Source organism: Mesoplodon mirus (genome assembly GCF_964341445.2).
Source record: "Mesoplodon mirus genome assembly, chromosome: 6".
Classification (NCBI taxonomy): Eukaryota; Metazoa; Chordata; class Mammalia; order Artiodactyla; family Ziphiidae; genus Mesoplodon; species Mesoplodon mirus.
The window spans coordinates 97,401,833-97,473,921 of record NC_138982.1 but is presented as its reverse complement, the minus strand read 5'-3'; the positions used below and the strand labels follow the sequence as shown (position 1 = coordinate 97,473,921).

Genomic DNA, 72,089 nt, shown 5'->3' with positions numbered 1-72,089 from the left:
TTAGCAAATAGCTGAGTTAGAGATATTAGAAATTATTACTTCAGAAGCTTCTTTTAGTTACCTCCTTTTATATTATCTATTAGAAGCATGCACTACCTAGGAAAAAACATTTAGACACTTGGTATCAATTCCCACATCTAAAAAACAAAGGCAGCTCTCTGTTCACTTCAATGTATTCCTCAGAGTGTTGTCATGAAGGTTAATATTACATCCCCCCAAATAGTTCAACATGACAAAAAAAATTATGAACAATAATGAGAACAGGGTTGAAAATGTATTTCAGGCAGAACAAAGTGCTGTTGTAAATTACCAGCAACCTATTTTATTTTGTGATTATTGCTTCCTAAAGGCTTTTGAAACCTTTGAGAAACAAACAAATATAGATGCAAGGAGAAATAAATAAAAGTATAAAACCAATAACAACTTATTTATATTTTTTCATGTAATTTTAATTTTACCATTTTTGTCTGTGGAAGGACAGAGCTGCTCAAAAAGTGAAAGGGCTATTGCCATTTTTTTTTTAACACTATTGAGATTAGGCTGTGAGACCTCTTACATGTTTTATTTCTTATAAAAGTGACAAGAGATAGATATGAGGGTGTTCTAGATGCAACATTTGCTACCTAATTGATTGTCATAGACAGAGTAAAAAAGCAGTAGAAGATCTCTAAATCTTCCTGATATAGTAAAACCTAAATTCTGATAAGGGAGGTGATTTTAGAAAGAACTCTCTGGGGAATTTATCACTATATTCTCCTACAGTTGTTAAAACATCATGCATTCATTGGCTCTTTATAACTGGAAGTCATCTCAGTCATTTCTAGCCAAACATTTCATTTCACACATGAGGTAACTGAGGGTAAGGCACATTATGTGACTTCCCCAAGACCACAGACAATTAGTGATGAAATGGGAACCAGAGCCCAAGCCTATGGTTATATTTATTCAAAGGTATGTTAGTGTGTGTTGCATAAATGTCACATTATATGAATTAATGGGCAACATGAAAACAAAAATATCTCAGTAAGCCTCTAGAAGGAAGTTGTTGGGAGGCCCAGCCTGTAATTTATGATGATACAAAAATGTTTTTTCCTAAGACATCTTTCATTATCCCAAGGTCATAAACATATTCTCTATAAATTAACCTCTAGAAGTTTTAATGTTGATAATGTAATTATGAAGCTGAAGTGCTTGCCTTTTGATTAAAAACTTTTGGAGGGCAGAAACATGTATTCAGAAATGCATATTCTGTGCATTTAGTGATGTTACATCAAACTGGCATTTATCATCAACAAATTCAACTATGTAATCTTGGAGAAAAAAGAGAAACAAAATTAATTTAAATAGCATGTTCAGTCTTCCTGTCATTCCAGTCAATGAATTTATTTATGACTTTATGTAAGCGTGAGATAGACAACATCAAACTGATATCCTACAGTTGATCTTAGTTCTCCTGTAACTCTGAGTGTAAGCATCTCAAAGTGTGGTATATGATTTTAGCATTTAAAGGTGTGATTCTATCTCAGCTTTTATTATGGCTTCTGAAGCAAAACAACCATTTACTCTGTGTTTAGTGTAAGGTTTTCCTGATGTTGTGTTTTGAGTAATTGAAAAATATCTTCTGAATTTTTTAAGGATCAACATTAAATTAAAACTGTAAATGACCAAACATAAGTATTCTTGAAGATTTGAAACTCAGATTCTGACTATTTATCTGTAAGTCTAAGCAGACTTTGATAGTCATTTTTTAACAGGTTTTTGAGAAATATTTGATTTTATATGCAAGTAGTTAACTGATGTACAGAATAGGAAATTGAATATAATAAATTTTTATAAAAGGCAATATAATACGTTTGAAGGAGTTTAATTATCTGCTATAATAATCCATCTATAAATTATTTAACTAGCCCTTAAAAATAGATTTTAAAATTTGTTCAATCTTACATTTTCTTACCTATCTCAATAATATATATAATCTTATATATAATTGTGTCAATTTTACCTTAAAAGTCTAAATTGTTTATTCAGTTACACATCTCAAATCAAACTAAAAGGAGAAAACTGTTAGTTAAGTAGGTCAAATTCTCTAACACATTTGAATTACTAAGAATACCAACATGCACAGATTCTGTAACATGAAAAATGATGCTCTAGTTTTTGATTATCTTTAACACTTCTATGCCTACATAATCCTGGGGTTAATAGATGCTGATAGATGGAAAGCACTTATCTTCTAAGCTAACTGCAATTGCTTATTAGCCAGAGGTTTTGACTGGGACAATGGGTAGATTCTTAGTAATCATCATGCAACATAACCTTATTTACAGCCTATACAAGGACTTGATAAATTAGAGAATTGTTATAACCCACATGACTTTTCCAGACCATATAATCCACATTTCTAATGTTCTTTAGATTCATGTTACATGTTAACTCAGCTTTTCTCTCTGCAATCTCAGTCATGCAGCTGTTAATATTTGATTAAATTTTGCATTTATGGACTGGAGATATTTGAATAAGTTTCATCTAGCTTTAAATATTTCTGATTTTGACAGAACCTTGCATTTTCTCACATTCTTTTGGTCTGGTGGGACCATAGAATTCTTACCAAAGTAAAGTGCTCAGATTTTCTGTATTACAAGAGACTAAAGGGCTATCACATCTTAAATGCAAAGCATAAACCTTTGCATTTAGTTGTATTAACTTTTTGGTTTCTTTTTTTGGATCCCAGATTAAGGAAAAAAAACAGGTATAAAATATACTTTTGGTGAATTTGGGAAAATTGAATATTGAATTGATATTAGATGCTATTATGAGTTAATTGTAATTTTCTTAAGTTTGGTAATGGTATTGTGGTTATGTAGAGATGGTCCATTTTTTCTTATGAGATGTGTGCTGAAATATTAAGGGCCAAAATGTCTGAAACTTAATACCAAATGATTCAACAATCACCATCACCACAACAACAGATAGATGGATGGGTGGAGAGAGAAAGTAAAACAAAACTATGAGAAAATAATATCTACATGGACCCTTCACATCTCAAGACTGTGTTTGAGTCCATGGTGGCCTCAGCCTCTGAGAATGTAACCTTGATAATATAGATCTCATCTCCAAAGACACTAATCTATTCAATTGTGAGAAGAAAACCTGGCTGTGAACAGCTCATGGATAATGTATATCTCTGTACAGGGTTTTGTATTTAAAATTAGTTTGCATCTTGGATACATTCAAATGAAGATTTGTTCTTTCTCTTTAAGTGAACTCAAATTATGCAAGAGACTGATTTTTGTCTATGGCAGGGAACACTTAATCTTGCCATTTCAAGATAACTCTGGTTTAAAATTTAGTTTCTTTGGTGTTAACTATTCAGTCATAGTCAATATCCTCTTCATCTCCCTTCTCCTAACTCCTCATGTTTCATCTATGGAAAAAGATGGTAGGGAGATAGTATAGTGCAGGTTTAAGAGCACAGATTCTGTAGCCAGATAACCTGGGTTCAGGTGCTGTCTCTACCACATCCTAGGTGAGTGGCCTAAAGTAAGCTATCTAACTATCCTGTGCTTCAATTTCTTCACCTGTAAAATAGGGACAATTATAATACTTATAAGTTTGCAGTGAGAATTTAAAGGTAATACTGGTAAATAATGTTTAATAACTATTAAATAATGGTTATCAATAGTAATTATATAAACAAATAAAAGATAAAAATTGATAAAGTACCTGATGAACAAATTCTTGCCTAGGTGGCTCCTTAGAGTTATGGGAGAAGCTACAGAGTGAAAAATCAGCAGGTGTAGGATCCAGTATTACTAATTACTCATAGGATTTTAGGCAATCTAAGATCTCTTTGGGTTTTAGTAAACGCAGATGTTGGTGAAAAGGAATTTTCCAGTTCTAATGCTTTATGACGTTACAGGAGAGATGTAAGTTCTAAATAAATGGATAAATATCAAAGTCCTTTGAATAGTATAAAATATTTGATAAATGAATGTTACAAAAATCATCCCATGAAGTACACTCACAATATGCTTTCAGGAACAGGATCCTGGGAGGAGAGTGACCAGAAGCATTGCTGCTTGCTGGCATCATTTACCCTTTGGCCTCTGGCATTCAACCTGCTCAGCCATGCACATTGATTATTTTACCCATTTCCACCTTCCACACATGGGGGATTAATCTCAATGCTAAGATCTCATGTGGCCTTAGAGCTCTATCTCCACAGAGATAGAAGAGGAGCTTTTTGACAAATCACCTGCAGCCATGGAGATTGTAGAGCCATGGTCAGATTGATTTGCTTTTTCAAGACAAAATTGGAAATTCAAATATTATGTTACAGGCACTGTGCCTCCATGCCACAGTACATCTCACCTCTTTCCTTGCTATCTGTCTCTGTCTTGCCGGTTATTTCCATCATAATGGAGCAAGGCTAACAATGTGGGCATGGTACCAGCTCCTATTGCTGTCCGATGCTCCAATGGGCTTTGGATATATGCGCATGTTGAGGGAACATTTAAATAATGTTTGTGTGCTGCACAGTCATAGAAACAACATTTCCACACCAGCTCCTTTGATCTCCTAAAAACCAGCTATCATAATACAAGCAGATGTTTGAATGGGTATAAATAAATCCAGGTGGCTCCAGCCTACCCCGTGGGGCCTCATACGACTCCATTGGCTCATTCAGATTTGCCATTCTCCTGATCTTAGTGGGCACAGTTATCACATTTCAAGTAGGCCTAAGTTCCAACCACAAAATTAAAACAAACAAACAAAAAAACCCTTTCTACTGGAATGGTAAGGGGTCAGTGTTAGAGTTGGGGGGAAAAAAAGCAAGGAGAATCAGTTTCTTCAACTGAAAAAATCAAGGAGAGCAGTCTATGTCATGGATTATTAGCAGCTCTGGAGCAAAAGTTGCGCTTGACTTTAGTTTAAACCTGGTGCCAGTGTCAAAATACAGATGGCAGCAAATTGTAAATACTTAACAGGTTGCCAAATTTGTTTGAAGCAACTTGGAAGTGGAAATAATTCAGGAGGGAGCCAGAATCAGAAAAGTCTCCACAAAGGAGATAAGAGCGTATGCTAGACCACATATTTTGTGAGGTGGGGGTGGATAAGGAAGAGGTAAGGTAAACTAATAGGGAATGTTTGGAGTCAGATTGAGGAATTGATGAGGAACTTAAATAAAGATGCCAGTAAAGTTGCAAATAACAGGAGTGAAGCCTTTGGTATCTGTGTGAGGGGTAGGATCAGTAGAGTTGCAAATAACTATTAAAACTCTAGTTCGAGTTACTAGTTGGAGTTATAGGACTAAAATTACAGGAGAAAAATGTGATTGGGTGAAAAGTTAAAGTTTGTGTGTACTGCATCAGATACACACATAGGACTTCTACATGGAATACTTAGGCTGGAAATACAGGTCTGGATGTGAGGAGAGAGAGAAGAGCTGAAAATCTGATGACAAGAGAAGTATAGGGAATGGAACGTTAAATTTGTATGAAGTTGGGAAGTTTCAAGGATAGGAAGATGAGCGTGATCAGTGTGGTAGGAAATGAGCCAGCATAAATGAAGGAGATTGGGTTGTTTGTTTTTTTGATTTTGAGCTGCATGAGCTGCCTGTATATTTTGGAGATTAATCCTTTGTCAGTTGCTTCATTTACAAATATTTTCTCCCATTCTGAGGGTTGTCTTTTCATCTTCAATACAAAAATGGGCAGAAGACCTAAATAGACATTTCCCCAAAGAAGATATACAGATTGCCAACAAACACATGACAGAATGCTCAGCATCACTAATCATTAGAGGAATGCAAATCAAAACTACAATGAGGTATCACCTCACACTGGTCAGAATGGCCATCATCAAAAAATCTACAAACAATAAATGCTGGAGAGGGTGTGGAGAAAAGGGAACCTTCTTGCACTGTTGGTGGGAATGTAAATTGATACAGCCACTATGGAGAACAGTAAGGAGGTTCCTTAAAAAACTAAAAATAGAACTACCATACGACCCAGCAATCCCACTACTGGGCATATACCCTGAGAAAACCATAATTCAAAAAGAGTCATGTACCACAATGTTCATTGCAGCTCTATTTACAGTAGCCAGGACACGGAAGCAACCTCAGTGTCCACTGACATATGAATGGATAAAGAAGATGTGGCACATATATACAATGGAATATTACTCAGACATAAAAAGAAACAAAATTGAGTTATTTGTAGTGAGGTGGATGGACCTAGAGTTTGTCATACAGAGTGAAGTAAGTCAGAAAGAGAAAAACAAATACCATATGCTAACACATATATAGAGAATCTAAAAAAAAAAAAAAGTTTCTGAAGAACCTAGGGTCAGGACAGGAATAAAGACACAGACATAGAGAATGGACTTGAGGACACGGGGAGGGGGAAGGGTAAGCTGGGATGAAGTGAGAGAGTGGCATGGACTTATATACACTACCTATATGCCTATAGGCCACATGGGTGAATCAGTCTATTAAGATGTTGGAGTAACTAAAGAAAAAAAAAAGGAAAAAATTATGTAAATAAAATAAAAAGTAGTAATTATTCTATACATTAGCTATTAAAAAAAATACTTATTGCCCTGGTATTGGTGAGGGTATTTTGTCCATTTATCATCATGTGGTCCTAATTGGCCTTAGTAGGGAATTCTCATCTGTTTGGTCTTTAGGTAGCATCACTGCCCTTGCTATGTCCACCATGGCTGTCATATCTCACACCTTCTCTGTGTACTTTAGTACAAACTCTAGGCTTCCAAACTCTTCAGTCTTCCAACTCTGACTCTTAAAGTCCAGATGTTTGAGAACCAAAATCTTCTTGGTCTCTAGTAGTCAAAAACCATGGATCTTTATGCAATTTTCTCTACTTTGAGTTAAAATAAGGCTGTTTGGAAGTCAGAATTAGGCAATATTTTTCTTTTAATATAGGTTCTATTCTCATCTTCCTAAAAGGATCAAGAGCTGTGGGACAACAGAAGTGATCAGGAGGAAACTCATTCAAAATATTGTTATATTACTCAGGAATCCCACATAAAGATGGGCAATTTTGGGAATTTCCAGGATAATTTTGACTATATGAGCTAGCTATAGATCCTAACTGCTCAGTAGAATGCTATCCCTCTGGATGTGTTAGAAACATCCTCCTGTCAATACGTATTATAGTTTCCTGAGGCACTCTTTATTTTCTTTCATAGCACTTACCAAATATATATTTAAGTATATTTTAATGTATGCCATTATTAATGACTTTTCCTCTCTCTAGTTTTTAAACTCCGTGAGGGTAAGGACCATGTTTGTTTTGCTCATCACTGGATTGATTCTTAGTGCCCTGAGTCTAATACTTAGAAATTGCTCATAAAAATTTGTGGAATGAATAAATAAATGAATGGATTAACCAAGGAATATCAAATAGTGGAATACTAATAGAAAGGGGCTCTTGTGTTCTTAGGTAAGAGTTGACCAAAGTATGAAGTTATCTTTATTGTTATTGGTACCCATGCAAAAACCTTTGATTTTTTTGGAGGTGGATTGATATCCAGCCAGAATATATCAGCATGGTGTCTCTTTTGATTGGCTGATTCCTGTGCTATGCCTGCTCATATGTATTTTGTACATCATCTCTATTGAGAAATATTTTCATTCTGAAATGATCACACTAATAGTCAATTATTTAATTAATTAGAGGGAAATGGGCACTTAAGATAAGTAAATTATCACTTTATTATTAATTTGTTATCACTGTACTTCATGAAAGGATGAAGGAAGTAAATATACTAATATATCTTCAAAGATACTTCAGAAGAATAAAATGTACACGTATCTTGAAAATGAATGTGGTAAATTATTTTAAAAAAAGCTTTTAGAGTGACTTAGTTCAATCTGTCAGTACCCCAAAAACTAAGGTGCTAGAATAAATGTTCTAAACTAAACACTGTAGATCATTTAAATGCTATAGATTACTTGAGAAAACCCTCAACAGAAAGACAGGTGAGAAATGTGGGGAAAGGGAAATAAATGAGCACTCACTTTGTGTCAGAGAAAATTGGAGTAGGTTTTACTCTTAGAAACAACCTTTAGCATTCATATTTCTTCATAGTATACATCAGTATCTTTAGAATCATAAAATTTCTGAATGTCTTCTTGATGACTAAACCTGTTTCCTTCTCTGTTTGAGGCATTATTCTGAAAGTACACGGTGTGTTTTATTCTTTGTTTAGCAAGACAAGGACATTCTATGTTAAAGAATGTGTATGTACATAATAATGGATATTTCTGATGAAATTTTTATATTTTCATTTTCCTTTTAATATATATTTGCCTCTAATGTCCCAGTGCAAACACAGAAATAAAGAACATAGAGCTTCAGTCTAGACACCCAATGAAAAAACAGATTTCTTCATTAAATAGTCATTGTCTCCAGCATGGTAAAACTGGTCATTTTGGAGGGTGAGCTAATACGTCCTTTTTCTAGAGGCAAGACCATGTAACACTGTGAGACTTGACTGAGCAAGACAGCTACCTACCTGTACGACTTCAGTGCCTTTTTGCCCCAGATCTTACCTGGGTCCTGTTGGTTCCTTTGAAGGCTGAAGTAGGGCTTTATTCTTTTAACTTAAATTTTGATCACTATTAAAATACGTGCATTTCTTCTCCTCCCCTTCCCTGGGAACTCTTCAAACTATTTGCAGTCATTTAAAGCTTAATGAACTGTTTCTGAACTCTTCTGAGAAGCAGGCTTGGGTGGGTCATACAGAAGCACCAGGAAAGAGGTTAAGCCTCCTGTAGGGGACAACAAGTCTGTGCAGAGTAGCAGGTCAGTAAATGTACAGGAGGGCTGAGAATGAGAGGATTAGGGTGATCACTGATGCTGAAGAGCCCATTCCATATTTTTGCGGATCTGTATGATTAAACAATTTGCTTCAGTTTACTAAAAAAAATGCATGTCTTAGATTGATGATTAAATATTTGAAGAAATGATTTTTGGTTTGAATTTTCTATTTTTCTTCCCAACTAGAAGAGTATCATACACAGTAGCCCATATGAAGGTAGTAAAATTAAAGAAATATGAAATTTTGATGAATTGTTTCTGCAAAAGTTTTTTCTCAAAAGTAGGTAAAAGCACTTTTGAACAGATTCACTTTTTCTCAGGTCACAGGGGTGCTGTTTAATAAATTACTTTTCTTGGGTACTAAGAGCCAACTTTATTCATCTGAAAAGGTTAATGCAGCTGTTCAAAGTGTCCAAGTTATTCCCAGAGAATAACTTATGCACTGAAAATCTGTTTTATTTGGGAAATGCCTAAAGAGAAAAAAAAAAAGTGAAGTACAAATTAAACACAGGTAGATGTGGTAGTTCATAAATGAAGTTGTTTTTTTTCCCCCCGAGCTTCATTTATATGGACTGATTTATATCCCTGACCATTTAAAAGTTCAAAACTCCCTCTCCTCCGCCCCAGAATTTCCTATCATTCCTTTTACTTTTTCTCCATAGCACTAATTGTAAATATACTCTGTACTCCACTTATAGATTTCATTTTCTTCTGACTTCCCTCACTAGAATGTAAGTTCTATGCAAATAATTCTTTCTGATTGCATTACCTCAGCTCCCCTGGACACTACCAGGCACGTGTAAGCATTCAATAATATTTGATAAATGAATGTAGGAATAAATCAATATTGATTAAATTTACCAAGTAATCGCCAAATTTCCATTTGAGGTACTGTTGTAAGGGTCATTTTCTGGAAGGCAGTGCCATGTAATAGTTGAGGGTGGTTTCTGGAGTCATTGTGCATTGAATCTTTTTTAAAAATTTTTATTGGAGTATAGTTGCTTTACAATGTTGTGTTAGTTTCCGCTGTACAGCAAAGTGAATCAGCTATATGTATACTTATATCCCCTCTTTTTTGGATTTCCTTCCTATTTAGGTCACCACAAAGCATTGAGTAGAGTTCCCTGTGCTATACAGTAGGCATTAGTTATTTATTTTATACATAGTAGTGTATATATGTCCATTCCAGTCTCCCAATTCACCCTCCTTTCCCCCCTTGGTGTCCATACATTTGTTCTCTATGGCTGTGTCTCTACTTCTGCTTTGCAAATAGGTTCATCTGTAGTATTTTTCTAGATTCCACATATATGTATTAATATGCAATATTTGTTTTTCTCTTTCTGACTTACTTCACACTGTATGACAGTCTCTAGGTCCATCCATGTCTCTGCAAATGGCACAATTTTGTTCCTTCTTATGGCTGAGGAATATTCCATTGTATATATGTACCACATCTTCTTTATCCATTCCTCTGTTGATGGACATTTAGGTTGCTTCCATGACCTGGCTATTGTACATGATGCTGCAATGAACACTGGGGTGCATGTGTCTCTTTGAATTGTGGTTTTCTCTGGGTATATGCCCAGGAGTGGGATTTCTAGATCATATGGTGTGTATATTGAATCTTGATTCTCATACTGGTCGTCTGTTTAACCTTGGGCAAATTCCCTAACATTTCTGTGCCTCATTTTCATCTCAAAATAAGGAGAATAATTTACCTGTATCATGGTTAGAAAATATACTTAGAAAATATGGTTAGAAAAGTGCTTAAAAAAACATTCTTGTGTATAATCAGCCCTTAACAGTCACTGGCAGTATCATTAAATCAATTTGTGAAAATAATAATATTTTTATGCACTCTGCCTAAGTGAAATAAAGTCATGACAATTATGTAGATATTAAAAATATTTTGCCTCAATCATCTGAAGCATCTAGCTCAAAGCATATTTTAAGAATTCATTATTAATATAATTTACTTTCTGAAAATTAACAAGACATGAATTTTATTTATTTGACAAACTCCAATTAAGTCGAACAGAGTATTACAATAATTCCAAAGATCAAGCTTAGTTTTGAATTCTTCTCTGTCATTTACTAGGTCTGTGACCCTGGGCAAGTCAATTAAAAACCTTGGCTTCAGTTTCCACATTAGTAACATGGGTGAAAATTAAATCTATGTTAGTAGTTGAATATTAAACGTAGCACAGAATCTGGCACTTAACAGATCTTAATAAAAGGAGGGTCAAAAAATGATTATTAAATGTATAAAATCTAGAGAACAGTGTGACAGAACTATCTCAATTTATATAAAACTGAGTGAGAATTAAAAGTGAAATTCTGTTTTTCTGACTCCAAGTTCAATCTTAAGCAAATAAATTAGAAATTCATATTTTAGAAGTTATTTTAAAATGAGAACTTAATATGAGAAATATTGACATTTGAGAGCAAGTCACTCAGCATATGACTTCCTTTGTATCACTAAGTATAAAACACAGAGCCTCAATACCAGTTTAAGAGACGCAAGTGTCTCTTTAAAATCAACACTTCTGAATTCCTTAAAATTCAGTGTTATACATACAATCCTCTCCCTCCCCTATCCCAATCAATTTAAATTTATGGAGGTACTGAGTTAAGAAAGATGTACAAAAACCTTGTGATACATGTCTTCAAGGTCAGTGTTATCTAAGAATGTGTTGCTAATGTTTTGTAATATTGACCATGTCAGACAGTCTTGTACAACATTGTTAAGCACCAAAGTAGGGTCACTGGATGCTGCACTTAGTGATGGTGGAGAAGATGGGAAATGCTTCTGCTCAGGTTCTCTAATCAGAGTTTGCTGGAGCCACAAGCATTTCAGGTCATCCCAGGGTAAACCACAGACACTGGGTTCTACCTTGTGACATGAAGCTCAACTAAGTTTTTTAAGCCAGATTGAGACTGGAGTACACATGTCTAGAATTGCACATGTCCAGGAGCTGGGGAGTCTGAGCAAACAAGACATTATGCTTTAATGAGTGTAAAGAATCTGAACACAGTCTTCAAACCCCAAGCACTCCCATTTCAGAAAAAAATTTTAGAAACTGTGGCAAGTAACGTCTCCAAGCTTGCTACTACTGTGAGTTAATACTCAAGTTTTCTATGTACAGAGCAAATGTTGGAGATGGATTGAGGATGGGGAGTGTACAAGAAAATAGTTCATTAACTCCCAAAGCCTTGAAAATGCCATGAGCACTGCCAATGTTATAGGGATCAGAATGTGGATACTGCCTATACAAAAGTTGTGGTGTCCTTCAAAATTCCCCTGCTTAATGTACCATAATATGAAAACACAGACCAATACAAATAACATTATAAATATAAGAATGTGATGCAACTAATCAGGGCTGTTACTAGCCCATGGGACCCCTTTGTATTATTCAGTCTAGCTCCAGAGCATGTGGCTTAGTCAAAGGAGCACAGACCCTGTCACCATCCCTCTCCACAGGATTGAGAGTGCCTTCTGTATGTCCAGATTGTGCTATGTCCTTTACATGTTTGTAGTTTATAAAGTCTTATGATCATCATCTTGGTTTTCAAATGCTAAATCTAGAAAATGCCTGAGGGGGAATTTGAATCTGTATCTGCTGATATCAAAATCAAAGGATTTTCTGTTAAAGCAAGCTGCCTTCTACCTCTACCTTCTTCTTGTCGAAAAAATATTTATTCAGAGTTTTAATCTCCATGACAGAGCTCTAAGTCTTATTCAAAGTGTAGAGATATGTCTTTTGGACAACCTCAGATCTGATCTAATGTTGTAAAGCAAAGACTTTACTACTGCTATTAGTGGTCCATTTCAAGTAGCACGTGTTTCTTAGCCATTTTTGCTAAATATAGATGTGTCCAGTTTAGTCTGTAATAATAATTCTCACTGTTTCCACAATCAGGACCTCCTCTCCCTTTTTAAAAAATAATTTTCTTCCTCACAATGCCCATATTATTGAATACATCTATTAAACAAATTGCATTCACTATGTAAGAATTTGTTTATTTTTATATGAAAAGATCTAATAAAGGGTACATGATTTTAAAAGCTAAAGAAAACTGATGATAAATGGCAACCAAAATAACACGAAATTTATTTAATAACAGATGATATTTAGGTAGCTTGTGCAGCAAGCTCTTATCAGAAAGATCTGGAGTTGAATTCTAGTCCCTCCACTTGTTTTCCATGTCACTTTAGCATCCTGAGACTTATTTTTCCTTTTCTATACATGGAGTGGTGATTCCAGTATCATCCAGTGTTTATAAGGATTTGAATGAGAGACTATAGGTAAATGATCTGGCAACACACTGCCTTCTTTGTATACAGCATCCACTCGATAAGCATTATTTTTCTCCTGTGAGACAATATAAAACTAGAAAGCCTGGGCTTCCCTGGTGGCGCAGTGGTTGGGGGTCCGCCTGCCGATGCAGGGGATGCGGGTTCGTGCCCCGGTCCGGGAGGATCCCACATGCCGCGGAGCGGCTGGGTCCGTGAGCCATGGCTGCTGGGCCTGCGCGTCCGGAGCCTGTGCTCTGCGTCGGGAGAGGCCACGGCGGTGAGAGGCCCGCGTACCGCAAAAAAAAAAAAAAGAAAAAAAAAGAAAACTAGAAAGCCTTTTGGCATAATAAAAATAACTCACTCTTGAAAATTCCTGACTCTGAATCCCTAGGGGTGGGAGACTTCTCTAGATTGAGAGACAACAGTGTGAGTCTAGAGTCTCCAGTGCCTTCTAGGAGTTAATGGGACCCATCATGAGAAGGAAGCGGCGGGGCATTGCATCGCTGTGTGTGTGATGAGATGTACCGTTCAGACACAAGCTGCTGTCTTTCCTAAAAGTCTTCCAAAGACTCCAAAAGAGCAAAGCTGTCTTCTCTATTTGGAGTGTCCTGAGGAGCTAGACATTGAAGGCATAGGCATGGCCAAGAGACCCCAGGGTCTGGGTCAGCCATTTGTGTGAATCTTCTGTTTCTGGAGTGTCCTAGAGGATCAGAACTAACCAGACATGTGGCTGTTCTTCCTAAAGTGACTAGGTTTGTGCCTGAGTGGTATGTTATAGTGCCTAAGGAAGGAAGCTCCTGTTTAATTAATAATTTTTGTGTCTATTTTGGGGAGTAAACTCATGCTTTCCTTTCCCACATCCTCACCAAAGTGACTTAGTTCACCATAAACATGTTGTATTAAAATGACGATTCAAAAGCAAGACGTATTTCCTTCCTTTTGCTAAAGACTTGATTGATCATCTAAGGGCAGATCTTTAAGGACAACATCATTTTTTTTTCCCCGAGCCCAAAGCTTTAAAAATGCAATAAATTATTTGAATAAGCCATTTGCAGTTTTCTTTTCTTTTTGTTTTTTATACATAGACCAAAACCACCAACCCAAAAGATTTTTTTCCACTGCACAAACTATGCTCTGAGAATAAGTTGGGCACTTCTGGAAGATATTTTAACTTTATCAGGACAATAAAAGGCCATATAGGAAAAGAAAATTAAATACCAGACTGACTGGAATTTAAGTATTAAAGTCAATTTGTATTTGTTCAACACACATTGACGATTTCCGTTACACTCTCCTAAGAATTCAAGGTTTTCATACTTCTGTATCAATTATCAACCACCAATGAGCAGCCATTGGAGAAACCAGGATGTCATTCTACACGTAGTATTTTTCTGTTCTCCCTTTTGCTTTATTCCTGTGTTTCCTAGGAAAATGATATACAAACCATTGATTTTGAGAAGTAGTAGTATCCTGGAATTCCTTTGTTGAGAGGAAATTTTTCTTGACATTATTTGGTCATTGAGAGTATTGAGAATTCTCTGAAAATCAACTATTGAATGTTAAATCCCTCTGACTATGGATATTGGTACTTTAAAGTGTAGCATTGCCTCCAAATCAGTCAGTCTGCCTAGCTATGCTGTTCTAATCTGCGAAATACTTGGTTTGAGTTCTTCCTATTTATAATAAAAATCTTTCTTTTGCAACTGTTATGATTTATATCTATCTTAGTTCTTCTACTACAAAAGCCTAGCTTTGTCACGCTTGCAAACTGGAGTCAAAGAATAAAAATAATTTTGAAATATTGTAGCCAAAATCTCTGCCTCATTGTTGATGATTATTTCTGATAATCCTTAGGTCTTTAATGAGCTTTGCCTGCATGGATGTAGACAGCCTGCCTATCCAACAGTGAGTTGAGATCAGCCTCAGTCTTCCCAGCAAGTGAGAGTGAAGGCTGGTGATGTCCACATGAAAAGTAACTCTTTTCTAGGTTTTGCAATGGAACGGATATGGTTGCTCTTGCTTCTAACAATTAGAGTGCTTCCAGGGTCTGCTCAGTTCAATGGCTACAATTGTGACACCAACCTCCACAGTAGATTTCCTGGTAAGTCTGAACCCAATCTTTTCTCTAATTGTATCTGGAAAGAGCGATTATGTTTGAATAGTAAATCCTTTAAATACATATGGAAAATGAGGGGGATATCTGTCTATATTAAGTGGATGTTAACAAATGGCAAATGACAAAAGACATTTTTCTGAAGTTGTAACTTATAACCACATTAACGTACAAAGTGTTCATTGTAGTTTATATTATTATAATGACTGCTCACAGATGTGAAAAATATTGGCTAATGGTTGATAAAATTGGGAGAGGCTAATGCCATTCAAAATTTGTCTAATTGAGGGCTTTTTTCTCATAAATTAATTCAGACTTTAAAAATTGCCCTTATATGCTGATAAATTTATTTAGGAAGAATACTCAGAAAATGACTGTGAAATATTATGCAATACTCAAAAAAATACTATTTCAATGAAATGTTGGTCACCACCAAAGTACACACACCAGCTTCAGAATGCATTTCATAGCAACCCATCAATATTATGACAGACATGAGATTTTGACCATATTGATGGACGTGTCCCACAGGTTCCTAAAATCTGCACTTTTTAGAGGTAATTTAAGGTTTCACTTAAGTAGTCATCTTTTTATATCAGCTAAAGTTATAGAACCACAGTTCAATAGTTATAAAATAAGAACTAGATGATCTGAAACTACTTTTCTACTTATGTATTGCAAACTGAAATACCTTCTGCAATGTTTTACATGCTCCTGTGTTTGGAGCATGCCAGAGTAACAACACACCTGCATAGAGCAATCAGTAGGTAGTTAGGTAGTTGATGTGAAGTTTCTAATTTATTTGAGGAGAAGTAATCTGGCTTGCTCCAGAATAAAGACAAGAGTATGTAGGAATGGCTTCATGGGCCCAGACCTAGTATGAAAGTACTTGACAGGTTAAGTAAAATAAGGAGGTCAGGATAGGGAATGTCCAAAGACAAGTTTACAAAGATAAGTTAAGGCAGGGTTCTTAATGATTTTGAATACCACAAATGATAAGATTTTTTTTTACTATGGAAGATTTCAAACATATGCAAAAGTAGAGATTAGTAAAAAAGCACTCATAGTAATCATACAGCTTCATCAGTTGTCAGCATTTATAAATTTTGTTTATCTCTCCTTCTTACTACCTCCATCTCTGAAATATTTTAAAATAAATTCATTATTCATGTTTCATTATATATATAAGTGAAAAGAACTTTAAAAAGTCATTACACTTGTATATCTAATAAACTTAACAATAATTACTCAATATCATCTTATACTCAGCCAATTTGCCTCTAAATCCACATGGTGCATTTGTTGACATGTTTAAGTCTGTCTTAATTTATAGAAGTCCCTTGCTTTTCTGAAATGCCATTTATCTCTTTAAATAACTTGGTAATTTGTTTCTTAGAATTCCAACACTCTGGATCTGGTTGACTGTAACTCTTATGTGTCATTTAACATGCTCCTCTTTTCCTGTATAACCTGTCAACTAATGAGAGCTAGAGGTTTGAATAAATTCAGGTTCAGTTGTTTTGGCAAGGATACTTTTTGTATTATTTGTGTAATAAAAGTGTTTTGTCTTCATTTTGTAAGCAATGAAGAGCCATTGCATCTTTTTAAACATACCTTTTTAAGGATTTGATGTGGTCACATTTTGTTTCAGAAAGCAGACGGGGAAAGTATGAAGGACAGAATCAAGTTAGAAGAGACTAAAGGCAGAGAGAAATGTCACGAAGGCAGTGGCAGTGGAAGCAGTAGAAGGAGACAGTTATTAAGAGATGCAGTATTTTGTGGTGGACTCTCCAGAACTTGAGAACTGATTTGACTTGGGAAGTGAGAGAAAGAGAAGGCTAGAGGTTGTTTTGAACTTAGATAACTGGATGTCGATACTGTTAACTGACGCCAAAAGTATAGGGCATTTGCATGTTTTAGAAAGGAAGTTTGGGTTCGAAAATAATGACTTTGACGTGCTCTTAGAGAGTAGAGTGGCAGCCTCTACTCAGAAGTAGGAAATATGGACCTGGGTCCGAGGAGAGAGGTTGAAACCGAAAATAGCTGTGTGAGAGTTGAATCCCTGTGCAGTGAGTGAGCAATGAATGAGGGGTAGGAAAAGGAAAGTTGTGGAAATAGACTACTATTTAAATAACCCTGGTGGTGAAAGAAAGGGAGGAGTATACTGAGCCAGCAATTTAAATGAGAAAGGAGATTTTTGGATTAGAGGACTAGAGACAACTGAGTCTACATGAGCAAAGGGTAAGTATTCAGAGACTAGGAATACTAACAAAGAAATAATTGCTGTAATGAGGAAAGAAAATATGGAAGAGATCAAAGGTACAGGTGGAGGAGTTAACCTTGGAAAAGTGGCAGCTGTTTGTTTGATTTAGGAGAGAAGAGAAATAAAAGACAGAGGCAGAGAAGTTGAGAGATGCTAATTGTGTTCATCTTCTTGGTTGAAGTGGAAGGCAGAGGCCCTCAGAGAGTGAGGGGCCAGAGGCCTGGCTGGGGCCTGGGAAGGGTAGTCAAGTCTTACCCTGTTATGGATAAAAGAGAAGGCCAGAATGTAAGAAGATTGCTCAGCAGAGAGGAACTAGCTGATGATGTATTATACTTGTAAAGGTAAATAAAACCTGTAAATAAGCCAAGGAGTGACTAGGACAGCAAAAGGCAGTATTTTTCATATGGTAACATTTAAAAATTATGTTAAAACTTCCATTTACAATGGTGCCCACTGACCATCAGCATCAAAATCACCTGAGATAGTCATTCAGTGTGGACTTCACTGCTTTCCCCCAGATATGTAGTGTCAGAATCTCTGAATATGGTGCTGGGAATTTGTATTTTAAACCCTGCTGATGAGTCTCATATGCATTATGATTGAGAACAGCTGACAGTATTCTATTATTTTCTTGAATCTATTATTCCAGTTAAAAGCACAGTCATGTTTGGGGAAATATAACTAAAAACAAAATCTCCCAACCCAAAAGTTCCTTCCACAAGGATAGTAGAGATGAGAACACATTTATCATTGAATAAGCATTAAACCAGAATGTGATGCTCAACACAGGCAATTCATTAAAAGTTTGCAAAGACAGAAAGGAATCTCACTCTTTTGCATAGTCAAGCAGAGGCAACTCATTGCATACATGTTTTCAAAATAAATAATAATCAGTCCTCAAGTAAGAGGACTCGACAGCACCATTTGTCACGTATAGTTCATCCTGAATTTATCTGGTAATTGAGGTGACCATCTGTGTTAGTGTATTAGATTTCTCCAGACGGAAGATAAAATTCTCATATCTTTATGAAAGGAGGTACTTTTGTGATTTGGAGCAAGGCTCCCACCGAAGTGAGGCTCCCACCCTCCCCAGACTGTGAGATAAGGATACTATTTTCCTTGATGTTTACATTTCTAAGAGATGGTTCCCAAGTCCTTGAGAAAGCTGTCCCTGCATCGTAAAGCTGACAAAAGTCCTATCTAGTTTTCAAAAGGATTTATATACATTTCAAGGAGAAGAGAAAGTACTTACAAGTTTTCTGATATAAATGGTCTCTTCCTTTATTTTCAACAGGGAGAATTAAACCTCTTTTTTAAATTTGTATTTGTCCTTACACATGTTAGCACTTTTAGTACTTTTGGGCTTAGACGACAAATATCCAAACTTTCCAAATTTATACACACACAGACACATTGTTGCAATTTAAAATTTATATTTTAAAAAATCTAGAATTTAGATAAATCAAAAGTTCCATGAGAGGCTTTAAGTTTATATGGGTAGTCTTTTCAAGTAAGCCCATTTTTGCAGGTTGTTTGCAAAAGACCAGAGTGAGCAAATTAAGCCTGAAGGTTAATTGCTCACTCCCCTCTTGACCTGTGGCTTCTCTTCCACATCAGGATCACCCTTGATGTCATTAGGAGCTCCACAAGCTGCTCAGATACTAAGCAATGGGCTAGAATGAGAATGAGTCTGGCAAAGGAGAGGAGCTATCTAAATGCAAAGTAATGTTAATAATGATGAGAGTAATCATCTCACCCTATCTGACCTTTGCTGTTTCATGACATTAGAACTATTTTCTTTAATTTCCATGCCATTTATCCTTAAGCCAAGAGAACCACCATGGCCTAATTCATTTTAAATTTAAAGGGATACCATTTAATTTTAAAGGTAGTTAACTCTTTCCTATCTAAGCTAGTAGCAGGGAATAGACTCATGCCCAACTGACATTATAATTATGCTCTTCCAAGAATAAAATGCAATCTATAGTTGACTTTTAGAGTACCAAAGAATTATTTGGCCGAAGTGAAACATACGGATAAATGCATTTGGCCTCTGCAACTAATGGATACCTTCTGGAACTAGCCCCTCTTTTAGAAGATGGTATATGTAAGGGTCAGCCTAAACTTTCAAGCCTCTAAAGAAGTCTTTAATGATAAAGGCACAATCAAGGAGAGATTAGGTTAATGACACCAGAAACTTTGTGGCCTGACATTGTTTTATGGTGCACTAACCAGTCATGGGAAACTGAACATAAGTCAATGTTTTATGACTTGTCATTTTGTATTCTATTTGAAATAGTGCTAAGAAGGAATAAATTCCATGTATAGAATGCTAAGCACATTATGTAATTCTCTCTTTTATTTCTTACAATAAACCTACAAAACTTTTTAATTTTTACTTTATGATATGGAGATTGAGGATTAGAATTTTTCTAATACTGCAAAGCTAGCAATTGTCAGAGATATAACACTAGAGCTCTTTCCATCAAACCATGATGCCTTAAAGTGAATCTTGAATACTAAGTTTAAAAAATGAGGGCTTCCCTGGTGGCGCAGTGGTTGAGAGTCTGCCTGCCGATGCAGGGGACACGGGTTCGTGCCCCGATCCAGGAACGGAGCGGCTAGGCCCGTGAGCCATGGCCACTGAGCCTGTGCATCCGGAGCCTGTGCTCTGCAACGGGAGAGGCCACAACAGTGAGAGGCCCGCGTACCGCAAAAAGAAAAAAAAAAAAAAAGATTTATACCAAAAACCAAATAATCCAATTACAAATGGGCAAACAAATGAATAGACATTTTTCCAAAGAAGAAATACAGATGGACAGTAGGCACAGGAAAAGGTGCTCACTAATCCTCAAGGAAATGCAAATTAAAACCACAATGAGATGTCACCTTACACCTGTCAGAATAGCTGTCATCAAAAAGACAACAGAAAAATGCTGGTGAGAATGTGGGAAAAAGGAACCCTTGTGCACTGCTGGTAGAAATGTAAATTGGTGCAGCAATTATGGAAAACAGTTTAAAGATTTCTCAAAAAATAAAAATGAACTACCATATGATCCAGCAATTCCATTTCTGGGTATATATCTGAAGGAAGCAAAATCATTATGTCAAAGAGACATCTGTACCCTATGTTCATTGCAACATTATTTACAATAGCTGAGACATGGAAACAACCAAAGTGTTTATCAACAGATGAATGGGTTGTGAGATACACACACACACACAAACACACACACACAATGGAATACTATTCAACTATAAAAAAGAAGGAAATCCTGCCATTTGTGACAACATGGATGGACTGCAAATGTTATTATGCTAAGTGAAATGTCATACAGAGAAAGACAAATACTATATGATCTCATTTATATGTGGAATCTAAGAAATAAAAACAAAACTCATAGAAAATGGGAAGAGATTTGTGCTTACCAGATGCAGGGGTGGGGGCACGGGAGAATGGATCAAAGTGGTCAGAAGGTACAAACTTAACACTATAAGATAAATAAATACTGGGGATGTAATGTACAACATGATGATTATAGTTAACACTGATGTATGCTATATTTAAAATATATTAAAAGTGGCTAAGAGAGTAAATCCTCAAAGTTCTCATGACAAGGAAAAAAGCATTTTTTTCCTTTTTTTGTGTCTATATGAATGATGGATATTAATTAAGCTTATTGTGGTAATCATTTCACAATAAGTGTAAGTCAGGTCATTATGCTGTCACCTTAAACTTATATAATGTCGTATGTCAATTGTATCTCAATAAAACTGAAATTTAAAAATTATGTGTAAATGGAGAAGCACGATGGAAACTGCTACATTAAAGAATTTGAAAAATCATATGGTAGGAAAATGTGTTTAGCTTTTTCAGGACCAGCTTGACTAAGGGAATTTTTTTCTTTGATAATATTTATTAATATTTCAATGAGTACCAGTGTTCCCCAGGAAATAAAATAGAGAATCACCTAGTTCAGTGATAGACTTCATGGGCAGGTCAAGTAAAATGAGCTGCCTGATTTTGTGTTAGGCTTTGCTTAACCATTTCACTTTTCTGTGCCCAAAGACAAAGTAAGAGTGGATTATGGAATAATTATCCCAGGGAATACGTTCTGTCTCTCTGTGTAGGTAAGAAAGGCCAATTCTGCTGCCTTCCTACATAGTAGTAGTGTTTTGGTCTCCAAGCTGTGAAGAGGATGCCTACTTTCGCTTTGCAGCTGTGGCTGCAATTACTACACCACATGAGGCAGAAGAACTGATCGAGACAGCGATTGCAGATCACATCCTGATTAACCTTCAGTGATAAAGTGCAGTGGAGAGAAGAGGAATTAGTCAGCAATTTCAGTGACTGAACAATTCAGAGTTCTGAATTGTTCTTCTTTATTTTAATAACAAAAGACTTTTATTCATGGATTTTTCATTTCCTCTACTTGTATAAGTAAAACCTATATGCTCTTTTCTGCTTGAAAAAGATGACCAAACTCTTCTAGTTCTAGCAAGTGTGAATAGAAGCCTGCAAAGTTTATCGAGGACTGCGTATGTATTTCTTTCAGCCCTGCAGACAACAGCTTGCATTTGCTAATGAGAAACTGAAGGGGAAAACTGAGGTGGTGAAGAACCTGTTCAATACAGAGGGGAAACCTGAATTCCTAATCCACTTTAAATTCTTCATCAGCTGCTGGTATTTTGGGTAGATGAAATATCAATATCACTTTTAAACTTCTTGCTCAATATTGTATAAAAACTTGAGGAGAATTAACTTTAAAAATTGTGTTAAAACAACAAATATAACATTTGTTTTCTAAGCAATTTTAAGTTTATGTAGTGCCAAATATTGCTACTCTCATTTTATAGAGATAGAAGTAGAAATAATATATAAATTACTTTTATAATCTGCTAAGATTATATAGTCTTGGAATATCTCTTGGAGTCCAGGAAATAAATGAGAGTTGACCTTCCATATCCATGGTTCCACATCTGTGAATTCAACCAACCTCAATGAAAATATTCAGAAAAAAAATTCCAGAAAGTTCCAAAAAGCACAACTTGAATTTGCTGCATGCCAGCAAACATTTATATAGCATTTACATTGTATTTACAGCTATTTACATAACATTTACATCATATTAGGTATTATAAATAATCTAAATATGATTTAAAATATATAGGAAGATGTGCATAGGTTATATGCAAATACTGCATATGCCATTTTATGTAAGGGATTTGAGCATCCATGGATTTCTTTTAAATTTTGGTATCCAAGGGTGGTCCTGGAATCAATCCACCATGGATACTGAGGGATGAGTGTCCTGTATTTCCAGGTGAGATTTCTGTGGTACTACAAAGCAGCACAGTCTTCAGCATACAGAAAAGACTCCTCCTATTATAATGAATAGGTTTTGGTTCATACAATTAGTTTTAAACCAATGCTACCTTTAAGTGTGTATAAACCAGCCCATGGATCCAGGTGCAATCATATTCATGGGAATACCCGCGTCTGAACTGCACAGAGCCGTCAGTTGCTCACAACAGACTCACGCAGCCTCACACGTCTCCTTCAACTGTTTCGAGGAGTGCCCAGGGCCTGGTTGCCATTTGAGATAACTGTCCCGCTCCTCTGGTTATTAAACTGCTATGGTTTGTAGCACGGGGTAGAGGTGGGGAAGGAGAAGACTGACCCTCTTCCCAATTTTATTTCACACATTGCCACCTGAGCACTAAAGTAGACTCATTTGGGTTCAGTCTCACAAAGTCTTTCACAACCCTCTTTCATTGTAATTCAAACCAGTTAGTTCCTCAAAAAGGAAGGGACTCAGACACACACCCATGCCCTTTACAATTTGTTTCTCTCTCTTTCCTGTCCCTTTTTCATCCAAACCTCTCCCTCTTGTAAGCCTATTATAAATCATAGTTTGGTGGGAGTGCTTAATCCCACCTGATAGAACCCACCTAAGGATTAATTCCTGCCCAATCAAAATGTATAGTTATGACTAAGTAACTCAGTTGGTTAAGAGACTTGTGTAGGGGAGGAAAGATAATTTTCCCTCTACCCTTCTAGGTTCTTAGCTGAAGCCCCCTATAATAAAAGACAGATTAATAGGAAAAAAAATAGAAGTTTAATAACATGTTAACCTGCTATATTCATGGGTGATACCCAGGAAAACTGAGTAACTCCCTGAAATGACCCAAGCCACTACCTTAAGTACCATCTCAAGCTAAAGACAAAAGCGATGGTGGTGGTGGGGAAGCCAGTTATGGGAGGTCATCAGGTAAATCACAGTAAACAGGAGTACAGTTGTTATGCAGATTTAGGTCTATAGCCTCCGTTTGTAAGAGTTTCTGGAGGTTTAGTTCCCCTCTTCCTTCCTGGTAGAGAGAAGGAGATGCACTTACAAATGGAGATTTCCCTTATAAATGTAAATGTCTCTTTCAGAAGAGTAACTTCCATTTGTTTTCAGGGATTCTCCTATGTCTGCCATTTCTTTTTTCTTTTTTTAAAAAAAATATTTATTTATTTATTTTGTTGCACTGGGTCTTAGTTGTGGCATGTGGGCTGCTTAGTTGTGACATGCAAACTCTTGGTTGCAGAATGCATGTGGGATCTATTTTCCTGACTAGGGATTGAACCTGGCCCCCCTGCATTGGGAGTGCAGAGTCTTAACCTCTGCGCCACCAGAGAAATCCCTGCTGTTTCTTAACAATAATCAATTTAAGGTAATCCTTATGCCAAAGAGGCATATTTTGGGGTGGCATATTCTGCTCCCCTTCACTTGCAACATTGGCATCACCTGAGAGCTTGTGAGAAATGTAAAGATCAGGCCCCATCCCAGATCTACTGAATCAGAATCTGCATTCTAATAAGATTCTCTGTAATGCATATTCATAAGAAGTGCTGATTGGAGCCTGGTACTCATGATGTCTTGCCAGCTTTATGTTGTTACATACCACAGTATTTATGCCAACCCCAACTGGCTGTCACGCACTTGCTTGCTATTAATGACAGTAAGGATTAGCAAATCCCTTGCTGTTAAGAGGAAATGATTTTAAGAATTTATTATTAATAATAAAGCAAGATAATTAATTGCCAGACTAATGCACTTAAAAAAGCTAAATACCTATGGGGCTTCCCTGGTGGCGCAGTGGTTGAGAGTCTGCCTGCTGATGCAGGGGACACGGGTTCGTGCCCCGGTCTGGGAGGATCCTACATGCCACGGAGCGGCTGGGCCCGTGAGCCATGGCCACTGAGCCTGCGTGTGCGGAGCCTGTGCTCCGCAACGGGAGAGAGGCCAAAACAGTGAGAGGCCCACGTACCAAAAAAAAAAAAAAAGCTAAATACCTAAACAAATAGCAAAAATCCATTAATTTCATATTATTTAGTGTGTTGAATTAGAAAATATCTGACATAGAGAATTTTGATGTTCCTCTGAACGTCTGAAAACAGGAATCATCTCAGGTAGTTGGCAGAGTACAGATAGGAAATATGAGTTCTGGATGAACAGTCAAGATGAACCTATATCATTGAGCACATATTTTCTTTGTGAATCTTGAAAGTTGATATTAAAAACTTAGAAATCATGCATGCTGTTTGTGAAAGAGTTTAATTAAACATATTTTAATAAACACTTGCTGAGTGTTTGTTAGGCATGCTGGGAAAACCCAGAGCTTTCAATGAGTTCATAATGTAGTGGGAAAGCAAATATCCACTCCCAGGTATAATGTAGGTGTTATTGTAGACTCATAGTTAGCGTGATGTGGGATAGAGCAGAAGAGAATGACTATATATCATTGGAAAAATTAAGTCTTATAAAAGGAAGGCTTAGAAATTGTTTTTCTTTTCTCAGCCCATTTCTATTACCTGAGTGCTCTCAATGGGTATTTCATCTATTCTTATTGTTTATAATTGATGTACTGAGTATTGTTGATTATCAAATTTATAATTCTTACTCTTTTTTATCCTTTAAATATTAGACTCTTATTTCCAACTACCTGCTGTATATTTCTGCTTGAATGTCCCATATGTACCTCAGCCTCTCAAAAACTCAGCTCATCATCTTTTTCCTTCCTGTATTCCTTATCTCAGGGAATAATCCACCCAGTCACTAATGCTAAAAACTTGACCATAAGTTTGACATCCCCTTCTTTTCATGCCATCATCTAATCAATTTCTTATAAAATTTAGCCACTTGGAACTGTTTCATTTCTTCCCAACAATCCCTTCCAAACAGCTGTGCCCTACCAAGACATGTCTGTATATAACGTGGTATTCAAACCTCTGTCATATCATTATCAACTGCATTGCAATTGTCTGTTTTTTTCTCTGTGTCCTTTACCCAACCATGAGTCCTTGAAGTGAAGGAGTCCTGCTAATGTCTTTATCCTCAGAGTTTAGCACAGAGAGTAACATACTGTATATAAACAAATGCTTTTTTGGGATACTTTGTTAACATGAAGTGACATGTAGTTTAGATCTTGAAAATAAATAGGACCAAATTGCCTCTAGCTTGTGTAAAACTGATGGCACTGATTTTGTGTGTTCAACTCCTGTGCACCCCACCCTTTTTATACAATCTACAATGACACCCAGAACTGCTTTTCATACAGATTTTTACATTTTCAGGTCAATAGTGAAGGAACATTTTTGAGCCACTGCACTGCAGTGCTAAGTTCAGTTCAATTCTGGGGTGTTTGTGTTGCAGAATATATGTGTGCAAATTATTTGAATACTTGCATTGATCTGTGCCCTTATTAATCCAGGTAATAATTAGAACATGTTAAATATTCTGACACTACTGAAAGGAAATGTAGGTCTCAAACTTAATAGCACTGAGATGAGATAAAAATCATTCCATGTATCAAAAACTAGGAATCATTAGTCTCATCTGGATGCCATTGGATGTAAGCCAGTTGAGTATGGAATTGTTGAGAAAAAGAAAATAGATATGTTTGTTAAATATGTGAATCATATGCTGAGAATATATTGTCATTAATTATGTCTAAAGGGAAAAGTATATTAGGTGTTCTAGGAATGGAACTTTCTTGGAGATAAATAGGTAGAGTGATGTTTTTATTCACATATACAGAATTGGATCCATTCCCTTTTTACTCCATTTATAAGGTAACCATATTCTATGAACCCCATATCAGGCTATGTTTTTGTACATGGTGAGATAGATGGTGACAGGATATTTAGTGTGACAGGATATTTAAACTTGCATAATTTTAGAAAATCTGAGACGAACTCATTGCCTGATTGGTAGGTAAGAGGAGTGCAGAACATCTCTTTATTTTTATCTGAATTCAGTTGAATACTGCATTTTAAAATTTCCTATGAATAACTTAGCTTGGTTAAATATCAGGGGAAAAATCACCCTTTTGGCACCATAACTGCACATAAACTCTGTATGCAGGCCTACCATTTTAGACATACTTAGTATCTTTAGACAGAAAACACTAGAAACCAAACATCTAAAGATGTTTATTCCTTGCTTATTTTTTTGTCATTAGCTTGTATTCATTGGATTGTTTAATACTGCAGTGTTGTTCAAAGGGATATTACAGTTCAGGCCAGGGATTAGACAATAAAAAGGCTAAAAAAATTCAGTTGTTGAGAGCAACTGTTATTCAGTAACTGAAAAAAATTTCTCTACTTTTGGCAGAAATTGCTCTTTGGCAACTTGAAGTAGCATTTTTGTTTCCCTCAAAGCCTCACAAATGGAAAAGTTGTGCTGAATAGATGTCTTTAGTATCTACAACCAGGGAAAAATGTGTTCCTTGGAAGGGACAGTGAAAAGTCTTTAGAAAGCTAGGTTAGGATGGATTTGAACAAATCCTTTCTTACACTGTAAAGTCTTTAGTTTGTTATCATTTCTCCAAGTGGGATCAGCTTGTAGCAAATTCAGTTCCACTACAGGGGTTACAAGTCTCGAGTCATAAAGCAGAAAACGGAAGAGAGCACTATGTCTGGACAAAGCAATCACTGCCATTGTTAAGCTAGCATAGGCATCAATTAATTCTCGAACAAAGGTGAGGAAGCTAAAATCTTTAGTTGGTTTAAGTTAAGGGAGTGATACCTCTTTTGTAACATATTTAATGATATGTATTAACTTCCATACATTTATGGTATGCCAAGTAACGCAATGATACTCATTCTCTGTTTCCCCAGGCATAAAGAGTTCTTAGTGCACGCTCTAGTAGTTGAGAATTTGATTTCACATTTAAGTAGACATTTTGCTACCTTACAGAGACCATTTTGTATGTGAAGGTTTCCTGTGATCTTGCCTATGTGCTTGCTACTTGGCCTCATTGCCTACCATTTCCTCCTTGCTTTTTAAATTCAAATGAAAATGGAACTGTCCAGATCCTAACCAGCCTGAGCATATTTATTTCACACTTCTGTCATCATTCATGCTGTCCTCTTTGTGCTGTAAGTTTCCCACTCTTTTTTGTAGCTAACTCCTACCGATACTTCAAAACTCAGTTCAATGCCATCTTCTCCAGGAAGCTGTTCCTAATCAACTGGTCTGGGTAAGGTTCTCTTTCTATGCCACCCCATGGTTCTCTGTCCAATCTTTCTGTAAATGTGGGTCACATCTATCTCCTCTTATGGACTGTGATCTCCCTAAGAAAAAGGACCACTACTTTGTACATCCTTAGAGCAGTCTATTGCCCCATACTTTATGTGAGTAATTAATTAATTACTCACTGGAGTACAGCAATGAATATCATAGCTTCCTGCTTTCTGGGACTTTCAATTTATTGAGAAGACAATTATACAAATACATATAAGATTCCAAGTCAATTCGACAACATAAGACAGCGTAGCATAATTTAGATTTGGGATCAGGAAAGTCTTTGGGAAAAAGACAATGAAATTCGAGACCTGAGGGATGAGTAGGAGTTCCTCAGACAAAGATTGGGAATAGGAGAAGCATCCTACGGAGGGGAAAAAATAGTTATTGAAGGGGGCTTCCCTGGCTTCCCTGGTGGCGCAGTGGTTGAGAGTCCGTCCTGCCGATGCAGGGGACACGGGTTCATGCCCCGGTCCGGGAAGATCCCACATGCCGCGGCAGCGGCTGGACCCGTGAGCCATGGCCGCTGAGCCTACATGTCCGGAGCCTGTGCTCCGCAACGGGAGAGGCCACAACAGTGAGAGGCCCACGTACCGCAAAAAAAAAAAAAAAAAAAAATCTCTCCTGAAATAACTAAATCAAAGACTTAAACATCCCAAGGGGATGAAAATACCTCAGGGGTTTTTAAAGTTATTCTTGGACCCCATGCTGTGCTTTTGTGATTTGTTTGTTTTTTTATATTTTTTATTTCAGCTGAAAGAGACATCAATGTCTACTGTGGGGTCCAGACCATTACAATGAAGATTAATTTTTGCACAGTACTTTTCTCCGGTTATTCTGAAACAGACCTGGCACTGAACGGAAGGCATGGGGATTCCCACTGCAGAGGGTTCATCAATAACAACACCTTTCCTGCGGTGGTCATTTTCATCATCAATCTCAGCACCTTGGAGGGCTGTGGAAACAATTTAGTGGTAAGATTAGTGTGAAATTGTGTGCTAGGTTTGGGGCTCATAACTAAAAAAACCCTCCCAATTTCATGAAATAATCAGAAGCCCAATCTATCTTTTGGGAAAAAATTCCAATAAAACTGAACAAATAGCTTTCCTTTGCCTGTTTGAGGCTTCTGCTCCCAATCATACAATTTTATTTTCCAATAGTGGTTCTGTTTATTGTAGCTGGTGGTTGAGGGACCTGAGATTAACTGTGCTACTCTAACCAACATTATTTTGTGTGAGTGACGCTGAGGAATATGTGTCTACAGTTTATCATTAGCTATGTTCCTCATGCTTTTTATGGCAGTATCTTTTATATTCCAGTGAGTTTGGCAATGGATCACTTGGCCTATTGCTTCTTAGTGACCTCATACAGGAAGAAAGATGAAATATAGAATGAGAAACTTAGAATCTTCTAGGTATCATGTTTACCACTGAATGATCCACACCAGTGTCTTGTAAAAGAGGGCTGTTAGCATTTCCAGTGTGAAATTCTTCATCCTGTGGGACTGTCCTTTGAATTTCAAAATGTTATTATACACAATCTTACCCATGAAATCCCAGTAGCACGCTCTCTCCAGTCATTGTGAAAATCAAAACACCACTTCAAATATTTCCACCTTGAATGAGAACCACTAGTCTACACTATTCATTTATTTATGCGTGCATTGAACACCAAAAATAGAATTGAAAGAGGCATTCACTCTCCTGGGAATTAAAATTAATTGAAGTAAAAATATTGTGATTTGGAGGGGGTTATACTAAAATTCATTTAGCGCAATTTTTTTCTTTTGCTTGTTTAAATATAGTCTCATTCGTTAATCCTAGCAAAGACAAAAAGAAGATTCAATGAGCATGACCACTTAGCCCAGTGAAGAAGGAGAGATCACTTTTTCCTCTTGATAAATTATTGTTTGGGATTAAGGGGGAAAGCTTGATTATTCTAAGGGCAGGGCTTTTAAAACGTGGTGGGAGATAGGAGACAGGAAAAAGAGATTTCTTTGAATCTCCTTTATCTTTTCCCAGAGGGCAGTTAGAATATTGTGCCCATGACCATTTCCAAGTCTACAGCTTGAGTATTGTTGACTCTTTTTATTGAAAACGTTTATTCATCTCTCTGTGTTGTGTGCAGAGAGGTTATGAAGTGGGCCTAAGGGAGAGTGAGGGAGAGTGATGCAGGTTGATTATTACACATCCAATTCCGTGTGGAGGGAGGGAGCCCATGTGGAGAGCAGCACCACTGCCCCTCCTCCCACGGTAGCCCAAGGCTTCTCCTTCAAGGAGCTTTCTACTCTTGACTTCAGTCTTACCCTGCTGCTGGAAAAACAATTTGGGAGAAATGCCAGACAAAGCCTGTGTGTGTGTGTGTGTGTGTATGTGTACGTGTTCATGTGTGTACCTTCATTTTTTTTTAGAGTTGAATTACTGTGGTATAAAAATGGAGATATATATTATGTGTATATATATAAATATATGTATATACATTTTTTTTTGCAGACGGAATTTGCATGTTTAGCTAGCCAGTCAGGTAAACGATGTGTAGAGAGGAAGAATCGCTTCGTTTTTTATTTTTGTCTTAGATGTCACCACCTTTGGAGTTTGCTCCAAGGATAGTCCTGTATGGGAAAAATTAAGTAGACTACTAAATCATCTGGATTAGAATCAAAATGTTTTCATTCATAATGATTTTGGTTCTCTTCATGAGTCAGCTAGATAATTGCTTCAGCTTTGCCCATGTGCTCCTAGGTTCATGTATAAAGTGTATTCTATTGTTGAAAATTAAATGTTACAGGTCTCCATAATATCTGCTAAAAATATTAATTGAGCATCATATTGTATTTGACATGGTGGGAGAAGCTCAATTGTATTATGAAGGTCAAGAACATTATTGATTATTCCTGAAATGCTGGTTCTTAAATTTTAGTGGGATTGGAGAAATGAAAGCTAATCAGTCCCAGGAAAATATACACATGGACAATATTTTTATATAAATTCTAGGAGTTCATGATCCCTCTGCAACCCACCTATGAACTATTGTCCTGGAAGGGGATGAGAATCTCCATGTACCACAGAGGAAGACCCTGAGAAGATCGACCCTAAGAAAATTTGTGACCTTAATTCATTTGTTCAGAATTTATCTCGAGGACCCCAAGATGCTGATGTCACTGAGCTATGCTGAAGGGACAAAGGCAAACAAGACCAGGAGGGTCCCCTGCCCACAAAGAGCTCTGATTATGGATGGGGGTGTGCTGAGTCAGACTGCTCATTCACTGTGACTGCATGAATAGAAACTGTGGGGTGCATCAGGAGAAGTTTCCAGGGAAGATGAGATCCAGGGGAGGAGTGGGATATGTCATGGGGAGGAGGGGAGAGTGGAGGCAGGAGGCGTATGCACAAAGGCCAGAGCAACAAGGGCCTTGGGGCTGGGACATTATTAACCAAGAGTGGGAGCCTGGAGATGTGAAGCTAACATGGAAAACAAGATCAGATTAACAGGGGTCTTCTAGGCCATGCCACGGAATTTGGACTTTACCCATGAGCGTTTTCAAATTACTTGCTGTAGCACAACGAGTGACATATAGTCTCTCTACTTTCTTATTTATGAAATATGAGTATAGTGTCTTTGGTTATATGAAGTTTTATTTAGTTAAAAGACACATATGAGTCAGACAGAGAAAGACAAATATCATATGATATCGCTTATATGTGGAATCTTAAAAAATGCTACAAATGAGCTTATTTACAAAATAGAGTCACAGATGTAGAAAACAAACTTATGGTTACCAGGGGAGAACAGGGGGGATAAATTGGGAGATTGGGGTTGACATATACACACACACTATATATATATATATATATAAAATAGATAACTAATAAGAACCTACTGTATAGCACAGGGGACTCTACTCAATACTCTGTAATGACCTACATGGGAATAGAATCTAAAAATGTGTGGATATATGTATATGTATAACTGATTCACTTTGCTGTACACCTGAAACTAACACAACATTGTAAATCAACTCTACTCCAATAAAAACTAATTAAAAAAGAATAAAATCACCCTCTTTATGAGAGGAAGAAAAAAAAGACGTATGATCACTTATAAGTAGCATTATATGTGTATAATTTCAAAACCATGCCATGTTATAGTTGCAACAGACCCTAGAAATGATCTGTCTAATGTTTTATTTTGCATATGAAATGCCTAGATTTACATGTAACTATTTAATAACTGAGCTTGGTCTACCATTCTAACAGGTATCCACAATTCCTGGAGTCAGTGCTTATGGAAATGCAACTTCAGTACAAATAGGAAATATTTCAGGATATATTGATACTCCAGACCCACCAACAATCATCAGCTATCTACCTGGACTTCTTTACAAATTTAGTTGTAGTTATCCATTGGAATACCTGGTTAATAATACCCAGCTTGCTTCGTAAGTCGCATTTTATTCTTGCTTTCTCATATTGTCTTTTGGTTTGAGTCATTTTTTACCCTTGAGGGACTTATAAAGATAGTAGGATTTGTTGAGAATAGCTAAACTCAATCTAATGGAAACCATATAAGGTCTTATCTATCTATCTACTTACCTACCTATCTACCTCTCTATCCATCTGTAAGTGTTATTGTTATGATGCATATCAACAGCTCAGTTTTAATCCCCACCCCCCAATTAAAATTGGCTTAAACTAATCAGGTGTCTGCCTTGGGTTCTCCTAGCTCCCTTCAAAACTGCCCAAGAACCCAAGAACCCTGGGTGCTTATGCAGTCCAGAAGGGCCTGTCCTGTTTCCAGTGTGTAGAGCATTCGGTCACTGCATTTTTGGGTCTTGTTTGGCTTCATTCTCTGCCGTATCTCTCACTGGTGGACTCTGCTGCCCAGAATCTGAGGTCTCCATGCCTCCTGCTGAGGTGTCACCTGCACAGTTGCTGATGCTTCCCAGGAAAGGTGGTATCACCCAGAACCAAAGAGCTTCAGACATGGACTGCGGTCATTGCCTTTTGTTTATAGTCATGTATTCATTCATTACTTCCAAAGCACATACTCCAAGACAGTTATACATCCACGTTACAATATAACCATATGGATTTGTGAAATATTTTTGACAAGATGAAGTGATTGAATAAGAACTTTCCCTCTCCAGTTCTAGGGTTTTCTATCACAAAAGTAAAGTTATTGTTTAATCTTAGTCACAGGGAACGTGGAGGACACATTTTGCTTCAGGTAAAAAATATTCATAGATGATTTAATGGCACAATGATGATAAACAACTTGGTCAAAAGCAAGATTTTGATGTGGAAAACAAGAAAAGAAAGGCCTTGAGTCAAAAGGATACAGGTGCAGAGGGAAGGAGGTCGTAGTCTTTCACTCTGCTCCCCTCAACTTTCCCACTAAATACATTCCTGAACTTCAATGCACTTGGAAATGTATTAATTTATTCAATAAATATTATACACCTACTACGTGCCATGCAATGTTCCAGCAGTGAACAAAGTAAAACAAAGTCCCTGATCTCACGAAACTTCTACTGAAGTGGAATTGATGAAAATATATATGCATCAGATTCAATTTTCTTTGGAATGAGGTTTTTCTGCAAAAGTTTCATGTAAGTAATAAAACATGTAAAAAAGTTTCCTTTATAAATAAAAAGATCATAAAGAACAGTTTGTCTTTACTTAGTCCCTCTTGCTTTTTGATTATTTATCTGTTCAGTAATTTAAACAGTATGCACACTACAGACCTAGTTAAAAGTATGTCAGGATTGCTCAAGAGTTGTTTGCATTAAATCTAACATTAAGGTATAACTGAAACTTTTAAAATCTCATCAATGCCTTCCTTTTCTTCAATCTGTTTTAGGTCCTCAGCTGCTATTTCTGTGAGGGAGAACAACGGTACATTTGTCAGCACCTTGAACCTGCTCCTTTATAACGTAAGTTGATGGGCGAAGGATGTTATCTTCTCTTTCACTGTTCTGAGGAGCCATTTATGAGAATGGCTTTTATATAAAAATCTACCAAAAGCCACATTAACCTTGTTATACTTTGGTAACATTTATTCATCTTTACCACCATTTTCATATATCTTAGTGATAAAAGTATACTAAAAAACTCCATTATTTTCTAGAAGTTGGTATATGATTTAAACTTTATTTTATAAATGTAATTCTGCATAGTTACTCCAAGTGTCTATCTACATTTATACATATATATTTATTTATGTGTGTATGTGTGTGTGTGTAGCCATAGTCAGGGTCAAGATTTTGGAAATAATATGTTTGTGATAAAAAGATAGGAAAAGTCCAAATGATACTTGACTTGAAGACACGATGCTTGGTGATGAATGTGTTAATATTTTCAATGTGTGTTTTGGCTGTTGTCAATTCTGTCACATCTGAAATAATTTGGGTTGACTGCACAGTATTGTATAAACTTTTGTCATTTAAATATCAACAGTGGCAGCAAAAACGTGAAAAATACATGAATTTCTATTTATAACTCTAACATTAATCTCACAATGATATTTTCATGTTGATTAAAAATTTTTATTCATACATGTTAACTGCCTGATTTAAATATCAGTTTTCAATCTATCAACCAACACTTTTGTAAATTATGAATCTGATTTTTACATTATTATTCATGTCATCATGGCACTGAGTTATAATTCATGCAACTGATTTAAAAGTCATTGCATTATACTTTGAATATAATGTGCTATAAATATTGTAGTAGGACATTTTCCAAAGGCATTAAAAAAAATCATGTTTATAAGTTTGTAGTCTGATACCGCAGAGCTCTAAACAACAAATTAAAATGTGTTGTAATGGAGATTGCCTTTCTGTCATTTCTAAACTTTCTTCTGCGAGGAGAAGCTGCCAAGATACTTGGTTTTACAATACTCAGCAAGTATGGGCCAGTATTCATTCCCAGTATGGCCAGATATTTATTATTGTTGTGAGCAATATTTTAAAATTGGAACCTTTCTGTTAATTTATACGTGTAAGGTCCCTCAGGTAGAATTGTGATGAATGGTTTGGATTCAATCTTATTTGTTATAATTGAGTGAAACAAAGATGAGAATTCCTGATCCTAAAAAAGTGAAAAACATACTCACATGACATTTAAGGATACCACTGTTTTCTGTGAAATTAAACTATTCTTTCAGCAGAAAAGCAGAAAATCAAAATTTAGAAGTGTGGATTTGAGGAGAGCTTTGCTATTAAGCTCTTTCCTTTATCATTAGAGATAGTATCATAGTCCTGTTGCTAACTAGACCTAATCCTTCAAAGAGTTTCTAGAATCTTAACGCCAAATAAAACTCTGTAATTTGATGATAACCTTAAGATTTTAATTCTATGGTAAAAAGGTAATTGATATCAGAATATAAATGAAATACATAGTGCCAAAATCCTTCTCATTTTTAACCAATTTTCAATGAAAGTATTACTAATGGTTGAATACATTAAAATTTAAAAGTTATTTACTAACCAGTTATTTAATAAAATTCAACCACTTCCCTACAAACTAGTGTTTTAAAAATTAACACACAATTTTTTTAGAGCAGTTTTAGATTTACAGAAAATTTGACCTAAAATGTACAGAGAGGGCTTCCCTGGTGGCGCAGTGGTTGAGAGTCTGCCTGACAATGCAGGGAACACGGGTTCGGGCCCTGGTCTGGGAGGATCCCACGTGCCGCGGAGCAACTGGGCCCGTGAGCCACAACTACTGAGCCTGCGCGTCTGGAGCTTGTGCTCCGCAACAAGAGAGGCCGCGACAGTGAGAGACCCGCGCACAGTGATGAAGAGTGGCCCCCGCTTGCCACAACTAGAGAAAGCCCTCGCACAGAAACGAAGACCCAACGCAGCCAAAAATAAATAAATAATTGAATAATTTAAAAAAAAATGTACAGAGAGTTCCTATAGACCTCCAGTGCCTGCATACAACTTTCTCTATTATCTGCACCTTGTATTATGGGTCATAGGGCATATTTGTTACAATTGATGAACCAATACTGACATATTATTAAGTAAGGTCCATAGTTTACATTTAGGTTAATACTTCACATTATATATTCTATGGCTTTTGACAAATGTATATGACATGCGTCCATTATTACTGTATCATACAGGAGAGCTTCACTGCCCTACACTAGTTTCTTAACATGGCACCATTGTAGTATTTTGCCATCTTACAGGACATTAAAAAACTAGTAATTTATACTGAAAAAAATTTTGTATACTTTGACGAATTGATCCCAAACCATATTTATTATGTGTTTGGAACACTAACATTTAGCTACCCAAATGTAATTTTTTTGCAGGATTTCAAACTAAGTATTATTTTACAACCATTGGGGGCCATATTTTCCTATTTTACCTGCAAAGTTTGTGATTTCTAACCCTTAGGAATGATGAAAATTCTATTACATACCTACTCCTCTTATTCTATAGTTAGTTACTTGGGAAGGAAAAAGTGCAGTTGTTTATTTCTATGTTTTCAGGGATTCAGTGAATGTACTTAGGAAAATTTTACTTATAATAAATAATGACATTTATTGACTGTGTGATTTTAATATATGGAGTTTACTTCAAGTTGAACTATGACCTTATTTTTGCATGGTAAAAATAGATCAGTTTTCTCCTCTGTGGAAACTGAAAGTGAAGATGACCTTGTGAATTTGAATTGTACCTAAGTAACAATGTCTTCTGAGCAGATAAAGAAACAGAGTAAATCTAAAACTGGGTTATGGTAATTATGAATTATTTTTAAAGTTGAAGAAAAAATTTAAAATAAATATAATTGATTTTAGGGACAATATTGTACTAACAGGAGTAAAGGCAACTAAACAAAATAAGATCAAAAGATTACCTTTTAGAAGAATAAATTTGATGTCATGATTAAACCACAGCTGAGTCATATCACTTGCAAATGACTTTGTAGTATAATATTTGTAAAAAAAAAGTAAGCATTCTTCTGGACAATATTGATGCAAATACAAGATGAAAGAGCTGTATAGTTAATGAAATGTGGATAACTTGGAGAAGTTGGAAAAGGGAGCCAGAAAGATAATGAAATAAAAATACTACCTATCAGAAATGGTTAGAGGAGCTATTATCATTTATCACAGAAATATAGAAAATAAGTACAGCATATAATCCCTCATTTATCAGGCTCTATTTGAGAATGAAATATTCCACATGAATGCAACTTTTTCAAAAGTGAAGCATCCAAATTATTATTGTTTTAATTTTAAAAATTCAATATCTGTTGTTTTCTTCCCAACCTTCTTCAATAGAGTAGCTCTGTGTTTTGCCTTTGCTTGATGATGTTGAGATTTCATAATGAACATTAAAAATTCCCCTTTGCTGCAAAATAGCATTATCTTCAGAGTTACTGAATCTGGGGGAAACAATTTGCCTCCATGCTAAATGATTTGACAGCTTAGATTTTGAGAAGTTTCTTCTTTATTCTACATTTTTTTCTGTTTTTCTTTACTATCAAATTAAAGCTGTCACTTCTCAATTTCTAATTTGCTGCTTTCATCTACTGTAGATTGGGAAGTGATATAAATAAACTCTCCAGAATTGGTCTAAACTAAGGGTAAAAGGTAGAAATGAAGTCCTAAGACACCCTTCTGTAAGTCTTTACCATGTAATCTAGTACAGGAATTCCAGGCCATGCATTTTGGCAACTCAGAGACCATACTGGTCTCTTTTTAGGTTTTTAATTAAATTTTGCTAATTTCAAATTGCCAGATAAGTGACTTTGGGTAAATAAGACATTATTTAAAGTGTAAAGACTTACATCTCCAATGGCAAAGGGCTTAAACTGAAGCAGATATAATTTAAATAAACTGAATATTAACCACTAATATAATTTAAATAACGGAATATGAATTTAAGTAAACTGAATATTGATAGTTGAATATTAGACAAACTAAATACTAACCTCTGACTAGTAACCATTGCATATAATTTAAATACACTGAACATTAATCATCATAAATGGTAAACTATGGACACAAAAAGATTTATGCATGAATTTGTTACTTGGATATGATTTAAGAACAGTTCTGCCCAAAACTAGAGGATTAACTAGGTCCTTTTTGGAGTTGATTCTGTAAATTGATGTTTTCTTTTATAGGACATTATTGTCTTAAGTAAATGTGCTGTTAGGGTGGATTAATTGCTTATTTTTTTCATCATTAGGATTCAACCTACAGTCAGCAGTTAATTATCCCGAGTATAGGATTACTTTTGAAAACCAAAGTATTTGCAGCTGTACAAGCGACTAATCTGGACGGCAGGTATTTTCAAACCCTTATCTTTTGTTGGTTAAAACATTTTGACTGCCTAAAGCCTCTTGAATCATAAAGTTAGCTCATTCACTTAAAAAAAAATATTGCCATTGCCATTCCATTTAGAAATGCTAAACAATGGGTCTTAAAGAAGTAGTTAGGGGGGACTTCCCTGGTGGCGCAGTGGTTGGGCATCCGCCCGCCAGTGCAGGAGACACAGGTTCGAGCCCTAGTCTGGGAAGATCCCATGTGCCACGGAGCAACTAAGCCCGTGTGCCACAACTACAGAGCCTGTGCTCTAGAGCCCGTGAGCCACAACTACTGAAGCCCACATGCCTAAAGCCCGTGCTCTGCAACCAGAGAAGCCACCCAGTGAGAAGCCCACATACAGCAAGGAAGAGTAGCCCCCACTTGCCGCAACTAGAGAAAGCCCGTGCACAGCAATGAAGACCCAATGCAGCTAAAATAAATAAATTAATTAATTAAAAGAAAAGAAATGTAGTTAGGGGCATAGGCCTGAGGCCACTCCCCTAGGGATTTTAATGTCTCCTGCCCTAACCAGGTACAGATATTTCACTCTCACCATCCATGGCTACGCATTTTTGCCAAACATAGCAAGGCTTATGCCATTGCCTCTGACCAGACTCTCTCTCCACCACCACCCTCTTGCCTCACACACACCCTTCCATTTTATTTCTGCCAGCTCAAATCCTACCCAGTGTTCCTGGCCCTGATCTAGTGCCATCTCTGTCTGATACCTATCCTTATCACTCCAAACAAGAGAGCAGTCAGAATGGGGTGAGATTAGTCAAGGGAAAAGACACGTATTTAAAGGAAAAGAAGAATAACAGTGGAACCACTGTTCTCCCAGTTTCCAAAATGGGAAACTCGACCCTATATTAAGGTGACATAACCTCACCTTAAATGTCCAAAAAACTTCTCAGGAATTCACCCCATCTTATTCTTCAGTTTTCCTTCCCAAGTACCTCGCCTATTATGTCTATTATTCTTCCACCCATGCAGCCACCCTCTGGTCCAGCTGTCAGCACCTCAAACCACCTCCTGCACTCTCTAGCACATTCACCCCAAAACATCCCTGCCAGACTGGGGATTGTGACCTTCCTTCATCCTGCTGCTCCTCCCTCAAAAATGTCAGTGCCTAAGACTCCTGTCCAGATTCTCCAGTGTCTCCATGCTGCTTGCATCTCAGCCCTCCCACCTGACGCTCCGCCTGAACCCCAGGACCTTCCTAGTCCCTTCTGGTCTTTCACACCTTTGTTCACATTACTCTTCCCACCTGAATGCCCGCCCACCCACAATCGCCACACCTTCTGAAGCCATAGACCTCAGATTCTCCAAGAGAGGGATGATTTCAAATATTCTGCCTCCTGTCAAACTGTATATCAAATCATGTACTCCAATTTTTGGTTTAGAAGTTAGTGCCTGTATTTTTTGGTTTGCCTATATGTAAAAATACATATATTTTCCATATTTGCCTAAATTAAAAAAAAAAAAAGAAACGCTAATAAGTAGAAATAACATATTACAAGGGTGCTTCCCTGGTGGAGCAGTGGTTAAGAATCTGCCTGCCGGGGCAGGGGTCGCGGGTTTGAGCCTTGGTCCAGGAAGATCCCACATACCGTGAAGCAAATGGGCCAGTGCTCCACAACTACTGATCCTGCACTGTGGAGCCCGCGTGCCACAACTACTGAAGCCCGTGTGCCACAACTACTGAAGCCCGTGCGCCTAGATCCGGTGCTCCTCAGCAAGAGAAGCCACCGCAATGAGAAGCCCGCACACCGCAACGAAGAGGAGCCCCTGATCCCCGGAACTAAAGAAAGCCCATGTGCAGCAACGAAGACCCAACACAGCCAAAAATAAATAAATAAATACATAAATTTATCTAAAAAAACCCAAATTACAAGGATTAAAGGGTGACACCCACTTTATATCATTAATTGGAAAATAGCAATTCTTCCCATAAAGAAGGAGGGGTAGTGACTGGAAGAGGGCATGGGGAGAGCTTTTGGGATACCAGAATGTTCTATGTTTTTCATCTGAAAGATGATTAATCAGATGCAGTCATTTTGTGAACACTTATGATTCATGTATTTTCTATGTGTGTTACTATTCAATAAAAGTTTATTAAAAAACAAAAGAACTCTCCCCATAAGAATCTGGGCCAAAATTATATAAAACGATCTCCAGAAACATCTCTGCAAAATAACAAAATCAATCAAGTTTCATTTGACACTTAGAAAACCCAGAATGATCAAAATTGAAAAGAAATTCAAAAGTAAAGATCCGTTTCTGCCCTAATAAAAAAATTGTAGCATGTAAATAGTTTATTTTGGGTTTCTCATATATTATTATTTAAACATTGCATCCTGAAGAGATTAGTACACTCTAGAAATCTGGTTCTACTTTAACTTCTCCCTTTTTGTTTTCTTGGCATTTTTATTCTTGGTTGTATGTGATTCTTGATGTGTGACAGCAATTTGTTGCAGACTTTTAAATACTTTGAGTTTAGGAGAAAATTTTAATAAACAAGAAGTCTCTGCAAATAATATAAAACTATGTTCCCTGGGATAAGATGTTTGTCAATATCTACTTCCCTTGGATTAGTAACTAATATCCAAAAGGAGATTCTGACTCTAGATTATTCGTACCTCTTCCTGCAGATGGAATGTCTTAATGGATTATTGCTACACGACCCCATCAGGGAACCCAAATGATGATATTCGATATGATCTCTTCCTTAGGTAAGTGTCTAAGTCTTGTATTGATAGCAATAACCCTACTATAGATAATTAAAATAGAAAAGCTAAGTCAGATAAACAAATTATAGGGTACTTTTATAGCTTTTAAATGTAAAGTTTTACATTTTGAACTTTTAGTCCTTATATAGTTGGAACTATAAAAGTGGAGAACAATTTTCAACATGAAATGCTGATAAGGCTGTTGTTGAATGACAGTTACAAGTAAGTTTGCCCCATCAAAGATGTTTTATTAATGTTTAGGTCATGTGGGAATATTTCACTGTCTTAGGAAAAGCATGGCTAGGGTACTATTGACAATATGAGAAAGGCAGTGAGAGGGTACTATTTTTCGAAAACTAGACTGTCTCATGGTATGTCAAAAGGAGAATAAAATTAAAGTAATGGGCTAGATAATTTAGACTCTAAAATGCTTTTCTTCATTTATCAGTATTTAATATGAAAGTGTAATACAGCCTACCACTCCTTTTTTATCAGAGCCAATAACTTCAACTTTATTCCCCAATAGACAGTGATAGAGTGAATGTAATCTACATTTGGGGAAAGGGGACATTGATCATAAAAACATTCAATCATCTCAGTTCCTTTTCAGCATTTTTATCTGACAGGAGAACAGACTTGAGAGTCAAGCAATGGCTTCTAATCATGCTTATAAAATGCAGTTGGCTCTGATCACTGCCACTTATTGACACAGGATGGGAGTAATATGATGGGAAACCAAAAAAATAAGTTTTACTGGCTAATCAATGTTAAGATGATACTCAGAGGGTATGATCAAACTGACACTCATATTCTATTGCTGGAAGTGTTAATTTGGTTAACATTTTTGGGAAAAAATATCAGTATGTATCAAAAAACCTTAAAAGATTTCATATCCTTTGATTCTACTTTTGTGAACTGGGAAGCATATTCTAAAATATTTATGACTTTCTTGTCTATCAGTGCTATTTAAAATAGTAAAACATGAGAATCGACTGCATGTTCAGCAGTAAGGAAATGGGTAGGTGAATTATGGAGAACCAGTAAGTTGAGAGCTCACACAGACATAATAATCATATAAAATTACTTATAAAATAGAAAAAAGTAGTTGGTTCTATTTTATCTCTTCCCCTTCTGTCTTCTTGATATTTCTATCTTTAGAAATATGTGGTTCTTTAAAATTTCAATGTATTACAATATGAAATGAAAGAATTAGCATACACGATTGCACAGGTGACCTCATTTATATAATACATGATAGAAAAGACTATAAGGAAATACATCAAAAGGTTCACCTTTGTTATTTATGCACAGTGAGATTGTGGATCATTTTATTTTGACATTTTTCTTATATTCCAAAATTTCTATAATGATTACGTATTGATAATCTAGAATAAGATCATCAGACTTTTGGTATGACTATGGCTTCAGCTTAATTCTTTCAGTTTTCTTCTTGGAAACTATAGAGACTGAAATGGATGACTAAAAAAAGTCCCCTAAGTGCCATTTTCAGTGAGATAAGGAGGAAAAGAAAACCTAGAAATTCCAAAATATGTGTTAGTCTTGATAAAAGCAGTTAAGATCAAGACAAAACAGAGCAGGAAAAGGCTGGCAGGAAGCAGAGTGGGAAGAAGTGGCAGGAGAAGCAGGGAAGAAAAGTGATTGCTGAGGGGTCCCAGTGCCATAGATCCCAGAAACAGTCAGGAGAAACGCATACCTACAAGAACAGAGAATCACAAGCTAACTGAATCGAGAAAAAAGGGATAAACAAAAAAATCCATAAAATGCCAAAGAAAGGGGGAAATCAACATCGAAAGGAGGAGGGTATGGCTCTACCAGATATTACAGTTAATAGAAGCTCTGAAGTTATTAAAGGGGTATGATATTATGTGAGGCTAGACACATAGACAAAAATTTAGAATAGTAAGTCGAAAAATAGATCCAAAACATGGGAATTTACTATATGACAGAGTTTGGTAACATGCAAATCAGTGGGATTGACAGAGATTTTTAAAAATAGTGCTGGATAGTAGATAATCTTAAGGAAAAAAATAGCATAGGATCTATACTTCACTCATTATACCATGATAAACTTTAAATAGATTAATTTAAATGTAAAAACTATGGCTTTAAAAGTGATGGAAGAAAGCATGCAAAATATCTTTAGAAATTTGGAGTAAGGAAAATCCTGTTTAGCCCACATACTAGAAGCTATAAAATAAAATATTTAAAATTAAATTATGTAAAAATAAAATTTCTGTGCACAAACACACACACATACAGACACCCATGCACACACACACACACACACACACACACACTGGGAGGAATGTCCAAAGCCAAACAACAAAGTTAAAACAACTTATGTAACAAACAAGGAACCACTCTTCCTAAAAACCAAGAATTTATAGGAATCTTAAGGAAAAGGTCAACAGTGCAATAAAAATTTGAGCAAAGAACATAAACAATTTTCAGATAAAGAAACACAAATGGCTCTAATATATATGAAAAATGCACACATCCATTCACACTAAGAAAAAGGTGAAATGATATTATATAGTGATAGTTTATTGTTCCTACCAAATAGGGAATAATCCAGAATTTCATACATATACTTTGTTGATGTAGCTCTGAGGGAAATAAGTATTTTTTATACATTACTGGGGCAGTACAAAATGCAACAATATTTATAGAGGGCGGTGTGGCAAAATCTGCTGAATGATCCTACAGATATATAGATAACCCAGCACATGTTCAAAATGATGTATTAAGACTATTCATTATTACTTTGTAAAAATGCAAAATCTTCAGATTAATGCAAGAGTACATAAATAGGACACAGGTTAAATAAACTCTGACGTGTGCATGATGAAATAGTGTACAACTGTGGAAAAAGATGAAGGAGGCTCTCTAAATATTGATATGAAAAGATCGCTAAGATACATTGTTAAGTTAAAAAAAAAGGCAAGGTACAAAATAATATAGAGAGTGTGCTATCATTTGTTTAAGAAGAGGGGAACATTGAGAATATATTGCTTCTGCTTCTATTTGCATATGCCCTGTGAGGCTGCAGTAACATGTGAGGTCACCACGGGCAGGTTTGTGTGTGGACACGGGAGAGCATGGACAAAGGCAGAGATGTGGGGAGAGACTTTTTACTATATATATTTTATACTGTTTGGATTTTTGAACCATATGAAAGTATAATTCCTCTAAAATTTGATAATAATACTATAATCAGAAACTGGTCTGCTTAAATATTGTGATCTAGGTCACATATCTGTTGAGTTAGTTTATTCTCCTATTAAGTATCGATAACATGGCATAATTTTGTTAGCTCTTAGTGTAATAGGGTACTCTTAATACTGCAGAAATTAATTTACAAGTCACGGTAGGTTGGTACTTTCCAATAATATCGTTTTCACATTCTCTAACGTGTAGCTGTGACAAAGATCCTCAAACCACCGTCATTGAAAACGGCAGGAGCCAGCAGGGCCGCTTTTCCTTTGAAGTGTTCCGATTTGTGAAACACAAGAATCAGAAAATGTCCACTGTCTTCCTGCACTGTGTTACCAAGCTCTGCAGAGCTGATGACTGCCCCTTCCTTATGCCAGTATGTTTTTAGCAACTTTATTCTGAACTGTTGAATTGATCTAAGCTGAAAGTTATCAAGTGTTAGGAACTAATTTCTACATAGAAAGTGGATATGCATCAGCTCAAATTGATTGAAGTACAATTTTTCCATTCATCCAGGAAAGATCTATTGAATGCTGCTTTGTGCCAAGCATTATGCTGGTAATACAGAGATGCACGAATGAGTTCTGAATTCAATTAGCTTATCCTTTAGGATCATGAGATAATCATGGAATAAAATATGACAAAATGTTATGGTGCAAAGGCAGACATATATATGGGCTGTAGTAAAAGGCATTATTCATCGTTGTGAGAGAGATGAAACAGGAGAGGCTGGGAGGCTCTGTGGAAGAGATATGACTTTGAAGACAGATGAACCCCAAAGAGGCAAAATCAAGAGTGTAAGAGACACTCCATGCCAAAGGATAGTCAAAGTCACAGACACATGAAACAGAGTAAACAGGGAACTTCCAGTCCTTCAGTAGGGCTATGGAGCAGAGTAGAATATCTAGACAGTAGGCCCCCTAGTGTTACAGCAATATTAACCTGAGAAAAATGCAGTCATGTTTTTTGATTTGAGATAGCTTTAATGTGTTTATATGTGTGCTCTAATTCATGCATTTCTTCACAATCATTAATTGCTTTAGTCCTAAGTAGCTATATCAGTTGGGGTTAAATGGAGATTCCACATTTCCTTGGCTCTGTGCTGACCAACATTTCAGGGAAAGATTTATTAAAGCCTTGAGAGAAATAAAAGTAGAAAAGTTTGATAAACACAGCTCTTTTTCAGGGGAGCCATTGAGCTATGTAAATTAATGAGGCAATGCACAATTACAACGGGAGGAAATAAGAAATGCGGCCCAAGCCAGGATAAGAAATACTGTAGCAGTTATATGCAAAGTAATTAAATAAATGCACAGAAGTAAATGAATAAAAGTAAACATGTGGTATCTCTTCTAAAAGAATCTGCTTTCCAAATGGCCATAAAGAAACAATTTTGTGCTGGTGTGGAATTTCATTTGTTTTCTTAACTCCTTAGATTTGCGACCACAGAGAAAGGCGAGATGCGGGGAGGAGGACCACCTGGAGCCCCCAGAGCACTTCTGGAAATGCTGTCCTTTCTGCAGGGCCCATCATTACTCGGAGTGGTAAGAGCGCTCCTCCTTTTGTGCGTAGTAATAGACGGTTCCAAAATGGCTTGTTCCTTGGCTTCTAAGGAGAACTCAAAGTGATTCTTAAAGAGCGCTAATTAACTGTGAGACAAGATAAACTGCTAGACAACTTTAATTTCATGGTAGTTTCCTGTTTATTCAACTTACTAAGGGAAATATTGTCTTTACCACATTTCCCTTCACACACACACACACACACACACACACACACACACAAGTATATGGTGCTGGACATGTTTCATTTGCCCATCCGGATCCACTCTGCCCTTCCCAGCCCCTCTCTGACCTTGAACACTGGTCTCTGTGAACTGCATCCCCTGGCTGCCTTGCCAAGTAGTTTCTGGTTGGACTTGGCCAATAGGTGGCGCCGTCAGAAGTTGGGTGTGAAGTCCACACAGCTCCCACCAGACAACTCTCTCCATTCAACTACTCTCAGAGTTCTGGAAACTCTTCCTTTAACCCATAGCCCAGGTAACTTGACTTTTTCTTGTGAATTCCCTCCATCTTTGTAAATAGTCCTATTAAATCTCCTTAAATTGCTAGTTTGAAAACCATTTGCTTCCTCCCAGGATCCTGAATTGTAGTAGTATGTAAATACACCCACCAGTGCACTCATTTGTGCTCATGACTCTAATGGACACAATTGCTTATACAATACATTTTCATGTATACAAATATTTGTACACGCATGTCCATACACATACATATACACATACACACACAGTCTCCAAAGGGATACTGCTTTACAAGCGTGAACCTGGAGATATCCAGAATCAGTTGGATAAAACAGACATGCATTGTAAACAACACACACTGAAGTCTGAAAAACTGGTTCTAGTTCCAGCTTTTGTCCTAATAAACTGTGGACCTTGGGATTTTCCTCCACTTCTCTGGGCAAACATTTCTTTCTTTATTTTTAAAATAAAGGGTTTGAAAAAGTAGCCTTTCAGATTCTCTCTAACTCTATGGTTCTAAATTTGTCTAAAAAGGGAAAGCAGAATTCTGATTTGGACTATATGCTAATAATTTTTCTCTATTTTATAACAGCCATAGGCTATTATTATGTTTCAATTAGATTATCTTTACCTTTTCTCCCACTCCTCCTGTCCCACAATGAAAAGAAAGTTTTGTCTGAAAGAGGTGATTAAGCAAAAGTCATTTGGGCCTGAAAAATCCAGACAATTGCTTTAATTATTCACTCCTTTGTGTTTGTGTACATGTATTAGTATTTTTTTTAAAAGCCTAAGAGGCCCTTTAAATAATACAGAAATTTATTAAATATAAAATTTCAAACTTAGTCTGTACTTCTTGAGGGTTTGGTATGTTTTGAATGATTTGAAAATGACTGGTTTGTGGTTTGTCAGAGGCCCAATCCTTATCTCTATCTAGCTGTCGGAAATAGCTCATAGAATTACACTGCATGGAAACTCAGCTCTTGCTGCCAATAATTAGGAATGCTTTCGGGTAGGCACAATAAAAAATATTCTTATTTCTATGGAGCATATCTGGAGTCAGTTTGCCATAAGGAAAGAACCTTGAAAGTGGCATTTCTCTGTCCATGTTGAGTAGATGACTTTTCCTCCTTTTTAACTTCTTTGCTTCCTTCTTACCTGAACAAAATCAAATTTAAATATTACAAATTTTAAATAATTTACTAGTGTAATATAATTTTAAAACAGACCAAAATTATTAAGATCTCCAAATCCCAGTAAAGATTACCAAGGAGCAGTTTCTAATCCTTTTGTAACTCACCAGCTATCCAGGTTTTTTTTTTGTTTTTTTTTTTTGCGGTACGCGGGCCTCTCACTGCTGTGGCCCCTCCCGTCGCGGAGCACAGGCTCCGGACGCGCAGGCCCAGCGGCCATGGCTCACCGGTCCCAGCCGCTCCGTGGCATGTGGGATCCTCCCGGACCGGGGCACGAACCCGCGTCCCCTACATCGGCAGGCGGACTCTCAACCACTGCGCCACCAGGGAAGCCCAGCTATCCAGGTTTATAGGTTTCTTCCACATCACGTCTAGTCATCCGAAATATATATGTTAAAACCTCAAAGAGCTAATGCCTTTGATAACAATACCTCTGAGGTCATGCCTGGATTTCTTCCTTTCCAATTTTGACTTGTTTCCACCTCAAAGATGACATTTATTTCCCAATGCACTAAGGTTCTCTCCTAGTCACCTTGGTCTCTCTACCGGTAAAGCCCCCAAAGGATAATGGTTAACCTTCCTTCATTTCTCTCTCACTCTCTGTGGATTTTTTTTTTTTTGTAACTTTGATAAATAGCAGTAGGATGGTCCTTATTTTTGGATATCATGGTGGCCTCACTGCCTAGAGGACCATGTATAATAATGATTTCATTATAATACTATAATATCCTTAAAATTTTTTAATTTTAAATTCCATACAAATACAACTCAGAAATCAAGCTATAGTCATTCACAGGCAAATTCTATGTAAATTTAATGTCCAGCTTAATGACCAGGGCTACCTTCTTCTCTTAGTTTTACTTTATTTTTTACCTTAATTCAGCTAGAATTTATCTCTGCAGATCCTATGGCTGATTTTCATAGACAAGTCCAATTTCAGGCTTGATTTGCTCTCTTCAGAGCTCTCTGATACTTGGAATTTTTGCTCTGTTTACTCACTGAACCACGCCTTCCCCTAGACATCTGGCTTGGATCAAGTTTAATAAGTTGTTAAACCTCAGAACTTCTGTTTTGTTTTGTTTTACTTTAATGAAGTCAAATCCGTTGTGGTTATTTTTACCCAACATTGTTAATCCTTTTCTTAGTTGACTTAGGAAAATATTCATATCCTCAGAATTCAAAATCCTCAAAATTCATGAAATGTTCTTATTTTAAGCTCTGAAATGCTAAAACTATTTGGTAGGGAAATGCTTATCATGGGGTACAATCCTGGAAATTTAAAGGTATAATCACTGGAAAATAGTAGTACCTAATTTTTTTTTTTTTTTTACAAAAATTCATATGGAGAAGTTCAAGCCAAACTCTTGTCCAACTAGTGTCATTGAGTTTCATTGAATAATTCATTCTAGTATATTTATTTAGCCCCTACAGGGACAGCCACTCTGCTAGGAACTGGGAATAAAATAGAGAACAGGCCACAGTCTTTGCCCTTGGGGAATCTTAGAATTCAAATGTAGAGATAGACTATTAACGAACATGACCCATTGGAGAGTAAAAAGTTTTGAGGTTCTCAACCTGAAATATGTGGTTCATTTTACCACATAGGTAAATTGAAGACTTAAAAATATAGTTTGTGCTTAGAAAGGAAAAATATTCATTCTGCATATATCTTTGCACTTATGTTCACCTTTTCCATTTATTTCAGCTACTTATCTGAGAGAAAAGCAGAGAATGACAATTTATCTTCCACTTCTGGCTTTTAAACAGCTGTGGTATTGCTACTCTCACTTTCCTCCTATGGGTCCTCAGCTAGCTATACGTTTTTTGAAGAGCTCACCAAGTTTAGAATTCCAATCTGTTCGAATTCCGTAAGGTTTCTTTTAGTGTACATGTGTATAAGACCAAGTAGGTGTGAGAGAAAAACAGAAGTGTGTGGTGACAAAAAGCTCCTGAAAAATCTCTACCTGCCTTTTCTAGACAGTTCTTTGATTTTCTTTTAATTGCAATGATCCTAACTGCAGGATACCAGAAACAGAAGATAACAGATAAATTTATTCTAAGCTTATTCAGTATCGAGTACAATTCCAAAAATATTCAAATATTACACACTCTGATTTCAGCCATCTACCAAAGGTAGGATGCTTTCAGTTTTTCAGAGTCCTGGAGCCTGCAGCTGATGTGGCTCATTTGGCATCTTTGTCCCCACACAGAGCTTTTGTCCACAGCCAAGTCCTTGTAGATGACAGCTGGATGTTGTTCTTACAAAAGCGCTTTGGTAATGTAAGAGAGGAGTGGATATTCTGACTTCTTTTGTTAACCTGAAATTGTAGAAAATAGTGGGGGCATACAATCATAGAACTTTTGCTTAATTTGGGATACATAGGAGGAAACTTTCTATTCTTTAATAGTAACCATTTTTTTAAGATCAAATAAATGTAATTCCTAAGCAAAGAATAACTTTTAAAAAGGAATTTTATAGCATTATATATTCTCTTCCATGTTCCAGTGAGGCAGCTTGTTTTGGGAAAGGGGCACACAGATCTTTTGGTTGAATTAATCACAGTTTATACATCCCATCTATTTCCATGAGAAGCTATTGTCCTTGTAGGATGATATTGGTTAGAGCTTAGGATTTTCCTAAGGATGTCTTATAATAAAAATTTGTATTTTGTTTTCTTTTTGTCCTATAGCAGTGCACTGCGCCATTCTAAAGAATCCTATGAATGAGTGCTCTATTTATTTTGGACATTATACTTCAGGATCAAACAGCAGAACCATTATTTCTGCCAAGACCCATATGTCTGAAAAGAAATGGCATCAGATGTTTTATAAATATCTCACCAGGTTCTCCCATCCATTATTTCAAATACTAATCCTGGAGTTTTATAGTTTGAGATATTTATCTCTTTTACTAAAAATATTTCTACACTTGCTAGTTTATATTATTTTAGAAAAGGGAGTGAAACTGAGCTTTTATTTAAGCCTATGTTTACTTTATCATGGAGGCTGTGACAGATGGAAGTTTCTTCATCTGTAAAATGGGAGTAGTAATAATATCTAAACCATATGGCAATTGGTTTAGAATTAAATGTGATAACATATGAGATAGCACTTTGTAAACTGTATGAAATTACACACATATTAATTGTAATAGTATTTATACTCCAGAATCAAACAGCCAACTGCACACATTTTATGGTTCAAATAACAAACACTCACAGGCACATATACACCCAGGTATTTAAACACAAATATCCACTCATTGTGTATGCGCAAGGGTTAATTGCTATATGATTACAAAATGGGTAACAAAAACTGGGAAACCAAGTGAATGTGTTCATTGCATCTATTATGTTTGTCAGGGAAAAGTGAAAAATCAATGGCTTCAGTCTTTTACTTAACAGATGCAAATAAAACTGCAACTCAAGTTCAGGAGTGATTTTTCTTTTCGTTTAGTTATTAAGTAAGAATTTATTTTCTTGGAACTTGATGTTTTTTGCAGATTATAATGGGCAAATTGGCATCACTTAAAATAGAGTGGCACTAAATAATGAATGTTTCTCTATAACAGAATAATAAATGGCAGGTTATAGGGCTCTAAAAAATGTAATAGCTGTTAACAATTACTGCCCCCACTAACCTGACTGGAGAGAGAATGATGAAGCAAAGTCAGCAGGAAAGAGTACAGCACAGTATGTTTTACAACTTTATTTGTATGCCCAGGGCAGTGGCAGGGTGTGGGCTTGGAGGAATAGATAGATGATGAAATCTTGGACACATGGAACAGGAAATGAGAAAGCAGAAGGTTTAGCGGGACTTTCGTTATTGCCTTTCCCAGGGAGCTTGTGGGTGAAGGTGAGGGGACATATAGGTAAAAAGTAATTATAGAATTATAACAGATATAGATAAATATTTGGAGACACAACATTGCTTTTCTTTTTCTTTTCTTCCCCCCAGATGAGACTCCAACTAACAATTCGCAGCTTGGTAAGATAATTAACATATATTGAAAATTAAAGTATAATTTTTTAAAATGTTAAGTATTTTTTGGTGATTAGTTACAAAACTGTAATCAGCGAAAAATAATGAGCTCTGGTTTAAGAAGCTTGTTATATTTTAAATAACAGTTCACTGAGGATTTCTGAACTCATATGCAACCTGTTGGTCAATTTTTAGAGCAGTTTATAGATGACTTTTTTTGGCTTCCCGGGGGATACCAGGCCTCTAAACCATACAATCCTTTGGGTATTGAATTGAATTATAGTCAAATAAATTGTAGCATAATTGTCTCATCCTGTTATTCTATAAGATACTGATGACAGATGCTTTGCAGGTTTAAATTGGGATAAGGTGAGTTAAATCTGATACTGGACCTTCCCACTGTGTGTGTTTATTACTTGCAGGTTCTCCAAACGAACCTCATTTCCAGCTGAACGCCATCACCAGTGCACTGATATCAGGAATGGTCATTCTGGGAGTCATGAGCTTTTCCCTCCTCCTGTGCTCACTGGCCCTTCTACACAGGAAGGCACCCACCAGTTTGGTATTGAACGGCATACGAAACCCAGTCTTCGACTGACTGTCACAGGCCCCTGCTCTCGGGAGAAGGCTTCACTGGCTCTACAGTGTGTGACTGCAGTCAGTGTTCTATCTGAATTGAATGCCAGCCAGCATTTGATATTTGTAGGTTTGATAGATTTCAGTGTAGCTTGTTAGCATGACAATAGTGAGAGAATTTTGATAATATTGCTCTCGTCACTTAGGTTTGTGGTCAGCCCTGTTTGTATGGCACCCATGGGTCTCTGAAAATAAGCAAACAACATTCAGGACTTAGATCTTACAGGATGCGTCATTATTTCAGTTCATTTCAATTTTCTTTTGATTATTGGTTTTATAGATAAAAGGTGACCATAGGAAAAAAAATAAATTTGTTGCAATTTTATCCCTTAAGCATTAAAATCCATTGTGATGGCACTTAGATTTGCATATGTGGTCCTGAAATGAAAGTTGCTTTTTGTTTTATTCCAGATAATTGCAGCTTGGGGTAGGCTTTAATTGGACCAGCCAATTTGGACACCTGAGATTTAATTTCTCATTCTATGACCTCCTATGTTTTTGGCTGATTTCCGTGTCTGAAAACATTCATTTGAAAAAAATAAAATACAACTCTTGGGTGTTGTATCCTAACCTGGAGGGAGCATCCATTTGTGTAGCAAATACTAAAAATAGTCGTTAACCTCTAAAGGATACTGACACTAGGTCGTTATTCATTTGATAGAATAATCTGTGATCAGTTTTCTCCTGGTTCAAGTGAGAACATCAACACGTGTTCCCTCTGCTCCCAAGTAAACCACTCAGCTGCTGCTGCAGCTGTGCTTCCAGACTGCAAAGATTACTCTTAATTCAGGAACCATTACGTGGGAAAACAAACAGTAGTTGTGGGAAAGGACATTGTCCCCATACACAAGCATAGCGTTCCTATGTGGGTTTTTAAAAACCTAAGTTCTGTTTTTTTGCCTAGAACAAAGAGGAAACAGGTTAAATGTTTTTGCAGAATTTTGTTGGAGTCTTCATGAAAAAAATGTCGCTTTTCTTACAAATTTCTGATGTAGACAAAACATATAGTCTGGAGGAGGCCTACTTTTGTAGGTGTCTCCTTTAAGGCGTCATGATTGCCATGGAAGAAACAGTATTTTCCCCTAATAGTAAACTGCAAGAAGCATTTTATTTTTTATCAGTTTTGCAAAAAATTTTAAAAAGCCAAGTTTTAAGCCTAAATTCTTACCAAAAAATCAAGCTTCCCTTTGTTCAGTCTATCTACACAATGGAACAAATAAAACAATTCAATGACAAACACCAGAACCTAGCATGTGCAGCTACTAGAAATGCTGTTTATAACTGTAGAAATTGCTGTAGAGATTAATTGTTATTCAACATTTGTGACCTATTATTCAGGACTTAATTTTACTATACTACATGCAAATCACTATGCAAGCTTAGATTTGTTTCAAATGAAGTGTCTATGCTCTGATGTTAATAATTAAATCAATCATCAAATCAAAAGAATACCTTTTCTCCAATTTGCCTGAATAGTGCAGAAGAAAGTATTTATATTACTCTAATTAGCTATATAATTGCCTCAACTTTCTCTTTCAAGGTGTAGACACAGTCAGAGGGAAATGGGATCTGAAAAGTCTCCTGATAATTTCCTCAATGTAAGAGCCACAAACACTTAAAAAGCCAATCTCCTCTTCCTCATGTTACTTCAAAATAACTTTGAAGTGACCATTCTGAACTTTATCAGTGTTAGCAATTTATTTACTGATTTAAAGGGGGAAATCTTACAGAAAAAATATGGACCATGCTACTTATGTGACCCTCCATGTACAGGGATAGTATTGAAATATTCTGGTAAATCTATTTCAGATACTTTAAGTGAATTGCCATTGATCCAAGGATTAAATCCTGTGAATAGTACATTATATCATTGAAACTGGTTTGTCAGTTTGATTTTTATGCTTTGGGTATAGTTACTGTTTCAGCTATTGACCCGTTAAATTCTATACACCATTTTCTAAAACTGAATAATGCACATATCAGTTTGCAAGCAACTTAAATCTCATATTATTTTTTGTCACCTTTATAAAATAAGTGGGATGTCCAAAGCTATAATGAGACAAACCAGGTTTGCTTTAAATAGCTTTGTTCTTATAAAGCTGCAGTTATATGTAGTATTTAGTTATACTGAATATTCCAGTTACTATAGTGTGAAAACCTTACAAAATATGTGCAAATATTCCTTCAGTTTTTTTTTTTTTTTTTTTTTTTGCGGTACGCGGGCCTCTCACTGTTGTGGTCTCTCCCGTTGCGGAGCACAGGCTCCGGACGCACAGGCTCAGCTGCCATGGCTCACGGGTCTAGCCGCTCCGCAGCATGTGGGATCTTCCTGGACCGGGACACAAACCTGTGTCCCCTGCAGAGGCAGGTGGCCTCTCAACCACTGCGCCACCAGGGAAGCCCATTCCTTCAGTTTTAATACCTCAAACTGTTTTTTGCATTTCAGGGGTAAGGTCTGATGACATGTAAAAGATGATTGTTCAATAAAATAATTGTAAGTGATATCTTTAAAACAGTGATTTTTTTGTTTGTTTTTAATTTTTTTTTTGTTTTTAAGATATATCTCCATCCTACTCTCACCATTCTATTCCTACTTTCACAAACATTAAGAAAGGTTAAACTTAAAATAAGCTGCCTAATGCAACAGGGAAGTGCAGTAGCTCTAGGCTAGATGAAGCCTGCCCTCTCCACACTGAACTTCCGCAGCCCTGTGTAGGGAGCATATTCATGAGATCAGCTGAGGGTAAAGAAGTGCTTTACCTTGCGCCTGAGCTCTGACTAAAACTGAGCCTACAACTTTTAAAACTTTGAGGGGAAAGTAAAAACTGGAAAGACAGGAGCTCAGCTTCTGCCCAGAGTTGCATAGTCTCTCATGACAGTTCTATCAGGGTCTGGCTGCCACCCCTTGTTTTGGCATATGACAAAGAGTTGAGGAGAAATCCTTTTCCTCACTCAGGGAGAATCCAATCTTACAGAACTGAGTACTAGTCTGGGTCCTCAAGTATTGGCACTTAGCTTTGGGAGCATCACAGACATGATGGTCCACGAAGGGGCATTGTTAGCTGTGGAAAATGTAAGGCCGTGAACTTCTAGAAGTGAGAAAAGAGCAGGAGAAGAAGTATATGGGAGACATTTGTGAACACACACAAGGTGTAGTTTGAAGGATTCTCAGAGCACTTGGCAGGAGAGAACTGTGACAGGATGGAGAGCCTTCTGTCAAGATGATAGAGGCTATTAGGCTAGCACACATTTGCTTTCATTTTATATTTATAAGGAAAACAGGAAGCTGACCATAGATCAATTGCTTTTGAAAATGATGTTCCTCAATTATTTACAAGCGGGGAGACATTTAATACAAAACAATCCAAATTTGTAATTTAGAAAAGTATATACTTGGGTAGTAGAAAAAATAAGTACCAGGATTGTCTGGTGTATTAGGGTTCCCCAGAGAAAAAGAACTAATAGGATGTATGCATATAAAGAGATTTATTTTAAAGAATTAGCTTTCATTATTATGGAGTCTGACAAGTCCCAAGATCTGCAGTGGGCAAGCTGGAGACACAGGAGAGCTAGTGATGTGTTTCCAGACTGAAAGCCAGCAGGTGCAAGCCCCAGAAGAGCTTTTATTTCAGTTCTAGTCCAAAGGAAGGACTAAACCAGTGTCCCAGTTGGAAAGGCAGTCAGGCAGGAGGAATTTCTCGTAGTCATGGGAGAGTTAGACTTTTTGTTCTATTCTGATTTTCAACTGAATAAATAGGGTTCACTCACATTAGAGAGGACTATCTGCTTTACTCATGTATTCAAATGTTAGGTCTCACCCAGAAACATCCTACAGATGCACCCAGAATAATGTCTGACCAAATGTCTGGGCAACCCGTGGCCCAGTCAAGTTGACACAAGATGAACCATCACAGCTGGTAAACTTGCAAACACACCATTATTTTATGTCACACTACTAAAATATAAAACGTCCTAATGAACCCAGCCACATTAAGGGAATGAATAAATAAATTATTACAAAATTTGATAATCTCCTCTTGAAATTATTTTGAAATATTTAATGTCTGGAGGTAAGGGCTTGTGAGCAGGGGGTCCTCTTTCATATTAGCTAAAAATATGGATCAAACAGAGAAAAGCCAGGGCTATGAGTGGGTGGGCAGTGATGTGCTTGGAAATTATGCTGAATTATCTCTCCTTATCATGAGAAACAGGGCAGAAGGAGGCCTGGCATCAAAGTACTGATTGGACCTACATCCTACAGGGTTGGTATTGAGGGGGCGGGTGGCCAAGGAGTGGAGTGAGTGATGTCATCAGCAGTGACAACAGGCCAGAAGCAGTGAAAAGCATAAAACAGCAAAGCAGAGATAATAGGGGGCAAATGCAGCAAGGAAAGTGTTGAACCCTGGGAGGAGAGGCAGCTTCTCAGAGGGCATGAGTTCACTGGTAGAAGACAAAAACAAATCTCTGGTAGCTGTTACCCATGTTTCTCATGATGGTGACTTGTCTCCTCCAGAGACTCAAAGGAAGTGGAAACTGGATAAATATGTTATACTTTCAGGTTTGTGAGAATATCTTGTCTGATCTTTACAAATTTGAATAATACAGGAGAACTAAAATTGCCTTGATTAATACCACTTTTTGCTGAGATAGCAAGGAGAGAATTGGTTTGGGTACTAGACACAATATTTGGAAATCTCTGTTCAATAAACTTCATTTAAAAAATGCTTTGTATTCTTGGCGAAGTGAAATTGAGAACTCAGATTGTTACCTGCATGGTTCAAACCTCCAATTCCCTTTTACCTCAAGTATCTGGATATTTTTTGTTTTACTTAAATTGCCAACATAATTATCTCAATTTTCCCTTTCATTTTCTACGTTGAAAAGAGAAGTGACATCATTATATGGAGGTTTAGTCAAAGGGAACTTGGATCAAATGTTGAGGTAAGTTTTCATCAGGAGAATGGCTGTGTTAGCAATGCCCAAAGCACAATCTATTACTGAATAATCCTGCTCATTTGGCTAATCAACTAACACTGGAAGATCCTGGGAAAGTTTGGGTTTGACAATTTCACGCAACTCTGACTCAAAGTTATACAGGTCCTGAAGCCATTTCTCCCTTTGCGTGTAGTTTTCTAACTTTAGAAATTATTTACCACTTGGGGATTGGAACTGATTTTATTTTAAAAGCTATTGTTTTGCCAACATATATTTTGTTGTTCATAAAATGAGATGGCACAATGCCCACTGAGAGAGAATTGAACCCAGTTATTTCTCTTAAATTCTATAAAGATAAATCACAATTCGTTTTTGCATCACCCTCACTCTCAAAACGCAATATGGAACACAGGTGATTCACTATCTCATTAAAAGATTTATCAAAACTTTAATGCTTTCTTTCCAGTTTGTCAATGGATCCATAATGAGAATTTCTCTTATTTCACACTTCACCATCTCTGGTCTGTAGCCCTTGTCTTGTGGTCCAAGATGGAGAAAGGTCCAAAAATAGAGGCAAAGGACATACACACATCATCAATAGTTTAAGGAAATTTCCTGGAAGCTGCCACAGGAGACTTTCTCTCATTATTTAACTTGACAGAACTTAGTCACATCACCACACTACCAGCACGGGTGTCTCAGAAATGTACTGTGGGTGTCCATGTGCCCAGCTATCATCAGAGGATCTGACTTAAACCTATGTTACTCAAGTCATGTCATCATTTACTCACAGCTTTAAAACATGAGATACATTGATTTATGTACAAGAATGTTTATCACTATTATTTTTAATAAAAAATATTAGATGCCACTTAAATGTTTCCAAATACAGAATTCTTAGATGTATTATGGTCCTTTGCTGTGCTATAATGATATGTAAATACTAAAATCAGTTATAAAAAGCCTTTACCCAAATGGAAAATGCTTATGCTATAACATGAAAAGAAAAAAGCAGAATACAGAACTGTATATATAATATGAGCTCACACAGAAAAAAGACACGAAGGAAACTGATAGAAAAGTTAACTGTGGTCAGTTAGGAAAAATAATTGGTTTTGATATTAATCTTCTTATACTACTACTCTCTAGAATGTTTTATTTTTTTTTTTTCCTTTTTTTTTTTGAGAAAGTATCCAGATAATTTAAATGAGAAATTTTAGTGATCTGATAATTTGGAAGTTGAGGAAAGTGTTTTGTCTATATTATTGACATAATTGCATCAATTCTCAACTTCATCTACTGAAAAAAAAATTCTTTGCACTTAATCTAATGAGCATGTAGGAAGAAAACAAAAATCCAAACCTTTCTGAGAGGCAGTGGAAATGCAACTGCTTTATTTATTCTAAAGCAATTCTAACATTTTATTCAACATGCACATGGTCTGCAATGCACTTAAGATTATACAATGGCAGACACTAAGCAGATTTGGGGAACTCTGGATTCTATTGACAGAAATGAATGAGCTATCTGACTCACTGTTTTTCATTTGTGCATTTGTTTTTCCCATATCACTAGCATTCGTTATGGTCACACAGCCAGGCTCACACTCAAACCGAGTTTATGCTCTGGGAAATGCTGAAAAGCATTATCATCTTCATTATTGTCATCAGTGAAAATTATGTTCGTCCATGCTCTCTGGAGTTGATGGCTAGAATGTCTGAAAACAACATCCAGGCATTTTCCCTCTCACCCTGAGGGAAAAAAATACATACCAGTGGTTTTTTTTAAATTTTATTTTACTAATAATCTGTTTTTCCTTTGCCCTTTAGAGTTGACAAAAGCTGCATGTAATGAATGCTATTTGTACATAAAGGCAATTTCCAGAATAAGTATAGTGTCACTGCCTGGCATATGAAACAGATACAGAAATTCTCCAGATTAGCCGCCTTAGTTGAACACTACTCATATTTTGAAGTAAACAAATAACCATTTCCTGTGCATTTTCGCCTCACCCCATCACCTCATCAGAAGAGTGATAATTGCTTTGGAGACTCTTGGTATTCCCTCCATGCCCTACTCAGTATCCCTTGGAAAGGGTGGCCAGGACTCCATTGTAAATACAGCTATAAGGTCCGAATTCCTGCAGGTGTGAGGAGAAAGGTTGTAGCAGCTTTGCCGCGCTAATTCATGAACTCTTTTGAGTTAAATTTTATTTTTTCCTCAAAAAGGGATCTTTCCTCAAAATGGCAACCAGTGTAACTTTGTACATACCCAGAGGATTTGAAATAATGCCTTGAAGACTGTGTGGTTTTTCCTAAATTGTCAACTGTAGAGTTCAAAGGGATCGCATTTTGCCTCAGCTTAAAACCAACACTTTTCTTTCTTTAAATGGGATTAAGAGAATCACGGAACCCTGAGGCTGCGGGGTGGGGGCCGCCCTGGCGGGGGGCGGGGCCGCCCTGGCGCGGGGCATGCTGGGTCCAGCGCCCGGGTTGCTGGGAAGAGGGTGGAGCGCGGCTGCTCTGGGGAGTCTAGAGGGAGGAGTAGCGGCCGTGATGGACGGGTTCCTCACAAGACTGCTATGTTCACGGACGCCAAGGAGTCAAGCACCGTGTTCGAGCTGAAGCGCATCGTCGAGGACATCCTCAGGCGGCCGCTGGACGAGCAGCGAGCGGCTGTATAAGGACGCCAAGCTTCTGGACGACGGTAAGACATTGGGCGAGTGTGGCTTCATCAGCCAGACAGCAGGGCCTCAGGCCCCAGCCACTGTGGGACTAGTCTTCCGAGCAGATGAAGCATTTGAGGCTCTGCGCATCGAGCCCTTCTCCAACCCACCCGAGCTGCCGCATGTGATGAAGCCGCAGAACTCAGGAAGCAGCCCCAATGAACAAGATGTGCAGTGAGAGACCCTCCCCCCACTGCCCCTCCCCCCTTAAAAGATATTTGGGTGTCCAAAAAAGAAAAAAAAGAGAGGTTATTCTCTTAATCCCATCTGAAGAAAGAAAAATGTGTTATCATCTTTCGCTATTCAGTTTAAATGACTTCCCCCAATATCTGAACTCTGTGCTAACTCTAAATGGAAGCCAAGAAGCAAAGAATAATGTGCTGTTTTAAATGTAAATGGAAGATAAGATGTTGAAGCTAAATTTTAAAACCACACCAAGATACATGCATTCTCCTCTCACATTTAAATAATGCTCACATTAAATAATTGTTCCAAAGGAACTGTCAAATGAAAGAGTCAGTTATAGCTTTTCCTAGCTGAGCTCTGACAACTAGAAGTCTAAGGCTCACAGTGAAGTTATGAAAATAATGTTTTAAAAAGCTCATTTGCAAAACCTTATTTCTATCTGATATTGGCAGAAAAATGAACAAGTTCTACAGTATTGATTAGGTGAAGCTTTCTAGATTATATTGATTATGCAGGGCTAGCCCAGGGAATCTAAACCATGTAGGACGAAATTGAGTTTTGAGGACCTGTGCATAAATTGCAAAGGTATAGGCATTATTGTTTTTAACTTTTATCTTAGATGTCATCTTTATTTGTGCTTTCTATGCTCTGGGAAAATGTGGAACTGACTATGAAATGCAGAAGCTCTGCAAATCAGTACATAGAGCTTCCTGGGGGCCTTGAAGTCAAGGAATTGAGCACATTGCTTGTAAAATAGGTTGCTCATTCCCGAGAGCTGATATATTATGGCCGGCGTTGGTTTGGAGTAAAGAGAAATAAATTGGAAACTTACAATAACTCTAGAACCCTAGTCCTGGATGTATGATCCCCTGACCCTCACCATCAGTCTTACCCAGTAACTTGTTAGAAGTGCAGTTCCTCAGAACCCAGTCCAGATCTACTCAATCAGAAACTCTGGGGGTGGAGCCCCCTGTTTTCTGTTTAGCAAGCCCTCCAGTTGATTCTGCTGCATGCTAAAGTTTGAGAACCACTGCTCTGGAGTAAGACTGAAGGCAATTCCAGAAAGCTGAAAAGAGATCACCATAGATATATGGAGGTATCTGTATATCCCCAAACAGAAAGAAGGAGCCATACTACCTAGTGTCTAGAGCTGCAAATACACCTCTATTATGAAATCCTCTATTATGTATAGCATTTTGACCCAAATGGTTACACTTATACATCATTTATGATCACCAGGGCTGATTCAGCTGACCTGGCTGGGCAGTGGTGTACTTTCTCCCTCATTTCTCCTTGTTTATTATCTATGTTTAGTATTTTATATGCTTAGTGAAGGGATGAACGTTCCAGATCGAAAAAGATGGTTCTTTGGTCAAAGACATGAACATCCCTGAATTCCTCTGTACCATATTCCTTAAGGACAGAGAATGCTCCAGGACATGGAAGATTTCTGTGGTCTAGATTGTGTAGATTTGGTCTCTAGAAATATTCTGTATAGAAAAAAACCCTGTACTTTGGAATCAAAAAGACTTGATTTGAATCAGTTGTCACTTGTTAGCTGTATGACCTTGAGGAAGTCATTTAGCTTCTTTGAACTTCAGCTTCCTTATCTATGAAGTGAAGATTCTCATACCAACTTTTTGGGTTAATTTGAGGACTAGGGATAATCTATGGAAAGGCCTGGCACTTGGTAGATATTAGAGCTTCCACTTATCCTCATTTCCTCACTGTTGCACCTGTTCTTGGCCGTTATTGTGATTTCTGACTTAATTTTGTCCTCCATAGTGTGGTGGGAGATTAAGAGCATGCTCTGTGGGTCAGCATACCTGGGTGTGAATCCCAGCTCTGAAATATATTTTGTGTTTTGCTCATGTGTTCAATGTGAAAAATACTACTACTTACCTTCACAAGTTGTTCTAAGGAATAAATGAGTATAAGGTGCTTCTCAAATGACTGACAGAGAGTAAGCATGCCATTAATGTTAGCTATTACTGTTAACCTCATTCCTCAGCCCTGTTGTAACTTCACTTTTCTTCCTTATCCTACTTGTGCCCTAAAAATAGTACTTTAGTGGAAAAAAATCATCTATTCACCCATTCATTCAAATATTTTTGAAGATCTACTATGTGAAAGGATTTGAACACGGGTAGATCTCTGCCTCAGGTTTTTGAAGACAGATTTCATTTACCACTTCTACTCCAAGTTAGTTTCCTAATCTGTAAAACAGGGATAATAATAGTTCTTTCTGTATCCATGTTAAGAGTGTTGTAAATAAAATGAGATAGTAAATGAGATTCCAAAAAGTGAAATGAGAAGCCTCAAGACCTTGCACATATAATCAAACCATAAACACCTCCCCAAATAGCATAGAGTCAAGGTAGAGGAGTACGACTACTGCTCCTCCTTTCCAAACACATCCCCTAGCTTCCTAGTTGTATTTTCTTTAGCAGCCTTCATGCTCTTAGTAGGATGAGATGAGTGAGAAGAACAAACTATTTAACAAGTGTGAAATAAGTAAGTAGAAGGACCAAGTTCAGAAGGTTTTCCTCTTTTTCAAAAACTTAAAGCTCTAGACACTACTGTAAATGTGTTGTATATTACCAAATTTATTTGTTGGAAAGAATGTTTATTACACTCTGAAAACAAGAACTCAATTTTTGAGCACTGAATGACATTAGAGGTTCAAGCTGCTGAACTGCATGTTACTACAGATCCATTTTGGAGCCAAGGAACCTGGCAGTAATAGGGGCCCCTTCTCCATCAGGGTCGTGATGATAGGGTCTTAAGTTTGTCTTGCTACTTCTCAGACTCATTGCCTCTGGATCTCTGGGAACTCCCTGGACATCTGTGTGTCCATCAGGCTGCACTCTTTCCTGTTATTTGTCACCTCTCATGACTGGACTTCAGTTCTAATCCCTGACTTGTTCTTCACTTTCCTGACAGCCTGCACAGCGCTTTTCTCTGCCTCTACTCCTATCAGTTGCTACCAGGTCCTGTCCTGCTATAAACTAGGATTATGCGCTGCAGTGCTCCTGACCAAAGGTGTCACCAGTATTGGAAGATTCCTCTTTGGGGTCTCTTCTCCCCATGGAATTTTACACCAGCCCAGATCACGTCTAAGTCTGACCCAGGTTTGATTTTTAATTTTAGGTGGTTGACCTCCTCCAGGGGAGCCAGTGCATGTGGATTCTTAACCATGCTTACTTCTCTTACGCTATAGTCCGCTGAGCAGTCTCAGAATCTTATTGCCGGGATCATGTGGGTCAAGACAGGGAATCTATTGAGGAGAAAAAGAGTCATTTCAAACTTCCCTAGACAGCAATTTAAGTGACCCAGTCCATTCAAATCATAAAATTTCTAAGAAGGCAAGCAAAAATATTGTTAATTAAATGTTTAATCTTTATTATAACTAGCATATTAATTTTAAGTAGTTTTAATTTATAGTATAGCACAATTTTATTTATGTGCAGCATGTAACCTTTATAGAGTAGAGTGCCTTCTTGTATAATCAGTGTGTATAGGATATTTATGCTCATTTTATTGGACTCTGAGTAGAATTTTAGTATTAAATAGATAGAAGAATTTTATGCTTTGTTTTTATGATATCATTGGCCTAAGCTAGCCTTACTTTTATGCCAAGTCTCTTTCCAAGAACACAGCTCTCAATTTCAACATTATTTCTATGGGAAAAATACATAAATACACTCTTTCATGAACATTTGCTTGTCTGTAATTTCAATAAACCTAATGCACAGAGACCTAGGTTTTCTTCTTTCTGTTGGAACTTTTTTTCCTTTGGTATAATGATTTCCCTTCAGGTCATGTGATTGTGCTATGTGGTGGTTGAGCCTTTTACTATGAGTGAAGCATTCATTTCCTTGAGTCACAAAATTCTCAGGAAACTAAAGTTCTCAAAAATGCATGTAAGTGTGTGGAGGTAGGAGTGGGGGGGCTGTACATATAAATGTAATACAACCAATAAAAGAATCCTTAATTAGAAAACAATTTCAATTTAAAAGAAGGCTATTGAAATAGAAAATAAAAGTTGATTTAACCCATATCTGTCTTTTATTGTTAGTACTTATTCTCTCAGTGTATTTTAATTCACAGCCTTGTTCAGAGACCTGGATTTTATATGGCCAGTGAGGCCTGAAAACCTTCTCCCTGGTCATCTGGAACAAGATGGAATCTGACAGATGCAGCTGCAGTGCATAATATCCTCAACAACACTGAACATCTGGTGGTCGATAACAAAGTAAGTTGTACCCAGGGTCTCAGGTAATATGCAAAGCAGTAAAAATTGGTTTTATGTTAGAAAGAATGTTGAACAAGAAGCTGGGAGACTGACATTCACTTTGGCAAATCATAATCTCTCTAAACTTCCATTAGATTCCGTATTATTGTGCTTTATTAATTTCCTATAAGAAATGCAACTGGCATTTTTTCTGCTTCATGCATCAAACTACTTTAATATATTAACATTTTAATAAAAATAGTATAATTACATGTGGAAACATTCATTGCAACTTTAAGTTGTCTGTGCTTGGAAAGAGTAACTGTTAAGCCTAACCGTGAAGACTTAGGTTAAGCCAGCAATAAATGTAATTTGATATTATAAAACTCCCATCTTCAGACTTTATGGAATAAAATATACATGCTAGAATAATAAGATCTCATAAACAGCAAATACCTAAACATCTTTTGTTTGTAATTGAAAGATTTTAATTTTATGCCAGTTGTCGTCATTATATGTTGTAAGATGCAAATCCTCACAACCATCCTTTTCTACTATTGAAAAGTCATATAAATTTAGAAACTATTTCATTTCATCCATGCTATGTTCATTTCAATCCGGAGTAAGCAAACATTTCACATGCACACAGTGAATCTCTTATAGTCCCATTTTAAGGTTGTCGTGTGTTCTGATTTCAATCCTATTTGATCAATTTAAATTGCAATTTAAATGGTTAGATTCTACCATTAGATTTTAATTACCTTCAATTCTATCAGAATGAGTTCCGACCCTTTGTGGCAGATTCATTTCCTGCTCAACCAAAATGACAATACTCTTTAAATAGGCTTTTCCCTGCTGCTAGTGCTTTCTTTCTGTGGAAAGAAAGCGTTTTAACGCATACTGTTGTTTATTTCCTCTCTTACTCCAGGACAAATTTATGTATAAAATAAGTAACACGCCATACAAAGGAAAGACAAGATGAGAAACATGATAATATTTACTTTGTGAAAAAAGATGCTCATCATTTCTTTAATATATGTAACTGAGTGGATTTGTCATTTTAACTAGGAACTGTAAACGCTCATAATAATATGACTCTCCACCTTTAAACCTTCCTTTGCCTAGGTCGTTTCAAATACAGCCTCTCTCTAGAGAATGTAATTGTGTAATTAAATGAAATACATAGAGAAGAATAAATCCTCACTTACTGGCCTGTGATTTCAAGCACAGCATAGAATAAAATCATAGAGAATCCATCTGAAGTGTACACATATACACTTACATAAAAATCACATTGTAAAAGATGTAGCAATAGAAAGTTTCATTCTTATTCTTGATGCTATCACTGGGTACTTCTGGACAAGTCATTAATTGCTTCATGCCATCAAGGTCCACTTAGTGGATTAAAACAGTAACCTTCTAAGTTGTCCCACTGGCCAGAAAGATTTAGGTTAGTCTCCAGAAGAAACCCCCACAATAGTTTATACAGGAGTGCTGAAAGTCGGGCATGTTGGAAATTACTTTGTGACTGTGTATAATAACTTTGGGAATACAGATACTGTCATATGTGAATAGGTGGTTAAAGGAAAATGGTTTTCTTTCCTTGACACTTGAGGATTTTCCATGTAACAACGTCCAGAAGTGAAGGTGACTCTGTTATGATGCTACAGCATTTTGGCAGAAAGCTTCCCATTTTTTGTACACCCTTTTAATTAAAATCTAGTGTGGCAAGAGATTGCCAGTTTCTTTAAATGGGATCTGTTGCCATTATAATCAATTCTGACAAGGCTCCCAGCTCATTTTTATAAGAAAGTACTGTTTATTCTTGAATCAAATAATGCATAACCTAAAAAAAGTCAAATTAAGTTCTTTATGAGATCTGCATATCTTACATAGGACATGCGGATATAAACAAAGAGTTTGCTTCTATGCCTGTCACTGACCCATATTATGGAAGTTACTACAAGCTAAAGTGTTTGACAGCTTTGGATTCAGACAAGTCTTGGCTCTGCCACTTGCCAGCTATGTGAGGGACAAACTTCTTCATATTCCCTAAACCTCAGCTTTCTCATCTGTGAAATGGGGTGACCACATATAGCTGTGAGAATTAAATGAGATCATCTAATATAAATTTTTAGCACAGGATCCAAGACTTAGGATGTCCTCAGTACGTTGTTGGTGGTGATGGTGGTGAATAGCTCTCAACTCAGACCGAAGTCCTTTGATAGTTTTCCCATTGTCCATGTTCAGGCAGTAGTCAGATCCTTCAGTTCAACCTCTATCTCGTATCTGTGCTTTATTTTTAGTCCTACCTTTCTGCCCTATATCAGGCTGTATTCAAACGAGAATGTATGCGAGAGTGAAAAAACTTTGTAAATTCTAACGCACTAAAGAATTATTGGTTATTTTTAATATTTTACTGAAACTTACCAGAACTATAGTAATTTATTAACTGGTATAATAATTCACTACACATACTAATACATTCTTAACAGTACTGCTGTAGATACATTTTAAAGCATTTCTTTTTAGATCACTCCCTTCCTCAAATACTTTCTATACCCGTAGGCGTGATGGACAACAGTGTACCAAAGTGGGTCATTGTCTCTCTTTATAACCTTGTCTTCAGACATTTCCCCTAAAATGCTACTAATACTCTGCTCTCCAGCACTTCAGAAGATGTCCTCCTCTAAATTTGTTCTAACATTGCCTTATGTGAATAGTTAACTTTTATTAAGTTAATTATTTTTAAAGATTTACATTTATTGAGGTATAATTGAGATATAACATTATATTCATTGATGAATACTTAGGTTGTTTCCGTATCTTGGCTATTGTAAATAATACTTCAGTGAACATGGGGGTGCATATATCTTTTTGAGTTAGTGTTTTCATTTTCTTTCAATAAATACCCAGAAGTGGAATAGCTGGATCATATGGTAATTACATTTAAAATTTTTTAAGGAACCGCCATGCTGTTTTCCATAGTGGCTGCACCAATTTACATTCCATTATATACATACTAGTTAATTCTTTAATTGGATAAATATTGGTTAAAAAATTTTTGCATGTTTTCTCTCTGTACTGAATGGTCTGTTACTCTTTTGACTACTTAAATTCCTGTCCTCCGAGGCTCTGCTTAAAATTTGTTTGTTTTTTTTTTATTTAGCTTTCTTGGATCTCCCAGGTGGGAATCAACCTCTCCCTAACCTGTTCTCCATTTTCTAGACTGTATTTATGTTCACCCTTTTATCTTAGTTTGCCATTTACAACTTAATCTGAGAAGTCTGGAGGGCAAGGGCTAGGTTGCTCTTTTCCCTCAATCCTCCACAATGCCTTGTGGAACATCTTTCACAAGGAAGGTGCTAAATCAGGAGAAAAATTATTGTCTTTTTCTCTATAGATGTATTTGCTAATACTAAGTTGTAGTAAAGGAATAGAGGAACAAAAGATAGAGCAGCAGCCGAATTTAAAAAAAAATCCCCCAACCCCCCCAGCGGAGAGAGAGATTGGCTTTGATGCTTCCTTCTCTTTTTCCATGTACTCCTCTTAGGCTGTACATTCTTTTGATATTTATTTTAACCGGAATTCGCTAGGATAAAAATGGTGGGTGAAGGTCATGGATGAAAGATGGAGGGAGAACAAAGATTCTCCCAAACCAAAGTTCCACTGTGGACTGAATCTTTGTTCTGAAGTGTTTTACTAAGACCTATGACCATCCTCACCATCATATAGCAACAACAAAAAGCACCTCTATAACTCTGATTTTTTTTTGCCATTTGATGATGACTTGTATTAGCCTGACCTGGTCAGCTTGGTATTCAGAGGTGAAAATTCATCACAGAACAACACAGCATTTTATCAATGGCCATTCTCCTCATTTTGTGCATCCTATCTCTACCCCAATATTTTGTGGTTCTCTTTAGCCCCAAACTGCATTTTTGTGTGAGACGTTTGTGAGAAGATTGAAAGATGCAGTTAGAAAATACTTTATTGGCCTTCAACACCACCAACGTGCAGGATCATCAGTGTTTACCACATCTACCAATTACGCAACATTGAGAGGATAGCTTCAGGCTTCTCAAATCTTCTTTCATCCTTCATGTAAATCACTGTGAACTATGCAGAAGATGTAATGGGAAGGGTCATTTGGGGACCACAGTATTGACAGCTGTGGGCAAGATACTGTTATAAGTTTTCATTGTACCTTTCATAGAGTAATTATCTGGATAAATAGCATTGTCCCTTTAAGGATTTTAAAATCCAGCCAGAGCCATTCATCTTTCTAAATACATTAATGAAATTGGTCATCAGCTACAGTTGCATCTCGCCTTATGGACAATAAAAACTAGTCATCTTTTATTGTGAGGAATTATGATCTTAATCACCCCTGCTTTTTTTTTTATAAGATATACTTTTTCTACCCTAATTTTATTTTTATTTTTATTATTTATTTATTTATTATTTTTTTAAATTTATTTATGGCTGTGTTGGGTCTTCGTTTCTGTGCGAGGGCTTTCTCTAGTTGTGGCAAGGTGGGGCCACTCTTCATCGCAGTGTGCTGGCCTCTCACTATCACGGCCTCTCTTGTTGCAGAGCACAGGCTCCAGACGCGCAGGCTCAGCAGCTGTGGCTCACGGGCCCAGTTGCTCCGTGGCATGTGGGATCTTCCCAGACCAGGGCGCAAACCTGCGTCCCCTGCATTGGCAGGTGGACTCTCAACCACTGCGCCACCAGGGAAGCCCTCACCCCTGTTTTAAATCCCAGCTTAAATATAAGAATAGATGGACTGAAGGAAAAAGAAAATACATTCATCCTCAAATTAACAATTATGCTGGGCAAAACAAATAAGTTTGTTGTTGGCAGACTGCCTGACTGACAAACTAAATCAGAGTGGAGAAGGCATTGCCTTTTTTTTCCCATTTGTCAAAATGTTGTTCTGAGTTCTGTGGTTCCTGAAATGGCCCTACGATGATGACTTTCATTCTCCTGATAACACATGAGTCTTGCTTTGCATCAGATTGGGGAGAGAGATGTACTGAGTGCTTTTGTTTCTGTGACCAACTCCTGTCCTTTCATTTAAAGGTGCATTAAACACAGTTTACAGGGATAGTCAAATCACACAGGTTTTCCTTTTAAAGTTTTCCACTTGATAAAACAGAGCAACCATATCATAGCTACATTGCTATTTGTACTGAATCCACTGTTTCAGAAAGATATTGCCTGCAAAATTGCTGCTAGCTATAAAATGAATAAAATATCAATCCTGTGCTACAAGGTACATGCCAGATGTAGCCATGCTTTTCTGGAAACTATGCCCACCAACAGGAGTTACATGAGAAATTGGCCCTGAGCAATTTCAGCCTCATAAACAGGACTCTAATTAGAATGCTGATAAATACTTCAGCAACTAGCATACAGAGTAAGCATTCTGCGGTTTAATTTATACAGTTCTTCTAACATTCTCTGGTAGGGAATGATAAACCATACTGCTGATACCAGGCTTTCATGAAAGCAATAATAACATTAGCCAAACTCCATTTACAAAATAATCTCATTAAACCTCAATCGTGAATATCCCTGAAAATGCTGAACAGGAATAGCATGGATAAATGCAATTTATAGATACTCATCTCATATAAACTTTTAGTTTTCAGTTTTAGATTACTTGACCTCTTATACTTTTACTAAAATGCTCTCTATAACCTGAAATATGGACTGATGTGGGCTTTACCGTCACTCCCTTCTGCCTACTGTTGCTGAGTTACACCAGGCTTTTGCATATTCAGGAATAAGCCCATTTTGGACCAGATACAACAGGTTGATTTTATTTATTTATTTATTTGCATTATATATATTTTTTTATTGAACTATAGTTGGTGTACAATATTATATGTTACAGGTGTACAATATAGTGAGTCAGTTTTTAAAGGTTATACTCCATTCATAGTTGGTATAAAATATTGGCTAAATCCCCTGTGTTGTACAATATATCCTTGTAGCTTATTTTATACCTAATAGTTTGTACCTCTTAATAGCCTACCCCCTCTTACTGCCCCTCCCCTGTTCCCTCTCCCCTCTGGTAACCACTAGTTTGTTCTCTATATCTGTGAGTCTGCTTCTTTTGAGTTGTATTCACTAGTTTGCTGTATTTTTTTAGATGCCACATATAAGTGATACCATACAGTATTTGTCTTTCTCTGACTTATTTCACTTATTGAAACTTAACTTGTGTTATGCTCTGTCAGGTTGTAAGGAGCAGAAAGATATGAAGTTTTCTTTTCATGATAAGAGTTTTTGGTCTGGATTCACATAGAGGAGTTAAGGAAGTGTTGAACAGCCTCAGAAGATACATAATCAGGCCTCATGGAGAACTGGAACTCAGTAGGAATTCAAGCTGTTCTAGTGGTCCAACAATAATTCTAGTAATGAATTATGTCCATCCCAGTTTTATACTTTCTGCAATTCTTTCTGTACTTCTGTTACTGCTATCAATTGGCATCAGGGTACCTTCTTCCATTTACTGACGGTTCCTCCTGTCTCATGGCTCCTGTTTATTGCAAAGTCTCCATGTGTCTTTCCTTCTGTGCTACTATACCTTCTGTGTCTCTCTTATTTTTATTCAAGTTTCTCAGGATAAGGGATCTAATCAGGACAGATAATTATGGTTCAGCACGGAGTACCTACAATGAATAGATGTTTAACTCTAGGACACACCACAGGCTGTGTAAGTCATTGTAAGGTTGAGTGCCTTTGGTTTAGGGGTCCTTCAACTATATCAAAGATGTTGGGGTGACATGGTCCAAAGCATGGTGACATATATGCATTGGAATTGAGCATCTTTGGTTATGGAGAAGGCACTTGAGCTCTTTTTTAGCTTTTGAAAAAACTTAGGTAATTAATAAAGAAATTGTCAACCAAATTGTTCACCAAAAATACAGCATATAATTGTTAAATTTAGAACTTCGTTTGCATGAGATTGAGAATAGCTTTAAAAAAAAAAAAAAAGCTAATTTGGCTGTCCTGCCACTCTACAGGAAGTCAGGTATAAGTACCCTAGAATTTTATAACTTAAAATTATAAGGGGATATAAGATGGTCTTACCCAAACCTCTTATTTTGCAGTTGAAGAATAGGCTAAGTGAATGGTCCAAGATCACACAGCTGATGAGTGTCTAGCTGCTGCATTATGAGGGACAGACAACATTTTTCCTCTAGATTCTGTGTTTTAGAACACTGTGAGCAACACTTCTTCATGCTTACAGGAGAATCCTATTAGTTTTGAGTGATTACTTCACCACTTAAAACCCTTAATCAAAGAAGGGCCACAGAATTCATTTGAGTTACTGACAGATTGCTGAAATAGCTATTTATCTCCAGATTAAAAATGCTTAAATTCATATATTCCTCCATGTTGTTTATACACACTAAAGAAACTTTAAATTATAATGCCATTTTACATTTTTCAAAGGATGTGATCTTACTCTGAATCACAGCATCAATACAATTCATAATTACTCTTTCTTTTTGGTTTATTTCACGGGACACATTGAAGCTTTGCAAAGATACATGCAAGGCCTTAGGCCAGGAATCAGTAGCATTGGAGGATTTCACATACTCTGATTACCCTTTATTATAGACATTGTTATTTATGTGCTCCCAATTACCATTCTGTAATTTTACCTTCCATGGAAAATATATCACATTAAGCCAGCCTTTTAAAGCACAAGAAACTAAATCAAGCTGAGAAATCCTAGGGTATAAATTATGTTCATTTAGGCACTTTCAGGTGCCC

The 72,089-nt window shown here is 36.8% G+C and overlaps 1 protein-coding gene and 1 pseudogene across 2 annotated transcripts; both read left to right on the top strand.

The window, feature by feature from the left end:
• Nucleotides 1–15,092: 15,092 nt before the first annotated feature.
• Nucleotides 15,093–52,177, top strand: ZPLD1 (zona pellucida like domain containing 1; the record flags this gene model as incomplete). Its single annotated transcript, XM_082625377.1, has 10 exons — nucleotides 15,093–15,247; nucleotides 28,847–29,067; nucleotides 32,350–32,531; nucleotides 33,953–34,025; nucleotides 38,304–38,401; nucleotides 41,074–41,154; nucleotides 44,590–44,761; nucleotides 45,821–45,929; nucleotides 51,556–51,585; nucleotides 52,002–52,177. Exons 1-10 carry the CDS (start codon nucleotides 15,112–15,114, stop codon nucleotides 52,175–52,177), a joined length of 1,278 nt encoding a protein of 425 aa, XP_082481503.1. The 5' UTR covers nucleotides 15,093–15,111.
• Nucleotides 52,178–56,646: 4,469 nt separating this feature from the next.
• LOC309806003 (elongin-B-like) lies at nucleotides 56,647–60,053 on the top strand (annotated as a pseudogene). The gene is made up of 2 exons: nucleotides 56,647–56,773; nucleotides 59,550–60,053. The product of its transcript is annotated as an elongin-B-like (transcript).
• Nucleotides 60,054–72,089: the final 12,036 nt, after the last annotated feature.